Genomic DNA, 67,324 nt, shown 5'->3' with positions numbered 1-67,324 from the left:
GACATGAGTGCGGGGCATTCCTATAATCCTGACACTCAGGAAACTGAGCAGGACTATTAGTTGGAGATCAGAATGAGCTGCATAGCAAATTACAGGCCAGCCTGGACTATATAGAGAGAGAGCTCCATCTTTAAAAAAATTATTGGAGCCAGGCAGTGGTGGCACACGCGTTTAATCCCAGCACTTGGGAGGCAGAGCCAGACAGATCTCTGAGTTCAAGGACAGACTAGTCTACAGAGCAAGTTCCAGGACAGGCACCAAAACTACACAGAGAAACTCTGTCTCGAAAAACAAAAAATAAACAAACAAAAAGTTATCGGTGTCTGTACCTAAATTATCCCTGTGGGCATTTGCCTAGAGAAAGTTTCTTGGGGGGTAGCCTTATCTGCAGAGTTACCAAGCTAGGAGTAACTGGAGACATCAACCTCAGGTAGGCATCTGACCATCTGATACTGCTTGGGGTAGTTTCCAGGAACATTGATCTAGGAGAATTGCTATCTGGAGGCATTATCTACAAGGGTTTCTGTGGAGTGGTGACATTCATTTATAGGTAAAGTGGGAAGTCACCAGAAACTTTATCTTTTTCTGTTTTGTTTTGTTTTTTCTTTCTTTTTTTCTAGACAGGGTTTCTCTGTGTAGCTTTGGAGCCCGTCCTAGAACTCGCTCTGTAGACCTGGCTGGCCTCAAACTCACGGAGATCCACCTGCCTCTGCCTCCCAAGTGCTGGGACTAAAGGTGTGCACCACCACTACTGACCTGCTTGAAACCTTATCTTGAAGTGTTACCCAAGGAAGGGACCTTACCGGCAAAGATTCTCATGGGGCTTTTGATTTGAAACTGAAGGGGTAGGAAGAGACTGGGAGGTGGGGCATATTACCTGGAGACAGTTTTCTAGGGACCATAGCTCATTGCTCTATAAGAATAAAAACATGGCTGGGCAGTGGTGGTGCATGCCTTTAGTCCCAGCACTCAGGAGGCAGAGGCAGGTAGATCTCTGTGAGTTCCAGTCCAGCCTGGTCTAAAGAGTGAGTTCCAGGACAGACTGCAAAGCTACACAGAGAAACCCTGCCTCAAAAAAAAAAAAAAAAAAAAAAAAAAAAAAAAAAAAAAAAAAAAAAAACAACCAAACAAATAAGTAAATGAGAAAGAAATGAGAAAATGTGGAAGTATTCGGAACTTATCATGTGAGACTTTGTTTTGTAGCAGAGTGTCAGTATAGCCCAGGCTAACATTCAACTCTGTGTAGCCAAGAGGTGACTTTGCTTGAGCCCCATAGGTATGGGTCTTTCTGTCTCTGATGTCGGGTCTCACACATGCTAAGCCTGTCCTCTACTCCTGAGTCCTGCCTTCACTCCTTATCTAAATCTTTATCTGACAACTACTTTATGTGGAAAGTCATCTAGGGTTTCGTGCCTGGGAATTCACTTTGGAGCCTTCATCCTAGAGCCTCACCTCAGGAACATTACACAGGTATCTCAGGACCTCACCCACATACTGGATCACCGTCACACCATGCTGCCGACAGTCGGCCCAGAAGCGGGAGGCAGAGAACTTGGGGGCCAGGACACAGGTCGCTCCTGGTAGGGAAAAAAAAAATGAGTGATTATGTTCCATGTTGTTGAGAGAATCTATGTGGTCACCTGGTTGTGGCGTTTCAAAGGCAAAGTAATGCTACACTCACCTAAATGACCCACACACCTAAGATTTACCAGTGAGGGGATGGTGGTGTGGCTCAATGGTAGAGCACGTGCCCCAAATTCACTAGAAACAGACCTCAAATGTTCAAGGACTTGGACTATCCCCAAACCTGCAAAATAAATAGTAATTCTGCAGGTTTGGGGATGGAGTTTCTAGAAGGCATTTTTTTTTTTTGTTCTGTTTTGATTTTTCTATGAAAGATTTTTTGTTTTTCTTTGGAGGGGGGCAATTAGAGACAGGGTTTCTCTTTATAGCCCTGGTTGTCCTGGAACTCACTTTGTAGACCAGGCTGGGCTCAGACTTGGAGATCCACCTGTCTGCCTCCCAAGTGAAGGGATCAAAGGTGTGCACCACCGCCACCTGGCAGATTTGTTTGCTTTTTATGTGTATATGTACATGCCTGAATGTGTATGTGTGCATGCCTATGTGTGTGTGTGTATGTGTGTGCACGTGTGCATGCATATGTATGTATGTATGTATGTATGTATGTATGTATGTATGTATATGCATCACATGCATGTGGATGCCTGGAGAGGCCAGGAGAGGACATCAGATCCCCTGGAGTTGGAATGACAGGTGATGAGAAGCCCTCTGATGTTGGCATGGGAACTAAACCTGGATTCTCTACAAGAGCCGCAGGTAGTCTTAACTACTGAGTCACTAGCCATGGTTGGCTTGGACCTTGTTATGCATGTAACCGGGCTGAGCCTGAAACTGCATTAGTTCTCCAGCTTCTGCCTCCTGAGTGTTGTACCGAGCTTAGAGGTATTGGCCACCACCCTGCTTGCTTTTTTTTTGTTTGTTTGTTTGTTTTTTTTGAGACAGGGTTTCTCTGTGTAGCCCTAGTTGTCCTGGAACTCGCTCTGTAGACCAGGCTGGCCTCAAACTCCACCTGCCTCTGCCTCCCAAGTGCTCAGATTAAAAGCATGCACTGCCACCACCACCAGCCTGAGACCCTGTCTCTCAAAAAAAAAAAAAAAAAAAAAAAGATAAAGTATCTACAACTGGGCATACTAGTTAAAGGGAAAAATCAGAAGCCCTCTTCAGAGACACCCCCCTACTCCAAAGGTATTTGCTGACCAGCAGTTTTACAGCTGACCAGAGATTGAACTCATTGAACTCGTATGGAGATAGGGCTAGAACCATAAATCTAAGTGCATATATCCTGGATTCAGCAAAACAGGATATAGGGAGTAAAAAATGTATATCTCTGTAGATACCCTGCATCCTGTCAGCCACTAGTAATTTCACGCTTATAGTTCAGCCAGTAACTTCAAAGAACTACCTCGCCCCTAGCCCCCTTGTCCAATCCTGAGATATATAATCCTCTGCACATAAACCTTTCCTATATAAACCCCTTGAAGTGAGGATTCTGGCCATCTTCCTCCACCCGCTGTGTGGAGTGCTGGACAGGGACCAAGCCTGGGCTTGCTTTGCTATTAATAAACCCCTGTGTGCTTGCATTGGATATCAGCTCTGTGGTGGTCTTGCTCAGGGGTCTTTCAACACAGGCACTGCAGTGGTACACACCTGTAATTCAGCACTTGGGAGATAGAGTCAGAAGGATCAGAAGTTCAAGGCCACCTTCAGCTATATACCAAGTTTGAGGCCAGCCTGGGCTACATGGCCCAATCTGGGGTGGGGAAAACAAACTCAGGGTGCAGAGTATAGAATCGTGTCCTTTTGATTGCCCCCCACTAACACACCGTCATCCTTGGGAGACTCACCAAGTTCTAAGCAGCCCAGGACTCCGAGGATAAGGCCAGCCGTATGGTACAGAGGTAGGACAACATAGACCACATCATCAGCTGTGGCCCCGCAGAATGACAACACCTTGCTGACTTGTAAGACACGCTCATGTGAGAGGATGGCTGGCTTTGGGAGTCCTGGAGGATGACAGAGCAATAAGGGTTGGGTAGGAAGAGAGACCACCACTGCAGGGTGGGTCTCCACAGACAAGCCTGCCTGCCTTTGAGCCTCTCAGAGGGGACCAAGTATGAAGATTTTTCTGGGTAAGGTGGGGCAAGCCTATAATCCCAGCACCCAAGAGGGTGAGGCAGCTACAGAGGGAGTTCAAAGTCAGTTAAAACTGTTAGAGCAAGACTCTGTCTTAAGAGCTGGAGAGATGGCTCAGCGGTGAAGAGCACTGGCTGCTTGCTCTTCCAGAGGTCCTGAGTTCAATTCCCAGTTAACCACATGGCTCACAGCCATCTATAATGAGATCTGGTGCCTTCTTCTGGCATGCAGGTATACATATAGGCAGAACACTGTACATGTAATAAATAAATAGATTTTTGAAAAAAAAATCTGTCTCAAAAGAGCAAAACAGTAAGTAACAATAAACATAGAAACTTGTTGAGTGTCTTTTTGTTGGTGGTGGTTTTTCTGCATGTTTTGTTTTTTGAGACAAGATCTCTCTATGGCTCAAACTAGCCTGGACTCACTATGTAACCCAGACTTCAACCCTTCCTTCTTCCTTTTCTCTCCCTTTTTTTCCATCCAAAAGAACCTTCATTCCTTATTTATTTATCCCGAGACAAGGTTTCTTTGTGTAGCCCTGGTTATTTTGGAACTTGCTCTGGAGACCAGGCTGGCCTCAAACTCAAGAGATCCTCCTGCTTCTGCCTCCTGAGTGCTGGGGTTAAAGATGTGCATTACCACACCCAGCTTGAATTTGTATTCCTTTTTAAAAACATGGAGTGGGGATGGAGAGATGGCTCAGAGGTTAAGAGCACTGCTTGCTCTTCCAAAGGTCCTGAGTTCAATTCCCAGCAACCACATGGTGGCTCACAACCATCTGTAATGAGATCTGGCACCCTCTTCTGGACTGCAGGCAGAATATTGTATACATAATAAATAAATAAATAAATAAATAAATAAATAAATAAATAAATAAATAAAATAAAAACATGAGTGGAATGCTTTGTGAATTTGCCTGTCATCCTTGCACAGGGGACATGTTAATATGTGTATTGTTTGATTTTAGGATGCAAGCCACTGAAAGGAGCAGACCTTGAACTCCACAACCTCTGGCCTCTTAACCCTCAGAGTGTTGTGATTTACATGTGAACAGTACCACCTCCCACTCTGTGGTTGGTTTTCAAAGCTGGTGATAATAAATCCAAACAAAACAGAACCACACTCAGGGTCAGAGTCAAAGTCAGAGGTTGGGTGTCAGAGGACAAACAGAAGGCTTGGTGGAAAGTTTAAGTGAGGTTAAGTTGAGTGAGGTTAAGGTCAGAGTGCGGAGGGTGCGGGCAGGGACGTCGGCCTCCTCACCGGTGGTTCCTGAAGTATAGATGAATAAGGCAGGGTTTTGCCACTGGATGTTAGCTCGAAGGCTGGCAGGCACTGGGTCAGAAGGTGCAGCATCCATGGCCGCCTCCAGAGCCTCCACACCTGGAGTGGGTGACGTGTGGCCAAGGTAGAAGCAGCAGATATTCTCTGCCAGCAGCTTAGGAAGGACTTCTTCCAGGCTCTCCTGGAGGTCTACATGGACCATCAGAGGAAAAAAAGAGGTAAATCTTACCTTCCTTCAAAGTCAAGAGGGAGTCTCAGAAACTCAGAGACAGGAAAGCAAGTAGCAGAGAAAAGCTTCCTCATTCTTGAATAAAGAACTTTGCTGGGCGGTGGTGGCGCATGCCCCAGCACTGGGGGAGGGGGGGCCACGCAGAGGCAGGAGGATCTCTGAGTTCCAGGCCAGCCTGGTCTACAGAGTGAGTTCCAGGACAGCCAGGGCTACACAGAGAAACTCTTGTCAACAGAAGAACCTTGTAATTCATAAAATACAACTTTAGTCAAATAAAGCTGGGCATCACGGCCTGGCATCTTTAATCCCAGCACTCAGGAGGCAGGGACAGGTGGATCTCTGTGAGTTCAAGGCCAGCCTGATTTACATATCAAGTTCCAGGATAGCCAGAGCTTCACATAATGAGATCCTGTCTTGGAAACAAACAAACCAACAAAAACTTCAATTAAAAAAAAAATTAGCTGGGCAGTGGTGGCACACACCTTTAATCCCAGCACTCGGGAGGCAGAGCCAGGCAGATCTCTGTGAGTTCAAGGCCAGCCTGGTCTACAGAGCAAGATCCAGGACAGGCACCAAAATTACACAGAGAAATCCTATCTCGAAACAAACAAACAAACAAACAAACAAACAAATTAATCAAATAGGCTTGAAAGATTTAGGGAAAAAATAAAGTGGTGAGTCCAGAACCAACATTTTGACCCTAATCGCATGGGACAGGGACAAAGACTCTCTGCTCATCTTCCAGAAACTTCTGACCTCCCTTGCTTCTGTCCCCTCTTTTCATTGCCCCTGGGGCACTCACCTGGGTCCACAATGAGCACACTGGCCCCAGAACTCAGCACAGAGTGTAACAAGGGCATCCCTCGGCCATAGGGGTTGATCCAGGCCACAGGGCAGCCCAGCTTGGCCAACCCCAGGAACACAGTCAAAGCAGGAAGGTTCTTGGAGGGGAGCACTAAGAGCGCAGCAGTCTCTGTGGCCTGCTGGTTTGTGGTATCCTTCAGCCTGGCTTTCAGTGCCCATGCTGCCTGACAGGCCCTGGCATCCAGCTGGCTGTTCGTAATCGAGCAGGCCCCGGGCCCTGTACACACAAAAGCTACCTGGTCAGGCCGGGCCTGCGCTTGCCGCTCCAAAGCATTCACAAAGGTCTCTGGAGGCTGCCTGTTAAGGAGTCGCCTAATTTTCAGGCCACAAGAGAGGATCTTGAACACGTAGGCCACATCTTTGTGTAGCCAGCGTAGCCTTGGGGGTAGCTGTGGAGGCAACAGAGTTAATGTGAGAGCCGCAGCTACCAGACTCAGCCAGTGGGGCATCCAGGAGCTGATCCAGGGTCTGGCCAGCAATGCCAAGCCAAGCAGCACAAAGCATGCGGGGTCTCCCAGGAACCAACGCAGGGCCACGGCCATAGCTGCTGGCCATGGGGGCTGCCTCAGGCCAAGCAGCAAAAGCAGGAGGAAGGTCAGTTTCTGCCAAATACCCATGGCACTGGCCCTTTCCGAAGTGGCTGAGAGAGTGTAGTCTCAACTCTGCCCAGAGCTCCGAAGCCCTAACTTGCTGCGTTTAAGGGAATCTGTCTACCCCACTCCCCAAGTAGGTACTCTCAGCAACTGCTCTTATCCCCTGGACTCTGTCCTTCTGTCCTTCTGTCACATAGCTCTTACTGGCTGGGAGTCCTCCTGCTGTTCCAACCCTCTGCCTGATCACGAGGCCTGCTCCACCTCTTTTGGTCACCACCAACTGGCCTCCTCTGGAGGCTAGCATTTCATGTCTGTTAAGTGTGGGAAACTAGGGCGACAGGGAATAGGACCTGCCGAACTGCAGCCAGGCATGAAAAAGCATGGTAAGAAGCACAACCCATGGCTCTACTTACCTGCTTTGAGGGCCGTTCACAAAACCCAGCCCTTGCCCCGAACTATCCGGTACACGGTGACAGCTCAGTAAGCACTTAGAACACCTTTGTCACCTGGATTTAAACACACTTCTGTTCTCCACCATGAGCCTGCTGCACTGGGACTCTGCCTCACTTCCGGCATCCTTATGGACTGAGTCGTGGGACTCAAAAGGCTGAGAGCTCTGCTTGTGATGCCCAGACAGAGAAGAGCTCCTGGCACCAAACCCTTCCAGTGAGGCATCAGTGTATCGGAGGTGGGAAGGACACAGGGCTGGGTCTCTGAGCTGATAGCAGATACAGTGCTGGTTTTCTTGGTCACCTTCTATAGTCAATAGGCAACCTGGGACCTAGCCATTCTTGCTTCTCACCCACCTGACACAGCCATCTCATTCACTCTGGGTTCTCTAGTACTTGGAGCCCAAGTTCAAATGTCCTCAAAGCAGCCTGGTCCCCAAAAAACCCTTCTGGGCATCTCACAAGATATCCAACATTCACGTCCATCAGAATGGGGGAGGGAGAATCTTGAGTCTATAAGGTTTCTGGTTGAAAGGGGGACTCCAACCATTGTGTATATAGCAGCCAGCACTGGGACTGAGATTCCCCTGCCCACAAGGTTGAACACTTCAAGAAAACTGGGTGACTGTTATATGTGCAGCCCACCCACCTAAATCCCAAAATAAAAGTCCAGGCTATCAAACCAAATTGTGCCTACCTGCCCAGGAAATCTGGGGGACTGCAAAGGTATAACCCAGGAACATGGGGACCAAGCCCCCACCCCATAGCCCAAAAACCTACTAGCGTGCACTGGCCCAATGTCCTTTATTAGAACGGAATTCTAAAGCCCCATGGTAGGTCCATCTGAGCCTCCATGGGTGCCAAATGAGGGAAGGGTGGCTCCAGACTGGGGGTGAGGTCAGAGAATTCTAGCATGTGGGGGCCCACAGAGACCCCCAGCTTGTGGCCTGTTTTCATCTTGACTCAAGATCAGAGAGTCCAAGCTTGTTTTTCCCCTGCAAGACAGCATGATAGGATGTTTTGGCCAAAGGCTGGTTACCAGGTATCTTACACCTCAAGGCCTATTTACAGGATGCTTGCTGTAAGATGTGGCCGCCAGAGATCTTGAGTACTAAGGAAGTGTTTACACTTAACTGTACTTTGAACTGCGATGTCCTCGAAAGGGGGAGGTCTTTTTGCCTCCCTTTGCTTTTGTGTAAATAAAGGCTGTGAGCAATAAAGTCGAGGTCTGCGGTACTGACCCAGAACCTCTGGAAGTTATCCTGTGTCTCTGTCTTTTTCTTCATCTACATCTATATTTCATAGCTATGGTTTTCCCCACGCTCCCCCCCTTCAGAACCCGTTCAGCATGTCAAGCAGGACTCAACACTAGCCCAGCATTAGGGCAGAGGCCAGTCCTAGACATCATACCCTAGTAGGGGGTGGGACGAAAATCCTGCGTCAGATTGCAAGAGTCTGTGTGCCCAGCTCAACCTGGAAATGGTCTAGGTCTCTGAGGTGGCAGAGTCCCTGACCATCCTCTACCCAGGCATGTCCCATCCAGAGATGCTAAGCATGTGTAGGAGGGAAATAGAGTTCTGAGTCCCAAGTCCACAGGGAAAATGGGGTGAGAGTGGGGAAGAGAGAGGGTCCCATACTCCGGAGCAAGAGCCTTCTGGTGGAGTGGACCTAGTCCAAGGGTCTGACTGCACCTCCATACTGTGTACAGCTGGATCCCAATCAAGGTGCAGGGTGAGCTGCCAAGTGGCGCTCCAACAGTGCGCGGTGGGAGAAAACCTTGCCACAGGCAGGGCAGGGCGCGCGCTCCGGCCGGTGTGTGCGCATATGCACGTTGAGTGAGCTCTTCTGCGTGAAGCGCTTGGCACACACAGCACACTGGAAGGCTCGCACGCCAGTGTGTGTGACCATATGCTTGAGCAGGTAGTCGCGTAGCGAGAAGGATCGCCAACACACTGCGCACTGATGTGGCTTCTCCCCTGCAAACGACAAAGCAAGCCACACATACATTAGTCCAGCTTGCTCTCCCTGGAGACTCCTTGGTAGGGACTCCTCTATACTCCCCTCCTGGGTCAGTTCAGGATGCCTTTGCTTGTCAAGGAAACCACTCTGGAATCCTGCTCTACTGGGAACCCTTCTCCTGGACCCACATCATCATTCAATTATGCCACGATCAGTCAGGGTTCCTTAACAAGGAACTCTACCTGTCTGGAACAACATTGGCTACATGCTCAGATAGCACCCGACTTCAAGCATTCTTCTACCCCATAAATGATTTACCCCCTAAGTCACCTCAGGCCTCTTTCTGCAGCTCCCACCCCCAAAGCTGGTCAATTTTCCACCAACACTTCCTTTAACCTGACCATCCCAGGCTGAATCTAGTTTTCTAAGACCTTGGGAGGCTTTGGAAAAGGCAGGCTCCCACTTTACACTGGGAACTAAATTTCCAGGCTTCTAAGGTTAACACAAAACAAAGCTTATCAAGGGCCCAATCCCACCCAGCAACCAAATCTCCAATGCTTAAGGATCTCAGAAATCTGTGCGAGTAGAGCCGATTTCTTTTCCTCTCCCACTCACCAGAGTGGATGAACATGTGCTTGGTATAGTTTTTCCGGGAACTGAAAGTCTTGCGGCAGTGGCTACACTCATAGGCGGGTTGCTCAGCACCTGAGGCACCGGGGGCGCGCCCAGGAGTGCCTGAGATGGCTGTGGCTGGAGCAGCAGGGGCAGCAGACACAGCCGGAGTTTCGAGCTGAGCACTGGGGGCTGCATCTGGCTGGAGTGTGGGGTAGAAGGTGGGCGGGGGTGCAGGGGCTGGCCCTGATGGAGTAGGAGGTGTTGGTGCTGGCGGACCTGGGGCACCCAGGTGAAAGGGGAAGAGAGCCACAGGTGGTCCAGGGGTCTTCACACTGGTAGGTCGAGGCCCAGCTAGTGCGCAGTCGGGTGGAGCAGAACTTTCCACCGGACAACCTTCTGGACCCCCGTTGCCTTCCTCATGCCAAGCAGACACATAACTATCTGGGAACACATCCTCGGTCACAGCAGTCCCGCGAAGGAAATCTCTGCCGGCACCACTATAATCAGTGATGCCGGTGGATGCAGGCGGGTCCTCACGCGCACTGTCAGCTGTGGCTGTAAGGAAGCCCCCTGTGCAGTCGGGGAAGGCAGGGGGCGCTTGGCCCTCGCCTGGGCCGCCACCGCCTTCACCCTCTTCGGCGTCGGTCTCTTCATCCGTCTCCTCATCGTCATCCTCTTCACCTCTGTCTTCAGGGGCGGCAGTCAGCGATGGCTCCGTATCTGGCCCCTCGGCCTTGATGGGTGCTGGGGGTGCAGGCAGCTGCAGGCGTGCAGGCTGGCGCTGCTTGCGGCTATGCGCTGCGCTGGGGTGACCCGGGGGGCGGGCGGCCAGCAAGTGGCGCAGACGGTGGCGCAGCTGCGCAGGAGCAAGTGGAGGGGGCACGGGTGGTGGCAGAGGTGCAGGCGCTGGGGTGCTGGGGACACGGGCACGCGCGATGATTTGCGTGCACTCATCGATGACGGTCTGGATGCGAAGCACGGAGGCTGCTGTGAGCACCTGCAGCGCTTCGCCCTGAGCCACCACCAGCGAGCCACTGTACAGGAACTCGACCAGCTGGCGCACCGTCTGCGCGGGCACCACGGGGGGCACACGAATCTCTGAATGGCCAAGCAGCAGCTTATCCTGGAAGAAGGGTGAGCCCGCGGCCAACACGCAGCGGTGCGCACGCAGGGAAGCTTCACGGATGCGGACAGTCACATCGCAGAAGTGACCGCCTAGCCGCTGCCCATTGAGGGTCTCCAGGAGTGAGCGCGAAAAGTTCTGTAGGTGGATGTGGTGCACCGCCTCGGTCGCTGCCATCTGTGAGATGAGGAGATAATGGGGATTGGGCTGTCAGCTAAGTACTCTCTGCCATCCTATGTCCTGGTCCCCTTAAATCCTCACCACAGAACCCAACAGTGCACTACATCCCCAGCCTTGGCCCACCTCATGCGTCCCTAGCAGGTCATCACAGTCCCTGAACCAACACATAAAACACGCCAGCACTCCTGGCCTAGGTACTCTTCAATGCCCTCCATCCCTGCGACACCAGCATAGATCCCCTGTTTTCTGCTCCAAGGAAGATCCAGGCTTACCCTTCTTCTGGAAACGTACCTAGGCCCCAGATTTAATATCCTTAAATCCTAGGATGGCCCTCCTCCCAAGGGGTAGCCTTGTTTAAAATGAAACAAAGCAAAAGCCAGTAACTCCCATTCAAAACTGGCTACCCTGTAACTAAAATTAGCTACCTTCTAACTCCCATTCAAAACTGGCTACTCTGTCTCATTGAGAATGACCTCCCTGAGGAAATGATAGGCTATTTCATCTCCACCAGGCTAGCCATGGTACACTTTCCACTCTGGTTTTTTTCCTATTCTCCCCTAGCCAAACTTGCTTATCTTAGCACCACTAAGGCCCCAAGCATATCCAAGACTACCTCAGAACCAGGTACCATTAACTAGTGTATGTGGAGGTTTTCAGGAGGGTGGGATGCACCTGCCTCCTGGCAAATCATATGGGAGCATCTCTAGAGGCTGGGCATCAGCATCAGCAGCATCCCTCATACCCAAGAAAAGCAAATAAAGAGTACATATAACAAAACACTGTGGCCAAGTTTCTTCTTTACATCACCTGCGCCCTGAGAGGTGCTAAGAACCTGCACAAGGGCTGTGAAAAGCCAGCAAGCTGAAACCCAGTGTGGTTAAGCAACCCACATACTTCTTATGCACCCGAAACTATCATCCTGAGGACTGAGGCCCTGAAAAAGAGGAGATACTCCTCCATCACACACACACACACACACACACACACACACACACACACACACACACACACAATCTATCTCTTAAGGGCCCTGGCTCCAGATTAGGGCCCCATTAAATCCTACCCCTATACAAGGGCTACTGAGATCTCAGACTCAACGTTTCTATATTCTTAACGCAAACGCGCCTTTCCCTTTGTCGCGGCTGATTCCTCCCTTTCTCTCCGACTATCTTACACATTGTGCCAGTGACTACTGGCCTGGACTGTTGGAAGTCACCTTGTAAGTCCCTTCCACATCCCCACCTCCGGGCCTTTCCCTCACGCGACAGCCAGAGGGAGCCTGCTAACCTAGTTTATCTGGGTCCTCTATGATGATGGATGATTCTCCGAACGGACCAAGGCTTTGCACCTGCCTCTGCCAGCGGCCTCCTTTTTCAGCCTGTGTGCCAATCCATAGGTCCTGAACTCCTCAAACCCACCCTCGACCAACTTCCCGGAGGGCTGGGGCTGCTCAGATGCAGCAGGACCTTTCTGGATGGCCCATAACAAAGGCACACTCTGCCACATCTACTGCTGCATTCTCGCCACCACATCCTCCCCCAGGCCAGGCCCCTTGCTCCATCAACCTGTCTCTCTCCCACCCTGTGCCGGAGCCCGGTTCAGGCCCGCTACGACGGCACCCACTGTTTCCCGCCTCCGCACCCTTGCCCGCGTCCTGCCCCGATCCTGCAGCGCCCTCTCGCGTCCGCAACGCGTGCACCGATCCTCACGTGGGCCTCCCTCCCCCAGCACGCCCCGGCCTTCCCTCTGACTCTGAGGCAGGGGGATGCCCGCTCGACCCCACCTCAGACTCCTCAGGCACCAGGCCCTGCAGTTGCTGCCTCCTGGCTTGTGAACTTGAAGGCCGCACTTCCGGGCCGGGAAACGGAACCGATGGCCGCGGCGCCGGCGGAACGATAATCGGGAACACGTTTCCGGTGTTTCTATTAAGACTAGGGAGTCATTGGGCCCAACTTCCGGTCTGGTCCGCGTCAGAACCAAAATCGCCGAAGCTGGGGATGGTGGAGCTGCCAGGGATCAGTGGGCCTGAGCACGCTTCCGTCGTCGCCTGGCTGATATTAAGAGTGAGCTGTCAATCAATTCTCTGGCCACGCCCTCGGTACTCTCAACCGAACTGGAGAGGGCGCTCGAATCCAGAACTGCACGGGTGGCCTTTCTCCTACCCTGGAGAGAAGATTCTCTCTGGAGAGAAAGATTCTCTTGAGTTTCTCATGCTCCCATTCCAGATGAGGACGCTTTACAGGACTCCCCTGCAGTCGCCTGGAAGAACACAGGCCCGCCTTCCCAAGGAAGCATCCTCATTTGGTTCTCCCACCTCGCCCCGCCCAGACCCCCAGGAATTCACCACTCTATAAATGAATAGTTGTGGAATCAATGCCTCAGCTTGGCCACAGATCAGAAAGTAGGACATGAAATGGGGTAGGAAGTAGTCAGAGACCAAACAGCAGGGACCAGTTGCCTAGGCAGAGAGAACAGCCGTCCTCCAAAAAGGCCCCCGGAGTGGTCCTTTTGTTGTCCAAGGCACCCATGAACCAAACCTATCAAGTGATGGATTGGCCTTCCATTCTTGGGGGCAATAAGCCACCATGTAAGGCCAACCAGGTACCAGGGAGTAGGGCTGGAGAGATGCAGAGAGCCTAGGTCCCCGTGTACCTACCTAGTACTGTTGAGGCTAGCAGACCTCGGGAAAATGTCAGGATTTTTGTTCCCTATCCTGGACAGATGTCGGATAGCTATGTTGTAGATGTGTTTGAAAGTCTGGTAAGGGGGGCTGGAGAGATGGCTCGGTGGTTAAGAGCACTGACTGCTCCCCCAGAGGACGTGGGTTCAATTCACAGCACCCACATGGCAGCTAACAGTTGTCTGTAACTCCAAGATCTGACACCCTCACATAGATATACGTGCATGAATGCACATAAAATAAAGATAAGGAAGTTATTTTTTTAAAAAAGTCTGGTAAAGTGTGTGCCAGGTAAACCTTATTAGAACCCAAATCTAGTGCTGGGAATATAGTTCAGTTGCTTGAATGCTTGCCTAACATTCAGAGGCCCTGGGTCTGATCCTCAACGTCACAGAAGTCACACCTGTAATCCAAGCACTTGGGAGATTGAGGCAGGAGAGTCAGAAGTTCAAGGTCATCTCCATATATCAGAGTTTGAGCCCAGTCTGGGCAACACAAGATGTTGTCTGAAAAATGCTCTAAATTTTTTGTTTGTTTTGTTTTGTTTTTCAAGACAGGGTTTCTCTGTGTAGCTTTGGCTGTCCTGGATCTCCCTCTGTAGACCAGGCTGTCCTCAAACTCACAGAGATCCACCTGCCTCTGCCTCCTAAATGCTAGGATTAAAGGTGGGTGCCACCACCGCCTGGCAAGACAAAATAACCTAAGTTATAACAGCCAGGAATGTCTGTAATCCTATCACTTGAGAGGGAGAAACTTGAAGATTGGGAATTTAAGTCAACCTCAGCTGTAAGAACCTGTTCATCGAAAAACAAAATCAAAATCAAAACCCTCCTAAGTAAGTAAAAGCTGGGGACGTGGCTTCGCGTGCATAAGACCCTGAGTTCAAATAGCAAAATGACCTAGCATAGTGGTCTGGCATCTTCACCTCTGTTCAGATTCTAAGTCCAAGAAGGAGACTTTGCCTCCCCCCCACTGAATTACCTCCTTCATACTGGACAGGCTTCTCCTTGCTCATTCCCTCCAGCTTCAGGGACCCCCTCTCTACACCCTCACTTTCTTACTGGACTGCTATACCACCAGGGAGGGTCTACCCTAACTTCAGACTGTACCACCTTCTGTCATGTGATTTGTCTCCTCCACCCCAGAGCCTTCTACAGTAACACACAGGTATAGCTCTATCCTGGGCTACCATCCTGTAAGCCTACGAGGCATCACCAAACTAATCTGGCAAGAAGTCTGGATTCTAAAAATACCCTTCTAGGACTTGGTACCCAACCTACTGTTGTACATCTGTAAACCCTATTGATACTATCTAGGGGTGTAGGAATGGATTTTTTGAACTAATTAAAGATTCAAGAGGCAGGAAAAGTTTATTCAAAGAAGACTAATTTATTAGAGTTAAAAAAATAATAGTAATAAAACCGACTGGGACAGGCATGGCATAAATGCCCGGAGGAGAGAAAGAAAACAAACCAGCTGTATTGTTTGAGTTAAACCAGAATGGAAATCAGCCACATGGTGGACAGACATGTGGACAGGGACAGGAGCTTTAGAGAAAGATAAGGAAGCCCAAAGTATCAGAAAATGTGGATTTAGGCTCTGGCCAGTGTTGGAGAGAAAAATACCAAAAAGGAACAAAAATTGTGTATCAGCAAGGTGGGCAGTGTTAGGATTTCGTACATGCGCGGCTCGGGGGTCTTGTCTGGCACCTTATGTCATCAGCAGGCGACTGTGTCCCCGCCTTAAAAAGCCGCACACAGACCCCCACCCCTCTTTTCTGTTTCCTCTCTGCTCTGCTCCCACCACCTTTCTGTCTCTCCAGGCCTGGTTTCTTTCTAATAAAGCTCTTTCTAACTCTGGTAGTCGTAGCCATGGCTACAGAAAAGTCGTAACTTTTCCGCCGCGCCCTCGACCCACGGCGCCCGCCAACCCACCAGCGCCATTTCATCCTCTCAGGCAGACCCAATGGAAAGGATGGGGGCTTGTGGGGACTTGGGGAAAAGAAAAGTACAGCGTGTCATTAAAGGTGGAATTATTCCACTCATTTCTCTAGTGTCTCTTAAGGAGAGACCACCTTCCTAGGTGTGGCCCTACTTTTCTGAGGGATTGTCCATTAGCTAGGTGATCGACCAGCCCAACTGGATTAACTCTATGTCTTCAGTAGCTTGCAATATTAGGTCTCCACTACTAATGGGCATCTACCATCCCTGCGTCAGTCACCATCACTCAGAGAGGCTGAAGCAGGAGTATTACTGTGGGCTACAGAGTAAGAACCACTTCAGGCAGAGCTGCATAGTAAGTGTAATGAAAAAAAAAAAAGAGAGAAAGAAAGAAAGGCAGAGTAGGTACCTTTTAGCAGGCCCTGCCAAAGTATGCCACTAAGCAAACATACCACACACACCACCACAACCACGCAACAGAGTCAGTGCAAAAGGTTTACTGAAGGGGAGGGGGGGAGGGGGAGAGTGAAAGGCCATGTGGGAGTGGGGACATGAGAGAGGCAGGCAGACTCAGGGAGGAAAAGGAAGAGACAAGAGGAAGGAGGAGAGAAGGCAAGTGAGGAGCAGGAGGCAAGAGAACAAGAGACGGAGAGGAAAGGGAAGAGGCGGAGAGGAAAGGGAAGAGGCGGAGAGGAGCAAGAGGCAAGAGAGCAAGTGAGCTGTGCCTGGCGGGCACTTTTAAAGGGTACATATGTCACGTAGCTGACAGTGGAGAGGCACCTGGTGACAGGTGATGGCATAACTTTGCTTTGGTGGCAGAGGCAGGCTGCTACCACATGGAAACTAACAGTAAGGACCTTTGTCTTAAAACAAAACAACACACACACACACACACACACAGGCACACAGGCACACAGGTTTGGTGCTCAAATTCCCAAAACCTGTATTCATGTTAATCTGAATAGGTACACTCTGCTGAAAAAGTCTTTGCAGATGTGATCGAAGTTGTTCATCAAGTATTCTTTTTCTTTTTCTTTTTTTTTAAAAGATTTATTTATTTATTATGTATACAGCATGTATGACTACAGGCCAGAAGAGGGCGCTAGATCCCATTACAGATGGTTGTGAGCCACCATGTGGTTGCTGGGAATTGAACTCAGGACCTCTGGAAGAGCAGTCAGTGCTCTTAACCTCTGAGCCATCTCTCCAGCCCTCATCAAGTATTCTTAAAATGGGCTGGGCGGTGGTGACACAGGCACTTGGGAGGCAGAGCCAGGTGAATCTCTGTGAGTTCGAGGCCAACCTGGTCTACAGAGTGAGATCCAGAACAGGCTCCAAAGCTACACAGAAAAACCCTGTCTCGAAAAACCAAAAAAAAAAAAAAAAAAACCAAAACAAAAACCAGGTAGCCAAAATGGTTGGATTATATAGAGAAGGGCAGCTGGGGGAAGGGCAGCCTGGCCCCTGGGCTGGAGAAGTTTAGGGTAGGGGGTGGGGTACACCAGCCAGGAGGACCCTTATAACAGGTAGGGACTGAGGGATGCTGGGAGAACTTGGTCTGCTTTGATATGTTAAATAGGCACCTCAGCCATTTGTCTTGGATTTGAAATTTACCATAAAGGACCCAAGTTCAAGGTCTATTGCTGACTAATGGCTCACAACTATTCACAATTCCAGTTCCAGGGGATCAGATGTCCTTTACTCGCTTCCACAGGCACCAGGCACTTGTGTGGTATACGGACATATGCAGGTAAAACATCCATATACCATAAAATAAATAATTTTTTAAAAAATATTTATTTATTATGTTTACAGTGTTCTGCTTGCATGTATTCCTGTAAGCCAGAAGAGGGCACCAGATCTCATTACAGATGGTTGTGAGCCACTATGTGGTTGCTGGGAATTGAACTCAGGGCCTCTGGAAGAACAGCCAGTGCTCTTAACCTCTGAGCCATCTCTCCAGCCCAATAAAATAAATAATTTTTTAAACAGATGATTCTGGATTATTTGGGTAGTTCTAAAGTAATGAAAAAGGTTCCACCTTTAAGGTGGAAGTACTTGAAGTAGAATATTCTAGAAGCTTAGAAAGGGATAGGCCATGTGACAGAATGACGGGGCAGGAACATGAGAACCACCATATACAACAACCTGCAGGAAAACAGGAACCTCAGGCATACAGCTGCATGGAGCTAGAGCCACCCACAACCTGAATGAACTTTTTTGTTTGTTTTTTTCCAGACACAGTTTGTCTGTGTAGCTTTGGAGTCTGTCCTGAAACTCCTTATGTAGACCAGGCTGGCCTTGAACTCACAGAGATCCACCTTTCTCTGCCTCCTGAGTGCTGGGACTAAAGGTGTGCACCACTACCACCCAGCCTGAATAAATTATTAAATAGACTTTTCTCCGGAGCCTTCACATAAGTTTCCTCCTGGCCAGCACCTCCAGGTGGGGCTTGAGGGCGCAGAGCCTATTTGCCAGTGTGAGCTGCAAGGATGTTACTTTTAGTTACTCAGTTTCTGTTCACTTGTTACAGTAGCGATAAAAAACAGTAACATCTAGGGGCTGGAGATGCGGGTAAGTTGGGATCTCCAGCCATACGTGGAACCAGGAAAGGCAGCCCAATCACTGTGAATTGGAGGTTAGCAAATTCCAGGTCCTGCTTCAAAAATAAATAAATAAGCCCACAGTGGTGGCTCACTCCCTTAATCTCAGCACTCGGGAGGCAGAGGCAGGCGAATCTCTATGAGATTCTGTCTCACAAAACAACAAAAGAATAAATGCATATATTTAAAGACAGTTTTTAAAATTATATTTCTATTCTGTATGTATGCATGCATGTGTGTCTATGTGCAGGTCTGCAGGACAGCTTGCTAAGGGTAGTTCTATCTCTTCAACCATGTCACCATGTGGGTAAGAGTGGGCAGAGATGTTGAGTTTAGGCACGTTGGCTAGTGAGTGCCTTTACAGGCTGAGCTATCTCTCTGGCCCTGAACACAACTTTTTATCTCAGACTGCATAGACTGCAAATATTTTAAAAATCCTAGGCCCTGGAGGGAGGGAAGAGGCAGACAGCATGGATCAGTCACTTAAGGGGAAAAGCTTCGAGGTCACAGTGACCAGATCTTCAAAAATATTAATAAAAACAAAAAGGGATAGAGATAGACAGATATTCCTCCTTTGGGAGGAGGTCACATAGGTCAAAGAAAAAGGCTCTCCCCAGGACATTTTCCCGGGCCCTGCTAGTTAGGGGTGCTGCTATAGTTGGGGGTACAGCTAGTTAGCATCTAAACCTCCACTTTTACTATCAAGCCAGGTTCTCATCTAGCTAACTACTACCCAGGGGCAAAGTCCAAAACTCCGGTCCTACATCCACAAACAAAGCCACACCCTAGTGGCCCTAGACCATCCCCAAGATCCAGACACCCACGGTGTTCTGTTTGCATTCCACCCAGGTACAGACACTAAACATACCCCATGGAAGCTGCTTCCTGGCACAAGACAGGATGGAGGCTGGGGAAACCCAGGCAAGATAAAGAAGTCCAAACAAGTAGGGACAATTTAGAATGGAGAGGAAATGGGAGCTCCTGAAATGGGGAAGGGCAGTTTACAGCCCCTGGAAGAGATTCTAAGACTGCAAGTTAAGTTGGGGACCAAAGAAGACCCAAAGATGACTTTGGAGGTTGTAGAAGCAGGAGATAGGTCAGGTCCCTTGCCTCCAAGGTTTACCAGAAAAGAAAAAAAAAAAAAAAAAAAAAAAAAAAAACCCAGCATCTAGACAGAGATTAAAGACCAACAAAGGGGGGTGGAGATGAGGAATGTGTGCTGGAGGTTCACAGGAGGAGCTTTCATATGTAAAAACATTCCTGTAACTCTGGGCAAGGGCCACAATTTAAGGAAGAGCACTTCCTTAGTTTTCCCTCAAGGCTGCCTTTTCACATCTGGATCTGGGGGTGGGGGGTATGCTACTCTCACCTACAGTAGATACTGATCTAGCCTTTGCACCATGCATCCAAAGGTTGGCTTTCCCTCCTGCAAGCCCTCCTCGCCTTGCATGTTTCCCCCACTTACTCACTCAGTTCTGTTATCCATAAGCTTACCATGGAATGTGACCTTACCTCCTGCTGTCCTTCTTGGCCTCCCGTAAATCCCAGCCTTAGTTCTAGTCTCCACACTGATTTTTCACTAATCTTAAAGTCACTTTGGAGTAGTGATTTGGGGCAGTACTTATCTGTGGAGTCACACAATATAAGGTATCTGTCTTCAAAGTCTCTGTTATCTTCCCTTAGGCTCTTGAAATCCCCAAATGTGAAATCTTCTCCCATCCCCCCTCCACCACCCCCCCTTCCGCCATCATCGTTTCTCTGTGTAACATCCCTGGAGATCTGACTGCCTCTGCTGGGATTAAAGGGATGCATCACCACTGCCTGTCAAAAGTTTCTTTCTTTTTAAGCCAGGCGGTGGTGGCACAAGCCTTTAATTTCAGCACCCGGGAGGCAGAGCCGGGTGAATCTCTGTGATTTTGAGGCCAACCTGGTCTACAAAACGAGATCCAGGACAGGCTCCAAAACACCACAAGAGAAACCTGTCTTGAAAAAACCAAAAAAAAAAAAAAAAAAGTTTCTTTTTAATTAAAATTTTTTCATGAGTATTTGCCTGTGTATGTCTGTGCACCACAAGCATGTTTTGTGCCTGTGGACACTAGAAAAGGGCTTGGAACCACCTAGAACTGGAATTACAGCTATGGCAAGCCACCACAGAGATGCTGAGAATTGAATGCTGGTCCTCTGGAAGAGGAGCCAGTATTCTTCCCACCCCCCAACCCCCCAGGGTTTCTCTGTGTAGTTTTGATGCCTGTCCTGGATCTCGATCTGTAGACCAGGCTGGCCTCAAACTCACAGAGATCTGCCTGGCTCTGTGAGTACTGGGATTAAAGGCAAGCGCCACCACCGCCCCGTGTAGCCAGTATTTTTATCTACTAAGCCATCTCTCTAAAAACTTAATTTATGCAGTGCTGGGTGTTGAACCCAAGGCCTCATGCATGCTAGACAATCATTCTATTACTTACCACGCTACATCCCCAGTCTTGGATTTTTATTTATTTGTTTATTTATTTATTTAGTGATTTGTTTTTTGTTTTTCTTTTCTCTTCCCCCTCCCTTTTCCGTTTTTTTTTTTTTTTTTTTTTTTTTTTTTTTGTGTCAGGGTTTCTCCTGTTCTGGATCTCGCTCTGTAGACCAGGCTGGCATTGAACTCAGAGATCTGCCTGGCTCTGCCTCCCGAGTGCTAGGACTAAAGACATACACCACCACGGCCTGGCATTAACTTTTCTATAGATCATGGTTGTTGGTTCAGCATCGGGGCTCATGGCTGGCCGCTGCCCGCGGCGGCCATGCTAGTGGAGGAGAGTGCTGGATGTATGGGTGACAGAAGAGTCACGAGCCATGGTTACCTTTCTAGAGCTTTATTGGGAGAGAAAGGGAGAGGGAGAGAGAGAGAGAGAGACAGAGAGACAGAGAGACAGAGACAGAGAGACCACGTGGAGGGGGGAAATACGGAAGAGTGCAGAAAGAGAGCACACAGAGGGCACGCCCACATTTTAGGCTGGGAAGCTGTCGCACTGGTGACGTAATTAAGGACCTAATTAAAATTACGTCCGTGGCTTCAAACTCAGAGATCTGGCTGCCTCAGCATCCCAAGAGATGAGATTAAAGGCACCGTCACTGCCCAGCCTAGTCTTGAATATTTTTAAAAAATGCTTTTTACCAGGGATGGAGAAATGACCTCTTCTAGCCTCCTTGGACATTTAGCATCCAAGTAGTACACAGAAATACATGTAGCAAAAATCCATATATATTATATATATGTATTTATAGTTTTTTTTTTTTCGAGACAGGGTTTCTCTGTGTAGTTTTAGTGCCTGTCCTGGATCTCACTCTGTAGACCAGGCTGGCCTCCATATTTTTATGTAAATAAATATGTACACACACATACATGTATATTTTTTCAGGTAAAATATTATACGTTTATTTAAAACTTATTTTTCACCTTGAGTATGCAAAATACAAACTCCACAAAATGTTCATTTTTTTACTTTGTAGTTCATAAATATACAAAATAGAAGTTTGCTTAAATTTATGTTACATATTTATTAAGGCAAGGAACTATATAGAAAACACATCTGTTCTGCTTAAAGGCATACTTGGGAATAAACCATTGTACAAATTATTGCACATCTGAAACCACAGTGCATTAACAGACTGTCTGCATAAAAATGTTGCAGAGCTGGGGTGGTGGTGGAGCACGCCTTTAATCCCAGCACTTGGGAGGCAGAGTCAGGCGGCTCTCTGTGAGTTCAAGGCCAGCCTGGACTACCAAGTGAGTTCCAGGAAAGGCACAAAGCTACACAGGGAAACCCTGTCTCAAGAAACAAAAAACAAACAAACAAACAAAAAAAGTTACCAGATATATTTACTTGACTTAGGTCATAAAACATATATATTTTTAACCACATTTATTTGCTTGTGAGTGGTGGGCCACACATGCCACTGAGTGGAGTTGGTTCTCTCTACTATGTGTGGATTCTGGGATTTAATTCAGGTCATCAAGTTTAGCAGCAGCAGGTGTCTTTAACCACTTAGATGGCTGGATTTTTTTTTTTTTTTTTTTTTTAAAGACAATGACTCAGGTATACAGGCTGGCCTCAAACTTACAGAGATCCTCCTGCCTCTGCCTTCCCAGTGTTAGGATTTTTTTTTTTTTTTTTTTTTTTGAGACAGGGTTTCTCTTTGTAGTTTTGCGCCTTTCCTGGAACTCACTCTGTAGTCCAGGCTGGCCCCAAACTCACAAAGATCTGCCTGCCTCTGCCTCCTGAGTGCTGGGATTAAAGGCATGCGCCACTACTGCCAGGCGTCCAGTGTTAGGATTAAAGATGTGATTCACCACATCAAATTTGTTCTGTTTTTTTGAAACAGGATTTTTATGTAGCCCAGGCTGGCCTCCAGCTGCTCATGTTAGGGAGGCTAGCCTTGAACTCCTGGTCTTCCTTCCTCCTCCTTCTCCCAAATGCTGAGATAACAAAGGCATGGCACCATGCCTGCCTGCATTGCCTTGTTCTTTGTTTGCTTGTTTTAGACTGGCTCTCTCTATGTAGCTTTGGCTGTCTAGTAACTTGCTATTTAGACCAGGCTGGTCTTGAATTCACAGAGAGATCTGCCTGCCTCTGGGATTCAAGGCGCGTGCCACTATTTCTGGCAAACATTCAGTGTTTTTTAGTGAATTCATATTCACTACATTGCAGTCATCACCACAGTCCACCTTTAGAATAGTGCCTTCTAACTGGAAACCTCCTTTGTGCAGTCTGTAGGTGGTGGTGCATGCTTTTAATCCCAGCACTTGGGCGGCAGAGGCGGGCAGATTTCTGAGTTGGAGGCAAACTTGTTCCACAGAGTGAGTTCCAGGACAGCCAGGACTACACAGAGAAACTGCCTGGAAAAAACAAACCACCACCACCAACAATGCCCCCGCCCCCCCCCCCCCCAAAAAAAAAAAAAAAAAAAAACCAAACAGAAGGTGGAAACAGAAGGATCAGAAATTGAAAGTCATCCTCAGCTAGATAGCAAGTTCCAGACCAGCCTAGGATATATGAAACCCTATCTCAAAAATAAATAGAGAAACAGGCTGGTGAGATGGCTCAGTGGATAAAGGCACTTGTTGCCAAGCTGATCTCTCTCTCTCTCTCTCTCTCTCTCTCTCTCTCTCTCTCTCTCTCTCTCTCTCCCTCTCTCCCTCCCTCCCTCCCTCCCTCCCTCCCTCTCTCTCTCTCTCTCTCTCTCTCTCTCTCTCTCTCTCTCTCTTTCCCTCCCTCCCTGCCTTCCTCCCTCCCTCCCTCCCTCCCCCCCTCTCTCTCACACACACACACACACATACACACAGAGTTTGACTGTCCTCTACACTATCAGGTATCCCCAGGCACTGACACTACACATCCCTAGGTGCCTCCTTGAGTAATCATAAGCAGATAATCCTGTGTTGCTCCAGGATTTCATTGGGAGCTAAAAGATGCTGTTTTTCACATTTTAGCATCTAATGATCAGGCAGTGTTCTGTAAGCAAGCTGCAGTGCCATGTGTCCCTGAGATTCTGTTCCCTCAGGGAAGGCAAGATCGGTGCCAAATTCTCTGAGTGTGTTTGACTTCAAGGTAACAAGCATCATGTGGTGACAGAAGGATACATTTTTCTGGCTCACAGTTTTTTATTCTTTATTATTTTAGCACTAGGAACCCAGTTCCACTCCCTTTCCCCCCTTTTCTCCCCCCCCCCCTTGGTCTCACTCTAGCCCAGGCTGGACTGGAACTTACTCTGTAGCTCAGGCTGACTTGACCTTGGGAGTGATCCTCCTACTTCAGCCCCCACTGCCCCAAGTGCTAACATTACAGATGTGTGCTGCTCTGGTTTTTTGTTTGTTTCTAGATAGGGTCCAGGTGGGTCACCAGTTGAGGATGAATTTAAACTGGTGATCCTCCTGCCTCAACCTCCCAAATCTCTTCTTTGGAGATAATACCTCACTATGTAGCTCAGAATTGTCTGGAACTTAATGTGCAGTCCACACTAACTTCGGACTCAAGATTCTTCTGCCTCAGTCTCCTGAGTGCTGGCATTACAGATGTGTGTTCCTGTAATCAGCTTCTCCAACAGTGGGCATAGAATCCTGGGCCCTCGTGCTAGCCAGGCACTCCACTCCAAATCTAACTGTCACTTTAGTGTCCTTATTTAGAGTTTGGCCAGGAATCATGGATTCATTGTGTCAATTGGTGAATTGAGTGGCTGTGCTGGTTAGTTTTCATGCCAACTTTACACAGGCTAGGGTGATTTGGGAAGAAGGAACCTCAACTGAGTAACTGTCCCCACCAGACTGACCTGTAGGGAAGCCTTGTTTTGTTTTTGAGATGAGGTCTTTATAATGTAGCTCTGGCTGTCCTGGAACTTGGTATGTAGAAAGTAGATTCCTATATATCTATTGTGTTTTCATTATTATCTATATTTTGCCAATCTCATGTGTATCTCTCAAACCTACTTTTTTTTTTTTTTATTGAGGGAGTTGGAGCTAGACTGTTTTAAAAGTAAATCCCAGCCAGGCGGTGGTGGCGCACACCTTTAATCCCAGCACTGGGGAGGCAAAGGCAGGCAGATCTCTGTGAGTTCGAGGCCAGCCTGGTCTACAGAGCGAGATCCAGGAAAGGCGCAAAGCTACATAGAGAAACCCTGTCTCAAAAAACAAAATAAAAAATAAGTGTGTTTGGATGCTCCTTCATCATCTTTTTTTGTTTTGTTTTATTTTTCGAGACAGGGTTTCTCTGGCTGTCCTGTGGTTTCCAGGCTGTCCTGGAACTCACTCTGTAGACCAGGCTGACCTCGAACTCACTGAGATCCACCTACTTCTGCCTCCCAAGTGCTGGGATTAAAGGTGTGCACCACAGCTGCCCAGCATCAACTTTGTTTTAAGATTTTTTTTTTTTTATGTCTCGAAAAAACCAAAAAAAAAAAAAAAAAAAAGATTTTTTTTTTTAAATTTCACTTGTATGTTTACCTGAAAATATCTATGCGTCCCAGGTGTATCTGGTGCTTGCAGAGGCCAGAACAGAGCATTGGATCCCCTTTTATAATAGCTTACTCCCCTCCCCTGCACCCTCAAGGTTGTTTTCAAGTCAGTCACTTGGTAAATAAGCCATGTTATTTGTACTCTGTTAACAACAACAACAACAACAACAACAACAACAAAAGTGGATTCCTTTAATCCCATTACTCAGGAGACAGGCAGACCCCTGAGTTGGAAGCCAGCCTGGTCTACAGAGAGAGTTCCAGGATAGCCAGGGCTACACAGAGAAATACCATCTTGAGAAACAAACAAAACAAAACAAAAAAATGAAAATAAATAAGCAAAACGAAGCTGAGCAAGCCATGGGGAGTAAGAACAGTACTCTTTCATGGCCTCTTCATCAGTTCCTGGCACGACTTCCCTGGTTGATGGACTGACTACAAGCTGTAAAATTAAATAAACACTTTCCTTCCGAAGTTAATTTTTTTTTAAATTTTATTTATTTACTTTATGTATGAGTGCTTTGTCTGCACGTATACCTTTATGCCAGAAGAGAATGTCAGATCCCTGTAGAGATGGTTGTGAGCCACCATGTGGTTGCTGGGAATTGAACTCAGGACCTCTAGAAGAGTAGTCAGTGCTCTTAACCACTGAGCCATCTCTCCAGGCCCCACTCCCCAAGTTAACTTTGATCATGGTGTTTTGTCACAGCAATAGGAACCTTAACTAAGCAAGTGGTCAAGTTTCTTTCTGTGAATGCTTTTTTAAGACACGTATTTATTAGCATGGACGCTGTATGTGTTTTGTACCACAGTGGTCGCATGGAGGTCAGAGCACAACTGTATGGAGCCATCTCCCTCCTTTCACTTTTTGAGTGGCTCCAATGATCATCATCAGGTTTGCTGAACAAAGGGCTTTTACCATCTCAGCAATCTTTCCAGCCCAGCTCCTGTGGATTCATTCTCTCTCCCTCTCTTTCTCCCTCTCTTTTCCTCCCTCCTTCCCTCCCTCCCTCTCGATCTCTCTCTGCTTTTTCAAGACAGGGTTTCTCCATGTAGCCCTGGCTGTCCTGAATTCACTCTGTAAACCAGCCTGGCCTTGAACTCACAGAGTTGAACGCACTCTGCCTCCTGAGTGCTGGGATCAAAGGCGTGTGCCACCACTGCCAGGTTCCACCCGTTTCTTATAAGTCTGGAACCCAAGGCTTTGTGCATGCTTGGTTAACATGCTGACAACTTTAGTTCCCCATTTCTTCATCTTTCTTTTTGCTATGCTGGGGATTGAACTTAGGGACTTGAACATGCTAAGCAAGCACGGCTGTACCACTGGGCTATTTCCTCAGTCCTTTGGCTATTTTCTTTTTCCATCAATTTTTTTTGGCTATTGACTATGCTTCCTTGAAGGACTAGCTTTCTCATATGGCAACAGAGTCAAACACTTTCTTTCCTCTTCTTCTTCTTCTTCTTCTTCTTCTTCTTCTTCTTCTTCTTCTTCTTCTTCTTCTTCTTTTTACAATTTATTTATCTTTTTATTTTATGTTCATTGGTGTATGCATGTATGTCTTTGTGAGGGTGTCAGATCTTAGAGTTACAGACAGTTGTTAGCTGCCATATGGGTGCTGGGAATTGAACCCAGGTCCTCTGGTAGAACAGTTTTGCTCTTAACCACTGAGCCATCACTCCAGACCCCCTTTCTTTGTTATAGTATGAGATCTAGTGTCTCCTGTCCTCTCTGATGTTCCTCCTCCACCTGGAAGCCAGCAGAAGGGTGAGGGCATCCATGGAGTCCAGGCCATCTTTGGATTTATGTGATTTTGTTTTCCAGGGATTGCTTTTTCCCATTCGTGACATGGGTACTGCATTAAGCTAAAAGGGGTCTTATAATACACACACACACACACACACACACACACACACACATATATACATACATACATACATACATACATACATACATACATACATCCTAAGTGATGCAAGAGTGTCTGGAGAGCCATGATTAGTATGACAGCCAAGAATAGTGGTGCATGCCCTTAATCCAACTTTAATCCCAGAACCCAGGAAGCAGAGGCAAGCTGATCTCAGTGAGTTAGTTCTAGGACAGTCTGATCTGCATAGGGAGTTTCAGGACGGCCAGGGCTGTGTAGTGAGACGCCGCTGCCTGAGGGGTGGGTGGGGAATGTGTCACTGCTAGACATGATGCTATTCCCCTGTAATCCCAGTTACTCAGGAGGCTAAGGCAAAGGAACTCAGGTCATGGCTTGACAGGCCACACAAGGAGTTTAAGACTGGCTTGGGGATTGGGCAATGAAGTAAAGCATTGTCTCGAATTAAAACAAGCAACCAAACAAACGACTGGGTATGTAAGTCAGTCAGTGGTCCAGCACTTGCCTAGAGTCCCCCAGTAAATTAGCAGAATGGCTCAGTGGTGGAATGCTGGACTCTCTGGGCTTAATTCTCAAATATATATATATACACACACACACACACATGTATCTTATGTATCTTACTTTCTGTAACATCTGAGTGTTTATTGTTTAGGGAAAAAAAAGGATCGTTGCAAATGTAATTTCAGTTTTTGTTTTGTTTTATTTTGTTTCCAAGACAAAGTTTCTCTGTGCAGCCTTGGCTGTCCTGGAATACTCTCTGTAGACCAGGCTGGCTTCCAATCACCTCTGCCTCCCTGGGATTAAAGGCATGTGCCACCATGGCTGGCTAATTTCAGTATTTTTTTAAAATAAGATTTATTTATGCCGGGCGGTGGTGATGCACGCCTTTAATCCCAGCACTCGGGAGGCAGAGGCAGGCGGATCTCTGTGAGTTTGAGGCCAGTCTGGGCTACCAAGTGAGTCCCAGGAAAGGCGCAAAAAAAAAAAAAAAAAAAAAAAAAAGATTTATTTATTATACTGGGCAGTGGTGCTACATGCCTTTAATCTCAGCACTTGAGAGACAGAGGCAGGTGGATCTCTGTGGGTTCCAGGTGTAAGGAGTCTGTCCTTAATTGCGTCATCAGCCTGCGACAGCGTCCCAGCCTAAAAAGTGGGTTTGCCCTCTGTGTGTCTCTCTTTCCTTTCCGCTCTTTCCTTCTGTCTATCCTCCCCCCATCCCCCAATAAAGCTCTAAAAAGGTAACCATGGCCTCTGATTCTCCCGACCAGCACTCTCCTCCGCCGCCGGCATGGCCACTCAGGTGATGGCCAGCCAAGAGCAGCGCGCTGTTTAACCAACACCAGGTCATCCTGGTCTACAAAGTGAATTCCAGGACAGCCAGGGCTATTTCACAGAGAAATCCTGTCTTAAAAAACCAAAAGTATTCAGTATTCTTAATGGGGAGATTACTTTTATCCAAGTTTATCTGGTGGGTCCTATATACATACATTGACATTTTTGTATTTATTTATTTGTTTAATTTATGTATTTGGACTTTTCCATTTTTTTTTTTAAATTATAAAATTTTATGTGTAGGATGCTTTGCCTTCATACATGTATGTGCACCACATTTGTGGCTGGTGCTGGAGGAAGTCAGAAGAGGACCTTACATCCCTTGGAACTGGAGTTACTGATGGTTGTGAGCTACCACGTGGGTGCTGGGAATTGAACCTCTAGTGCTCAGCAAGAGTTGCAAGTGCTCTTAATCCTTTTGTTTTGAGGCAGACCTCATTCTGTAGACCAGGCTGACCAGAACTCACTATGTAGCCCACCTTAGTTCCAGATTTACTGTAATCCTGCCTCAGCCTCTAAAGAGATATGATTACAGGAGTAAATTAACAATGTGTCCTTTTGTTTGTTTGTTTTTGGTTGTTGTAGAGTATGTATCCCAATTTGACTTTACTATGTAGCAGAGAGTATGTATTCCAACTTGACTTCACTATGTAGCACAGGCTGTCCTTGAACTCATCCTGTTCTTCCTCTGCCTCTCCAGTGCTGGTGATCATAGGCACCTGCTAATGAACTGGGCTCTAACCAGTGACTGCCCTGCCTATAGGTCTTAGCACCTGTTTCTAGCTACAGGGCTCCTCACTGTTTGGGGACAGTGTCTGATAGTTATTTCTGTACTTTCTACCAATACCCATTTAAAAAATTTAAATTTGCACCGGGTGTGGTCTTGCACTCTGGAGGCAGAGGCAGGCAGATCTCTGTGAGTTCAAGCCTGCTCTATAGAGAGAATTCCAGGACAGCCAGGGCTGTTACACTGAGAAACCCTGTCTTGAAAAAGTAAAAATATTTGTTGTTGCTGTTGTGTGTGTGGTGAATGCACGCATGCATGTACACACATGCATCTCAGAGTGAGCATGAAGCCAGGACAACCTGAGGGAGTTGGTTCTTTCCTTCCAATTTGTGAGTCTTAGTGATTAAACTTATGGTCAGGCTTGGTGGCAAGTGTCGCTGTTCGCTGAGCCATCTTCTTAGCCTCCATCGCCGCCCTCCCCCATCCCTTGCCCTGGTTCTGGTGTGCTGGGGATGCAACCTAGGGCTTCGCACAGGTTAGGCAAGCAAGCGTTCTGCCACTCGTTCAAACCCCCAGTCCCCATCATCACGTATAGGTCTAGGTAGACTTGGCTTACAGGCCCCCTTCCCTGGTGATTCTGGGTACCAGCTATGGGCGGGGCTGTTAAATACTCCGCAAATATTTCTACGGGACGCCCATACTTCCCCCGGTGTTTGTTTCGCCAGCCTCCAGATTATGCCCACATTTTCAGAGGTAGGAAGAGAGTCCAGCGGCTGGGTCTGGTGGGGGCGTGGCCCGCCGAAGGGTGAACGCTGAGCAGCCGAGGAAGGAACAAAGGCTGGGGCGGGGACAAAGCCCTAGGCCCCCAGCCTGATTGGGAACAAAGGCCACCCCCGGGGCAGTGGCGGGACACTCCTCGCCTCTCCGCCGCCACGTGGGGAACACCTGGATCCGCGCGAAGAGGCAGCCTCTTGCTGTTGCGAACCCTGGAGCTGCCAGCGTGCAATTCACGGTCGTCCAGACCCAGACTGGAGACCGAGGGTCCTCACGACACTGAAAAGCAACAGAGGCTTTTACCCTCAGCACGGGAATGAAATGGGAAGGGGGACAGAATGCCTTGTGTATACTGATCCTGCTTCTGAGACTCCTAGTCACGCTTAATCTTGTTATTCTCTACCTCAGATTATTCATTCTAGAGCCTGCTCTTCTCCTCAGATGGGTCCTGATTCCTCTCCAGGTCCTGTTCTTCCCCTCAGATAAGATTCACCACTCAGATCCAACTTTTATTCTTCTGCGTTAAACGTTCAGTTCGCCCACCTCCAAAAAACCCATCAAAATCAGGATAACAGATGGCTAACACTAAGAAAGGGTTATGGAGGGACCGGGCAGAGTTTTACAGGACGGCTTCTCAATGGCTCTCTGTGATCTACAGTTTGACTTGGGGCAACTTTGTGCTTCCCGAGTTTAACAATTAAAAAAAAAAAAAAGTTTGGGTTAAGACCGCCTCCGCGTTCCGGCGGGAACTTCCTTCCTGCTAAAGACCCCGCGCCCCCTCCACCTGGGCTCAAGTCTCTGTGCTCGGCTGCGGCCCCGCCCACCCCGCATTGTCCCGCCTCTCCTCCTCGACTATAGGCCGGGTCGAGGCTGCAGACGTCGCCACGCCCGCTGAGGAGGCGGAGCCCGAGGTGCAGCTTTGCACGGCCCGCGCGCTAAAGCACGCGGGGGTCAGCCTTGGTGCACCGTCCCCGGCCCTGGGAGACTTCGCGCCCGTACTCTGCCGGTGAATCCCGCACCCGCGGAGTCGCCACGCAAGCCCGGCAAGGGCGGCCGCGAGTGCAAGGGAGGGCACTGGCGCCTGCGTAATCGGCCTGTGCCCCGCCCCCGGGCTGCGGTGCCCAGCGCGCGTGCGCGGCGTCGTCGGCGCCAGATATTTCTGTCCCGCCTCCAGGCCGCGGCTCTTTCTGCGAGCGGCGCGCGGTCGGGCGGTTGTTAGCAAGTCTTGCGGCGCGCGTCTCAGCAGCCAGGGAGGAGGCGGCGCGGGTGGCGCCGTCGTCTGCAGAGAGGCCGGTAGCCAGCGGCTTGGCCGCATCTCGGCTGCGCCCGGGGCGCGGCGGGCGTCGGCCCAGGAGACGCGTGGCGGAGCTCGGCCTCGCGGCAGCCGCGACTACCCGGCCGTTGGCGGCGGAGCGCTCTTGCGCCTGCGCAGCGGGCTCCGCGCCCCTCCTCCCCTGGGCGGCCCCCCCACCCCCCGGCGGCGTGTGAATGGCGGCCTCGGCGGCGGCTGCGGCGGCCTCGGCGGCGGCGGCTTCGGCGGCCTCGGCGGCTTCTGGCAGCCCAGGCTCGGGCGAGGGCCCGGCGGGCGGCGAGAAGCGCCCCGCCGCCTCTTCAGCCTCGGCGGCCTCTGCGTCCGCGTCCTCGCCCGCGGGGGGCGGTGGCGAGGCGCAGGAGCTTTTGGAGCACTGCGGCGTGTGTCGCGAGCGCCTGCGGCCCGAGCGGGAGCCTCGGCTGCTGCCCTGCCTGCACTCGGCCTGCAGTGCCTGCCTAGGCCCCGCCACACCGGCCGCAGCGAATAATTCGGGGGATGGCGGCGCAGCGGCGGACGGCGCTAGTGAGTGCTGGGTGGCCGGGTGCCCCTCCCCCTCTCAGCCTGTGTTCGGGACTGCGCCTGTGCGAGAGTAGGGGGGCCCGGGTAGGGTTAGGCCTGGTGGTTCAGTGGGGGGGACGGGCTCTTGGCCTCTGAGCGATGCCAGTGGCCTGGGCTGGACATTCAGCTGCAGAGTGTGATAGGAGATGGAGGGGAATAACGTCCAGAAAGGAGAGTGTCCGTGGTTCAGCCCTCGAGTGGGAGGCATGGCTTAGGTGAGCGTCCGGGATTTTCACACCTTCTTGTCCCAGCAGTGGTGGATTGTCCAGTGTGCAAGCAGCAGTGCTACTCCAAAGACATCGTGGAGAATTATTTTATGCGTGATAGTGGCAGCAAGACTTCTTCTGATTCCCAGGATGCTAACCAGGTGTGTCCTGGGGGAGCGAATGGCGTGCATGTCCTTTTCCGGAGCCTAGCAGGTTCAGGATGCATTTTCTGGGAAGTAAATGCGGGTCTGCTGGGTGGTTCTGCCTGTTCTAACCCTCCTTTCTTTCACAGTGCTGCACTAGCTGTGAAGATAATGCCCCAGCCACAAGCTATTGTGTGGAGTGCTCTGAGCCACTGTGTGAGACTTGTGTGGAAGCCCACCAACGGGTGAAGTACACCAAGGACCACACTGTGCGCTCCACGGGTATGTGAAAATTGGGAGGCTGTTGGGGCTGCCCTCATGTCTTATTTGCCTAAAATGCCTGCTTGCTGGATGAGTGTTTTTCCAGGGACCTGACACAGAACCCAAAAAATTCCTGGGTTCAGGAGTGCACTCTTGGGGGTCTAGGTGGGAAAGGTACTGTGTGTAGGGTTTTTGTTTTTCTTTTTGAGACAGCGTTTCTCTGTAGCCTTGGCTGTCCTGCCTCTAACACCACCTGGCCCGTGTGTAGAGTTAAAGTATGCTGCAGTCAATACTAAGGGTTAAGCTAAGACCATCTTGGAATAGAGTGGGTCCTGGTGGTGGACAGCTTAGTATAAGCAGCTAATGAAGGCAAGATGGAAGTGACTTTTGATTTGGATGTTTGTTCTCTGGCACCTGGCTTTAAATTGGTGGGAAAGAGCTCTGGAACAGGAAGGGTTGGTAAGGCTCTTGGGCCATCCATCAGTGAGTCGTGAATGATTGAGCAGTGAGCCTCATCTTCTCTTCTTAAAGGCAGGCTCATGGTCAGACATCCAGGATTGTATAGCTATATGGTGGACTGGGTATGGATGGAATAGGTCTTTTTTGGGGGGCAAGGATTTGGTCCAGACTCTTTCTTTATTTCTTTTTTTCTCCGAGTCAGGGTTTCTCTGTGTAGCTTTGCATCTTTCCTGGGACTCACTTGGTAGCCCAGGCTGGCCTTGAACTCACAGAGATCCGCCTGACTCTGCCTCCCCAGTGCTGGGATTAAAGGTGTGCGCCACCACCACCCGGCTGGTCCAGATTCTTAGGATCAACTTTTTGATGTGATAGTTGTAGTTCCTCCCGCCCCAGAGGGAAAGTGTGATCGTGGTAGTGGAAGGTGTGTGGTGAAGGCTGAGAAGCAGGAGGCATGGAATCTGAGGGTCATATCTAATAACACCACAGGACAGATCCAGGGGTACAGCAGTGACATGAAGGAAGCCAAGGCCTGACTGGCCTGTATTCTAGTAGTACATAGTTTGGACTTGGTTAGTACAGCCTGGATTGGATTAATTAGCATTGGGGAGGAAAGGGACTGATACCACAGTCTATCACTTTCTGTTTTGGTGAGATATTGTCTTATTGTAGCCCAGGCTGGCCTTGGATTCTGATGTTCCTTCCATAGCTCCAAAGTACTTGAATTAAAATAGGCTACTGTCAGTATGCTTGGTCACCCCCCCCTTTTTTTTTTCAAGACTTTTTTTTTCTTTCTTTCTGTTAACAGCACTGGCTGTCCTGGAACTTTGTAGAACTGGCTAGCCTCAACTCACAGATGCTTACTTTTGCCTCCTTGGTCCTAGGATTAAAGGAGTATGTTGCCACGCCCAGCTTTAACTCAATGTGTAGACCAGGCTGGTCTTCACACTTAAGGAGATCCTGCTTACCTCTGCTTCCCAAGCACTGGAATTAGTTTTATGCCGCCAGGCAGTGGTGGCGCACACCTTTAATCCCAGCACTCGGGAGGCAGAGGCAGGCGGATCTCTGTGAGTTCGAGTCCAGCCTGGGCTACCAAGTGAGTTCCAGGAAAGCGCAAAGCTACACAGAGAAACCCTGTCTCAAAAAACAAAAAAAAACCCCAAAAAACAAAACAAAAAGAAAAAAAGTTGTGTTATGCCAGGCCTTTTTGGGGAAGATAACTCAGTATGTAAATCAGGTTGGTCTGAAACTCAGGTTTGTCTGCCTTTGCCTCCTGAGACTTGGGATTATGTCCATCCTCTTCTTTCAAGGAGATCGGTCTCACTATAGAGACAAGTCTGACTTGAATTCACTAATGTAATTAGACAGGGTTTTTCTGTGTAGCTTTGCACCTTTCCTGGAACTCACTTGGTAGCCCAGGCTGGCCTTGAACTCACAGATCTGCCTGACTCTGCCTCCCGAGTGCTGGGATTAAAGGCGTGTACCACCAGCGCCCTGCGTAATTAGCTTTTTTAACAGGGAGATAACTTGTTTTGGTGTGTCTGGGTGTCATTACTCTGAGCCATCAGGACCTTGTTTATTTGGGTATGGTTTGTTGGCAGGGAGAAAGTTAACCAGGATATAGTAAAGAGATTCTCCACAAGCTTGTATATATCCATTGTGATGGATAGTGGGGTCATCTGGGAGGAAAAAGCTCCATTGTTGATTTAGGTCTTAGTAGGTGGGTCAAGGTTGTGGGATGAGCTGGAAATGGGGTCACAAGGGTTTTGTATGCCACTTGAGTTGGAGATGACTAAGGGCATGATTCCGATTTCGCAGGGCCTGCTAAGACTCCTGATGGTGAACGCACAGTCTATTGTAATGTGCACAAGCATGAACCCCTTGTACTGTTTTGTGAGAGCTGCGATACTCTGACCTGCCGGGACTGCCAGCTCAACGCTCACAAGGACCATCAGTGAGTCTCAAGTCACAGTAGGTTGATGCCACCACTTCCCAATTGAGCATGTAGGCTCACTTTTTTGTGTGGTTTTAGGTACCAGTTCTTGGAAGATGCAGTGAGGAACCAACGTAAACTCTTGGCTTCTCTGGTGAAACGTCTTGGGGACAAACATGCCACACTGCAGAAAAACACCAAGGAGGTTCGCAGCTCGTAAGTGAGGGTGCCAGGGCTATTGGGGTCCCAGGGTAAGGGTCCCTGGCTTGACTTGTCTTGTCCATTAGGATCCGCCAGGTGTCTGATGTGCAGAAGCGTGTGCAGGTTGATGTCAAGATGGCCATTCTGCAGATCATGAAGGAGCTGAATAAACGGGGCCGGGTTCTGGTCAATGATGCCCAGGTAAATCTTACATTGTAAGCATGATACCATCCAGGGCAGAGAATGATCCTAGTACTCACTGCTTTGCCGTCTTCCTGACCCTGTTCTCCTTGATCTGCAGAAAGTGACGGAGGGGCAGCAGGAGCGTCTGGAGCGACAGCACTGGACCATGACCAAAATCCAGAAGCATCAGGAACACATTTTGCGATTTGCCTCTTGGGCTCTGGAAAGTGATAACAATACAGCCCTCTTGCTTTCTAAGAAGCTGGTGTGTAGTGGTGGGCTTTATTCAGCTAGATGGCCGTTCAACATTTTTGGGACCCTGTAAGCTAGCAAGTGAGCTCATATGCTACCTTTTTGCCCCATTAGATCTATTTCCAGCTGCATCGTGCTCTCAAAATGATTGTGGATCCTGTGGAGCCACATGGTGAGATGAAGTTTCAGTGGGATCTCAATGCCTGGACCAAGAGTGCTGAGGCTTTTGGTAGGTTGCGTATTTAGTCTTTTGCTTGACCTGGGGAGCATCCTAGGCAATACTGCACCTACTGAAGATTCTCTCTTCTTCAGGCAAGATTGTGGCTGAGCGTCCTGGTACGAACTCCACAGGTCCTGGGCCCATGGCTCCTCCAAGAGCGCCAGGGCCCCTAAACAAGCAAGGGTCTGGCAGTAGCCAGGTGAGCTGGGGAGAGGAGCCAAGAAAGGGGTGAGGGCCATAGGATGCCGTGGAGTTCTTGCCCCACTTAATGATCACATTCTCTGTTCTGTCTCTAGCCCATGGAGGTACAGGAGGGCTATGGCTTTGGGTCAGGTAAGTAGTTTTTTGCCTGAGATTTTATTGGAAGGGCTTGGTGTATACCCGTGTTTGTCTTTTCTGCCAACTCTTTGTCTTCTGAACAGATGATCCATACTCAAGTGCAGAGCCGCATGTGTCAGGCATGAAGCGGTAAGTGTGACATTGGAGTAGGTGGTGTAGTACTGGTGTGGTAGGGATGTGTAGGATCTCATAACAAGGTGTATGTACTTACAGGGCGCGCTCTGGTGAGGGAGAGGTAAGTGGCCTCATGCGGAAGGTGCCACGCGTGAGCCTTGAACGCCTGGACCTGGATCTCACTGCTGATAGCCAGCCACCAGTCTTCAAAGTCTTCCCTGGAAGCACCACTGAGGATTACAATCTGATTGTTATTGAGCGTGGTGCTGCTGCAGCAGCTGCTGGTCAGGCTGGGACTGTGCCCCCAGGAGCTCCTGGTGCCCTACCCCTGCCTGGGATGGCCATTGTTAAGGTGAGCCTGTCGTTACAATACAGGGCAGTGATTAGAGAGTGACACCTGTCACCCCAGATTTGGATAACAACACTGTCTTATAGGAAGAAGAGACAGAAGCTGCTATCGGAGCCCCACCTGCTGCCACTGAGGGTCCTGAGACCAAGCCCGTGTTGATGGCTCTGGGTGAAGGCCCTGGTGCTGAGGGACCCCGCCTGGCTTCACCTAGTGGCAGTACTAGCTCAGGCCTGGAAGTAGTGGCTCCTGAGGGTACCTCAGCCCCAGTAGGTGGACCAGGTATCCTGGATGACAGTGCCACTATCTGCCGTGTCTGCCAGAAGCCAGGTGACCTGGTCATGTGCAACCAGTGTGAATTTTGCTTCCACCTGGATTGCCACCTCCCTGCCCTGCAGGATGTGCCAGGGTAAGTGTGAGGCTGGGCAGGGTCAGATACATCATGGAGGGCTGGTTGTTGTCATTTACATCTCCTACTCTTGACCCTAGGGAGGAGTGGAGTTGCTCCCTTTGCCACGTGCTCCCTGACCTGAAGGAGGAAGATGGGAGCCTTAGCCTGGATGGAGCAGATAGCACTGGTGTGGTAGCTAAGCTCTCACCAGCCAACCAGCGGAAATGTGAGCGTGTCCTTCTGGCCCTGTTCTGCCACGAACCCTGCCGCCCTTTGCATCAGCTGGCTACCGATTCTTCATTCTCCATGGTGAGTTCAGAACAGAGGAGAGGTTAGGGATGCTGAGAGGTAGGTGGTGGGTGTCCCCTCTTAAGCCTATATGTTGTCTCTACCTGCAGGAGCAGCCAGGTGGTACCCTAGACCTGACCCTGATACGTGCTCGCCTCCAAGAGAAGCTGTCGCCCCCTTATAGTTCTCCCCAGGAGTTTGCCCAAGATGTGGGCCGCATGTTCAAGCAGTTCAACAAGCTGACTGAGGTGAGCCTGCAGAATGAAGCCGGGAGGGCGCAGGGGGAGGAAAGCCAGGACTACTCACCACTCTGCTCTTAATTGGCCCAGGACAAGGCGGATGTGCAGTCCATCATCGGCCTGCAGCGCTTCTTTGAGACGCGCATGAATGATGCCTTTGGTGACACCAAGTTTTCTGCTGTGCTGGTAGAACCGCCACCGCTGAACCTTCCCAATGCTAGCCTAAGTTCTCAGGAGCTGTCTGGTGGCCCTGGTGATGGTCCCTGAAGCTGGAGCTCTTGTGGTCAGCCCAGTCAAGCTCTGGTCTTTGTCTTTTCACCCCATACCCCCTCCTTTGGTGGCCTGACTCCTGCTCTTGGTGGCCCTGTCCTTCAGTCCCTCCTCACAAAATGGTTTTTACTTCTGTGGATTTAATAAAAATTTCACCGAGTCGATCATGCCTCAGATGTTTCAGGACTGTGTTCCTGAGGACTTCTTATTCCTGTATTATTTACCATATCAAAACTATCTTTCCCAGGGGACCTTATCTTTTTGGCAGAGTGAAGGATTTGAACACTATCCCTGTGAAACGTGGGTTGAGGTCTTAGATGTAACATGTTCCTCCCACTGGCCAAATAGAAAATCTGGACCTGAAGCTACTCAGATAATCAGCTTGCACCAAAAAGTGGGTTGCATGCTGAGATTCCAGACATTTTTCTTTTTGTCCAACCCTCCCCACCTCCCAAGACAGGGTCTGGATTTCCTGGAACTCTGTAAAACCAGGCTGGTCTTTAACTCAGATCTGCCTGCCTTTTGTGTTGGGATTAAAGGTTTGCACTATCACACCTGGCAAAGAATTTGTCCCTTATTGCTTAGGATCCTGACACTAGTTTGTCATTGACTGATGGTTTGGCCAATTGCCAGTTGAGCCCCAGACAGACTACACCCAATTGGGCTGACAGTCACCACCTTTTTTTATCCATTGTCATGTTTTATAGGGCAAACCCTGTTGGGTTGGTAGATGGAGGTCTGCGTTACCAGGATGCTACTAGCCCACTTGGGGTGGTTGGCCTGTATGTAGTCTTAGTGCCAGTTGCTAAGTGTGGGGCTTGTACCTGATTGAGAACCAATCTTGCCTACTGCCCCAAACTCCAACCTAGAGTTGGGTCCCGTAGCCACTAGTCACAAGTTTGGGAAATCTCACAGCCTTGGGGGAAATTTATGTCCAAATTTCTTTATTTCGGAGGGGACAGGGTGAAAACCCTGGGCATAGAGTCCATCCTTTGGAGGAGAGTTGTTCAGTCCCTGCGAAGGTTCTTGAGCCTCTCTTCCAGGTCTGCATCAGCATCAGCCAGGGCTGAGGCTGTGGCCTCCGCTTTCTTCCCACCAGCAGCCACACTGAGTGAGCCACCAGTGGAGGGGAGGTCTGTAGAGAGAAGTGAGGGTCAAGGGCTGTGGCTGAACTTGGGGTGGGGAAGAAGATGGGTTTGGAACACTCACTTGATAGCTCATCTGTGAGGCTCAGTCCCAGCTCATCCAGGACTTGGGACACAACAGCATCACTAGGAAAGAAGGACAACTCATGAGGGCTATGAATGGGTAAGGGGCCTGGAAAACATCCCTGCCGGACTGTTACTTTCCACACCTCTCCTCTTCGTCTTCCTCATCACCCATGGCATCATCGATGGCGTCATTCATCATTTCTTCCTTCATATCCATGATCTCTGCCTGCCGTTCAAACTCCATCATGATCTTCTGAATCTGGGGTAATTTGAGCTGGAAGAAGGGGGTGGATGAGTGAGCAGCCTGAAGGTCAATGGGGATGGGAAGGTAGATTGAGAGGGACAAACCTGTCTGTTCATGGTGCCCATGGCCTTAGTAACACCCTTCATGGCTTGTGCCATTGAGTTGTTGGATTTTAGAGTCTGTATCTTGAGGGACACAGCCTGGATGTTAGCCCGCATCAGCACAAACTTGCGTACATATCTCCGGGTACGAACCAGGTCTTTTGCCATGATTCGAACAGCATCCTGCAGTGGATAAAACAATAAACAATGATGCTGTAAAGTTACACTTTATTCCTGTTGAGATCTAGAAGACTAATGGAAACTAACCCAAGTGATTACTTCAAAAATCTCACCTTCCACTCAGGGGTATCACTCCAGCCATCTATGTAGCCCAGAGTAGCCTACTGGCAATCTGTCCCTGTTTTCCTAATGCCAAGACTACAGACACGGCGGGCCCCTGTATTCAGGCTTGTCTGTAATCTGGTCCTTATATGCAGGAAGGTAGCAGGCCTAGGCTCAGTTCTTATCCCTATTCCCTTTTATGTCCAGAGTTACTTCTTAGACTTTCTCAGTTTTAACCCCTAGACTGGACCAGAATGTGCCTTGCGCCAGGGCTTGGATGCTGGTAGAGCCTTGCCTAACATGCACAAAATTCTGTAGTCTAATCCCTGGCACTGAAGAAAACAAAACACCCAACTCTTCCATATGACAGAGCCTATGTATGCCTCATTGTATCTGGAATCACATAAAAAATGCATCCAAAATCCAGCTTCCATTCCCTACTTACATGTTACTGGCACACTGACCAACTGTACACCCGCCCACCTCTCATCCTTAATGGCCTTTGTTTGTTTTCAAGACAGGGTTTCTCCGTGTAGCTTTGGCGCCTTTCCTGGAACTATGTAGCCCAGGCTGGCCTCATACTCATAGAGATCCACCTGCCTCTGCTTTTCGAGTGCTGGGGTTAAAGGAGTGTGCCACCCACTGCCCAGCTTCTCACTGGCTTTTTTGACAAGGCCAGTTAACACAGGTTCCTTCATCCTGGCTCACACTGCAGCCTCCAATTCTGTTTGGCTCACGGCCACTCAGTTCTCTTGTTCTCCCGGTTTGTTATGGCTAACACTTGCTGTTGTCTGCTTGATGCACTCCTTGGCTAGCTTCTCTGCAGGCTCACTCATCGTACTAATGTTAAGGAGTTCCCCAGATACCCCAAACTAGGAAATTCCTGCTTAGCTTTCACTCAACTTTCTTCAAAGCACACGTCTTTCACTGTCCTTAAAACAGCGGCTGAGATGGCGCCTTGCCTTGTTTGTGTCCCGGCCCCTGACCACTTGGCACTCACCATCTGGCCTTGCTTTGCCATCTTTTTGATGTCTGCAATGATTTTCTTTTCTTGGGTTTCTAGCTTCTGCCGCTCCCTGTCCAGCTCCCGCATGGCTCGGTTCAGGGCTCTCTGGTTTTGCCGAAGTAGTTCTTCTGGCGTCTTCCGGCGCCCAAACAACAGGTCCATAGTGGTAGGACTCCACCAGCAGATCTGAGGCAGACGTCAGACCTAGCTGTAGGGTGCAGGGCCCAGGACAGCAAAAGGCAGAAATAGGGTCCTGTCAGTGGTTAGGACCTGGGGACAGGAGGTAAGCATGAGCAGTCAAAAAGGATTAGTCAGGGAAGGTCCGAAGTGAGAGCAGCCAGAACTAAAGTTACCCACTTCTCTGGCTCAGGCGCACCCCCTCCGCCCGCCACTGCCCTGCTCTCGCAAACAGTAGGGCAGACTTAAGGGCGTGGTTCTGGAGTATTCCAGGGACCCAGACGTGAGTAGGCACGCCAAGGTGTTTGAGTACTGAGGAGAGGGTGGGTGGTTGTGGGGCCCCTCGTCAAGGGAGGATAGGATGGAGCATGTTCTGAAACCTAGTTAGGTGGAAGTTGGGCCCTAAGGTGAGGTAATGGACCTGAATGATGAGGGAACCTGGCTCGCCGGGGTACAAGTGGCATCTACACCCAGGACGTGACAGAACGGAGGGCAGGTCGTGGGGATGCAGAGGAGCCTGCGTACCGAGGGCAGGCAGAGGTGGGGACCTCGATGACGAGGGCAGGGTCGGGCAGACTGCGCGACATCCGACCCCCTAGCCGAGAAGCCCTCCTACGCTGCCGCCCAACCGGGACCTGCGGCCCAGCAGGGGCCACTCACCGGAGCCGAGAGAGCGATGGGCTTCCGCTTCCGGGTCACGCCCCTTTCTTTCCGAAGCCTTGGGCCCCCACCACCAACAGCCCCTCGGTTCGGTAGCCTCTGCTGCCGCCGCCGCCGCCGTTTCCGGATTAAACGACATGACGTCACACGGCCCACCCTCCCCCGGAATGCTGGGAAGCGGCAGGACGCACGCGCACAGCCAGCAAACAACGCGCATGCGCAAAAGACCCCGCACCTCTGCGGAAGACACAAGTCCCACCCTAGTAACCCTCGCAGGCTCCCAGCAGGATTGCAGCAGGACCGGCACCGGCCTATTCGTTCTGGAAGGCCCATACTCGACCCTCCTTTGGGCGGTTCATTCATGGAATCTTAGCAAGTGCCTGGCAGGGGCCAAATCGGCGGGCCCAGTCATGGCATAAAGGGGCAAGCCTGGAGATGACTTGTAGGTTCGCTTATGTTGGTGTAAAGGCCAGGGACTGAAATTAGCCGATTCTTTCCATTGCTTGCTCCTCATCTCAGTGAGTGATCTCCCACTCAACCCAAGGCCACAGTGGCTACACACTCACTCATCTTCATCACGGACGATGGTGGACCTCACCTGTCCCTCCCTCCCCAACAGAAGGAAGAGGCAGAGGCCATGCAGTAACATTCCCCTTTAATAGCCTGGTGGGACCTCCAGTGGTGGTGGGGTGGGTTGCCTGGGCCCAGCGACCCAGGACCATTGCCCACTTACCCCACAGTCAAGAGTGGGGTGTTGGACAGCACCCAGCGGGAGGGGGGGGGCACTAAACAAGCCAATTCATTTCCCATCGCTGAGCAGGTCGGGAGGAGGCAGCACCGACCATAATCACGTGGTGGTTAAAAAAAAATAACTAGGGGCAGGTGACAGGGAGGGGAGGCAAGGCCAAGGCAGGGGCCAAGGCTACCCCACACACCCTACCCGGGCCCCCAATAAATATTTGCAGGGGATGCCTGGGCTGGTAACCCCGGCAGGGATGGGTATTTGCTAACCCTATTTCAGGCAGCGCTCGAAGTAGGTGGAGCCGATGTAACCACCTCTCATGGAGCGCTGCACGTTTTGTTCAAACAGCCGCCGGTTGTTCTGCAGGACTTCGGCAGCCTCCTTGTTCAGTGGGTCCTCGGGGTTGGGCTCCTGGGGCCAGTACAAGCGGAAGTTAAACAGGCAAGAGAGGCAGACGGCCAACAAACCCTCAGCCTCCAATGCCTATCCCTACTCACCAAGAAGAGATACTGCAGGCCATAAATTATGGAGTTTATCGTCAGGACTGGCTTCCAGTCCTCTCTGTGGGCAGAGAGCATCAAGGTTATCAGGGGTTGGTGAGTGGGAGCCGCCACTGGCCCTGCTAGTACCAAACAGGTCAGGCCCACAGGAGACCCACAACACTGAAGAGTGAGATGTGAGAAAGGGGTAAGACATGGAACAGGGCAGGCCAGGGAGAAAGCCAAGGCCAGGCAAGCTATTAAGAAGACAACCTGGAAATGAAAAGATGGAGGACCACAGACCATAAAGGGGAGGGAGGGACAGAGATGGGTGCAGCATCCACAAAAGAGCCGAGAGGACGCATGGAAGGCAGGCCTTGGGAGGGGAAGAAGGGAAGGCAGTGCCATCACCTGAGGATGTTGAGGCAGACGTTGCCCTCGAGGTCAATGTTGGGATGATAAACCATTGTCTCACACTTCACCTTGGGGGGGTCATGGGGGTAACCTTGTCCCACCTGGTCCCAGAAAAAGAGAAATGTAGGTTTGTTTGGCTATGCATCATCATCAGCTGCTGCTGCTTCTCCACAGAGCCAGCTCTGTCCACTCGGGACTCACCTTAAAACTGAACACAAACTTCCCACTCTTGTAGAAGCCCTGGGGAAGGAAGGGGAGAATGAATTAGGGTTCCCTGTTCCCTATGGGGCTGCCCCTGGGGTCTGCTCTTGGGAACCCTTGCCATGCTTATTTGACTCGTACCTCATCAGGACAGATAACCAGCTTGAAGTTGAGGAGGTCGTCTGGGTCTGAGAAGCTGATGTCACAAGTCTTGGGCAGGTTCAGCTCGTTAATGTCTAGATGTGGGCAGCAGACAGAGGGAGAGAAAACAGGTGAAAGGAAGGAGGTAGGTCTGGGCAGGTGTCAGCAAAACCTCAAGCCCTCCTTCTGGACCCGTGAGCTCTGTTGTGTGGTGTGCTCCACATCTCTCGGTCCGTACTATATATTCTTCTCCACTTTTCAGTCTCTGCACGGACTCTTCCGGATACACAGTATCCCACATACAAGCATCTTCAGTTGGAACTGGATGCCCATCTCTTGGGAAAGGGCAAACCCTTATTATCTCCCTAGACCCCCCACCACCACCAAAAGTTCCCACCACACAGTCCCCAAGAACCCCTGCTCCCATAACCCTGGTTTTCAAGAGCCCCTGAGCACCCTAAACCGGAGGCTCTCTCTAGTCATGATCTCTATCCACTCTGTTTATGTCCATCCTAATTCAAGGACCATGACCCTTCTTCAAACACTAAACCATCCCTTTTCATCAACTATCTAGCCTCCACTGGCCTTCCTCTTCTCCGGGTTATTCCACGACCCGGTTCCCATCTGACTCCTGAGACTTCCAGCATGGAGCTTACTTAAATGGACCCCTCACTCCCATTTCTTAGCCCTTGTCACCTTTCTTCCTCTCTCCCCCTCACCGCAAACTCAAAACTGCTCTGCCCGACTCCTGAGTCCTGGGCTACAAGACCCCAAAAGAATACACGAAACCGTTTCCTACTTATCTCCAACTCACAACCTTCACCTTATCTTCAAGGCCCGTCACCCCAAAGCAAAGTTCCCGTCTGACTCTCAAACTATCCCCCTCCCCTAACAGATTCCAGGTCCCTAACAATCCAGGCCTTGGTATCCCAACGCCCCACACCCGGCCCCAATCTCTGACCCTCCCCAGTGACCGCACCCCCGTCCCGCATCACAACCCTCGGACCCTGACTTCCGATACCCCTCCTCAGCGGCTGCATTTTCACACCCCGGCCCCAGACCTCGAACGCGGGGTCCCGACCCCTACCCTTCTGGATCCGGAGCTGCGCCGCCGACGCCTTCTTGCTGCTGCCCTTGGTGCCGCCGGCCGACTCCTCCTCCTTCTTCTGCTGCTTCAGCGAGAACAGCTTGATCATCCTGCCGCCGCCGCCGCCGCAGCCGCCGCGGGGCCCGGGACCCCGGCCACCCGGCCCCCCGCCGCCTCCTGCGCCGCTTCCGCTCCTCGGACCCGCTGCCGCGGCCTCCTCCGCTGCCGCCGCCGCCCGCCCGGCCTGCCGCGCTGCTCCGCGCCCACCACACGGCCCGCCTCGGCTCCCGTAGTCCGGCTCCTGGCCTGGCTGAGAGCCTCGGGTGCGTTCGGAGGCGCTCGGGAGGACTCGGCGCTCCTCGGCCCCGCCCCTGCTTCGGCCCCCGCGCCCTCCTCCCCCTCTTCCGCTCAGGTCTTGTGAGGCCCCGCTGCGGCGGCGGACGATGGCCTTCCCGGGTCCGCCACTCTCCGGCCTGCTTGCTCCCTCTGCGAGGAGGCTGCGGTGAGGTGGAAGGAGGAGGTGGCAGCCGCGCTGGCGGCGGCAGGGTACCGACAGAGGCTCAGCTTCCGCGGCAGGCGCGGCTTCGCTGCGGAGGTCGGCAACGGCCTCGGGCGCCCCGCCGCTTCGGCACTTTCCGCCGCCTGCCCACTTCGGTTCTTCCTGTTCCCGGCTGCGTTCTGCGCCTGCGCAACCCTTTGCAGCCCCCAGGTTGCTCCTCGTTGGAGTTTTGGGTTCGGTCTTCTTCGGTTAAGCTCGGGCATTTCCGTGTGTGGAGGTGACTATTCGGCGGTCCAGCGGGTACTTCCTGGGATGCGCACCCAGCAGAGCAGGAAGCGGTACTTGCAACCATTTTTGATCGAGGCGGGTAGTGGCTGTTTGGTTGTCGGTGGTTCCATTTAATGTTGAGCTTATGCGGAGCGTAGCGGGAATGGGCTAGAATGGATCTTGCTCTCTGTGGGCTCAGCAAAGGCAGAGCCCGGGCGTTATAAGGGACATTGTCTGAGCTCTCTCAATCTCATCGCAAACCCAGATTGCGATTGATGTAAACTAGTTTAAAACTCGTATTGTTCCTGGAGGCTGAGACATCAGGTTCACTTGAGCCCAGGCGTTCAGGGACATCCTAGGCAACAAACACATGAGACCCTTGTTCCTTAAAATAGATTTCTATTGTGCAGCAGAGGGTGCTTGCGCACTGTGTAGTTTTACGGTCCAAGGTGGACATGGGTATAGGGCTCATAGCTGCGGCCTAGAGACCAGCAGATATAGCATCGTGCCCCTTGACGGTCCTAGGTTGAGTCAGCCCGCATCCAGTCACAGCTTAGGGTGCTTGGGAGGCGGGAGGAAATAGCTCAGGATGGGCCAGCGACTTCCGACTGTCATCTAGGAAACCAGCAAGCGGCCAACAATCGCTGGTAGGAGCTTCTGCAGCTTGTCTGGTCACCACTTGAAAAACATGCCTGGAACAGGTTGGGACTCCGTCCATTCCGCTCCTTTATAAAGGCCCTTCTTTGCCATCTGACAGATCTCCGGTGCTACCCATCATGAACCATGGTCCTACATTTGGGACTTGGTACACCCTTGCCCACATTTTCCTGTTTTTTTTTTTTTGTTTGTTTGTTTGTTTTTTCGAGACCGGGTTTCTGTGTAGCCCTGGCTGTCCTGGAACTCACTATGTAGCTCTGCCTGCCTCTGCCTCCTGAGTGCTGGGATTAAAGGCGTGTGCCACCACTGCCCCGCTCTTCCTTACCATTCGAGGCTAGTCCCCTTTGTGCCCTCTGTCATCTCAGTTGCCCACCCCCCAGCATCTCTTCTTGGCTTTATCCTTAAAAGCTGACAGAAGTTCGGGCCAAGGACGGGACCTCAGCTTGGGTCTGGTGCCAACCTGGCTTCCACCATCTGTCCTCACACCTCAGCCTCCACTCACAGCCCATTCTGAGACCCAGGGGGAAAACAAAACAAACAAAGAAACCAAAACTACTCCAGAACTAATCTTCACTGTTTTCTCAGCTACCCGACTCCATGTTGATTATTGTATAGCTGCCGCTTTTGTGGCTTTATCTGTCTTCTTCCAGACAGGATCTATCTCTGTAGCTCAAACGCAGTATGTAGTCCAGGCTGACCATGAACTCACATCATGCTCTTGCCTCAGTTTTCAGAGTGCTGTGATTACAGGTATATTCCTCCATGCCTGGCCCATCCAGAGGCCCATGGTTGGGGCTAGATGGGGCGTGGGCTGTTCTCTGTAGTCCTGCAGTTCTACTGGAAGATTGGGAGCACTTGCCTGCCAGTGTCCGTTCAGCACTCCTGAGAGTCTAAAGTCTGCTTCTCTTGGTTCAGGATCTTTGGTGGTCTGTGAGGCAGGAGAGAAGAACACTGAAAATTATGGGGACCCGAAGGAATAGCGCCTCTGACCCTGGAGCCTGGAGAAGCAAGAATGCCAGTACAATTAACAGCTGCTTAAAGGTTTTTCTCCCTTCTCAGCTGTAAACCTACAGTGTTCTAGGAATCTCACCAGAAATTCCATTTACAGGGAAAGGATGTGTACTGAACCTGAACAATTCTAGTAGCTTCTGGTTTTACCGTATGAGATTACAGTTCCATCCGAGGCATCTCTGGAGCCAGTCTCCAATCTTTTATTTTATTTTTTGGTTTTTTGAGACAGGGTTTCTCTGTGTAGCTTTGCGCCTTTCCTGGAACTCACTCTGTAGCCCAGGCTGGCCTCGAACTCACAGAGATCCACCTGCCTCTGCCTCCCAAGTGCTGGGATTAAAGGCATGCGCCACCACTGCCTGGCTTCCAATCTTTTCAAAAGAGGGAAGGAAACAGGTTTCTTTCTTTCTTTCTTTTTTCTTTTGGTTTTTCAAGACAGGGTTTCTCTTTATAGCTTTGCTCCTTTCCTGGAACTCACTCTGTAGCCCAGGTTGGCCTGGAATTCACAGAGATCTGCCTGTCTCTGCCTCCCAAGTGCTGGGATTAAAGGTGTGTACCACCACTGCCTGGCAGGAAACAGGCTTCTTAGTAACTCTTTGAAGTGTAACTTGAGAACCATCTAAAAGGTATTATATGTGGCTAATGCTAAGACAATTGAGACTCTTCCTTGAGGATCCCATATCCACTGCTTCCCCCATTCTTCCATGGGAAACATATACCCACACTTGGTTAAGTCTTTTTTGAGCACTTCTCTCATGCCTAAAGATTATTTTTATTAAAGTATCTTTAATAAAATCTCCAACTGTGCTTCATACTGGCTAGTGCTGAAATTCTTTTCTGCACTGGAACCATGAATTGTAGTGGGTAGCCATTCCAGCTCGGGTCTCTCGGCGCCTCCCTTGGCCCCACCTTGAAGGCGTGACAGTTACCGAAGCCTCAATGGGGATTGGAACTTCCAGATCAAAGCTGGAATGGCTACCCACTACAATGAATCTCAGTTTAATCTGAGTCCAGGTCTCTCTAAGATTAGTGGTGTTGTGGTGGCCTCATGGAGCTGTGTCTTTGTCCCTTTACAGCTGACAGTTGGAGGGGACAAGGAGGTGTCATAGGGACCGGGGACCCCCATCTTACTCTGTCACACAGGATCAGCCTCAGACTTGGTTTGACTTGTCTGCTTTCCTTGATGCCAGGTCCCAGTTTGGGGTATCAACATGAAATGGCAGGAACAGGTGAAGCTATTCCCACAGGAGTGGTTTAGACATGCAGGCCTTAAAATGGTATTCCTGGGATCTCCCAGAGCCAGTCTGACACCCAGCGAAGACCTCAGCTGGGGTTTAGGGCTTAAGCTGAATCATGCTAAATAGATCTCCTTTGACTACCTGCACCCCAGTAATCCATGGGAGTGGGCAACTGTGTCAAAGTTACAGTCAGTGAGATGGAAGGGAATATGGCTGTTGAAAAGGAAGCAGTGGCATGGGGCACCTGGCCTGAACTGTCCGGGATCATGTAAACTGTTGGCAGCTGTATTTCCTGTGACTTCCTGCTGAATGCAGCCCTGAAGACTCCTAGTATGAAGGAGACCCTTGTAGAGCTATGAACAGAGCCATGGTGGAAGGGGCCTGTACTTAGAGTGAGAGGAACAAATCGCAGAGGTTAGAGCAACTGGTCCTGGGCCTGAAGCCTGTGCTCCCCATTTTGGGGTCCTCTTCTTAGTACCTGTTAGTTGCAAACGCATGGGGACCAGAAAATCTTGAAGTGTCTGAGTTTCCGGGTTAAGCCTCCCAATCTGGCGTGTATCCCATGGCCATCTTCCATGGTCGCTCCTCAGTGCTCATCTCTCTGGTGGGAAGAGAGCTTGTCTGCTTGTGACTGTTTCAGGGGTTCGGGGGTGCTGTTAGGATGAGAGTGACTGGATAGTGGGTTGGGGCACAGGGAAACTATGTCATGGGCATTGCTGGTATTAGCTCAGCAAGATGGAGAGCTTGAGAGGTGGGCAATCCCTTTGGCGGCTTGAGTGTTCTTCCATGCCCTGCCAGGCTCCGGAATGTGGTGAGAACGGCAGGGAAGACGTCATGAGATCATTCTCCTCTGGGCTCCAGACTTACCTATCACTGCAGGGCCGAGACTTCACAGAGGCCTCCTAGCCTGCTGCTCTGGGAAACAAGGTGCCACAGGGGCTGGCCACAGGCAGAACTCCACCTGGCAGCGAAGGCCCTTCTAGTAGTAGTCTACACGCTACCCAGAGCCAGGCCTTCTAGCTCCCCGGAGAGAACACCCCGAAGGGCCTTCCTCAGGATTCTCAGTCACCCTGGCACAGGATAATCAATGAATGGCTACTCCCAAGTCCTGCCTCCTTGACAGTTCATCACTTAAGAATGTAAAGCTTGAAGATCTTCACTGCTAAGCCTGCCCACCTTCCTGAGTTGTAGCTCAAAAAGCATAACTTTTCTTATCCTCTCTCTTTGGATACCTGCAATAGTCCTAAGTGTGCTTGTCTTGATACTTGGGACATTCTCATTCTCCCTGATAACCCCAGCCCTCTGCTCCCATCCAGCTGGTTGCTGACAACCATAGCTGAACCTGCCTGCTTTCTGGGACCCTGACTCAAATGGCATGGTTCTCTCTTCCTCTTACCCTCTCTTTCCTGCCCATCTCTCTGCTCTCAGCAGCAACCAAGATTTACAACTTTCCTGATTTGTTTTCCCTCCAGCTCATAAAAACGGTCCTCAAAGTACAAGTCATTGATCCCAGAGCCTGGTGAATGCTAGGCAAACAGCCTCTCAATAAACTGCATTCCCAGCCATGGCCCCCTTTTAATAGCTTTCCCCATTTATTTATTTACTTGTGTGTGTATATGCGCGCACATAACACAGAAAACACACACACACAGCTTGTGCAGGTCAGAGGACAACTTTGAGTTGGTTGTCTCCTTCCAACATGTGGGTTCTAGGGATCAAACTCAGGGCATCAGGCTTGATGATGGCTTTACCGCTAAGCTATCCTCCTACTCACCCCATAAGCCCTGTTTTTCTTTTTCTTCCTTTTTTTCAAGACAGGGTTTCTCTGTGTAGCTTTGTGCCTTTCCTGGAACTCACTCTGTAGCCCAGGCTGGCCTCGAACTCACAGAGATCCACCTGCCTCTGCCTCCCAAGTGCTGAGATTAAAGGCATGTGCCACGACCGCCCGGTTTTTTTTTTTTTTTTTTAAACAAATAAACAAAAAGTGGTTTCTTTGTAGGCCAAGCAGGCGGTGAACTAGTTAGCAGTTTGCCTGCCTCAACTTCCTCAATAGCTAGAATGATTACAAGTCTGTGCCATCATGCACATTTGTATTTTGTCTTTTTTGGGGGTGGAGGGGTGTGGGGGACACAGGTTCTCACTATGTCATTCGGGTCATCCTCAAACTTGTTATGTGGACCTGCCTGTTGAACTTTGGCTCTTGCCTCTGCCTCCCAGCTGCTGGCCTTATAGGTGTGTACCGCCACACTCAATGTGTGCTGTTGAGATAGCAGCTCATGGTGTAGCCCAGACTAAACTAAAACTACCTGCAGTCTCCTTTTTCAGCCTCCCAAGTGCTGGGGTTACAGCTGTGTGCCACCACACGCAGCTAGACTACCCTTTTTAGTCACCCAGCAGTCATGTAGTTGGTAGGACCCTCCTCTCCGCGCCCCCCCCCCCCCACGCCCTCCCCTTTACTTTCCTTTGTTTTTTTGAGACAGGGTTTCTATGTGTAACAGCTCTGGCTGTCCTGGAACTTTTTTAGATCAGACCAGCCTTGAACTCACAGATATCCAACTGCTTTTTGCCTCCCAGAGTGCTGGGATTAAAGGTGGGCCACCACAGCCGTGGTTGACCTCTCTCTTGACTAGACCCTGAATAATTACCAGGGCAGATGCAGAGAACCCTGTCTTTTTGTGTGTGTGTGTGAGTGTAACTACTTTGCCCATCTGAGCTGGGCATACCTACTGTATAAGCCAGAGGTATGGTACAGAGTCTGTCCCACAAAAGAGCAGGTGTGGTAGGTAGTGGTAACTCTCGAATGGGGTGGGTGCATGGCCTCTCCAGGAGGATGTGTGTGTAGGGGATATGCCCACATTGAAACAGCCGCAAGGTGGGTAGAGGAGCCGTGCAGGCGGGGAGGCATCATCTACTATTTATTGAGCACCTACTGAAGACCAGGCCCCGGGCGGGCCTGTTGGGCGATGCCCAGCCTCACAACCTTGTGAGGTGTTTTGACCTACTCAGTGCTGTGCACGCGCTGGTGCTGAATGAGCTTGGTGCTCTGGTGGAAGCGGCGGCCGCAGTCCTGGCAGGCGAAGGGCTTTTCGCGCCGGTGGGTGCGCAGGTGCTGCGTGAGCGTGGGCCGCTGGCGGAAGGCTTTGCCACACTCAGGGCACGCGTAGGGCCGCTCGCCGGTGTGGATGCGCCGGTGCTGGGTGAGGTTGGCATGCTGCCGGAAGCTCTGGCCGCACTCGGGGCAAGCAAAGGGCCGCTCGCCGGTGTGGATGCGCTGGTGCTCAGTGAGCCGAGACACCTGCGTGAAGCCGAGGCCGCACTCACCGCAGTGGTAGGGCTTCTCGCCCGTGTGGGTCCTCTGGTGGCGCGTGAGCTTGAGTCGCTGGCTGAAGCGCTGGCCGCACTCGGGGCAGGCGAAGGGCTTCTCGCCCGTGTGCACACGCAGGTGCTGCGTGAGCGTGGGCCGCTGGCGGAAGGCTTTGCCGCACTCGGCGCAGGCGAAGGGCCGCTCGCCGGTGTGGATGCGCCGGTGCTGGGTGAGGTTGGAACGCTGCCGGAAGCTCTGGCCGCACTCAGCGCAGGCGAAGGGCCGTTCGCCGCTGTGCACGCGCCGGTGCTGCAGCAGCACCGAGCGGCGGCCGAAGCGCTCGCCGCACTCCACGCACCCAAAGGACTTGTCCCCAGTGTGCACCGCTTGGTGTTCCAGCAGCACGGCGCGTCGTGGGAAGCTCTCACAGCACTCGCTGCACGGGAAGGGGCCCGGGGGCTCGGGGACTCCGGGGAGGGGCAGGGTTGGGGGCGCAGGGCCGGGCGGGTCGCCGTGGATGCGCTGGTGCTGCAGCAGGTTGGAGCGCTGCCGAAAGCTCTGGCCGCACTCGGCACATCGGAACGGCTGCTCACCCGTGTGCACCCGCCGGTGCTCCTCCAGGCGCGCGCTGCGCACGAAGCCCTGGCCACAGTCGCGGCACACGAAAGGCCGTTCCTCAGTATGCGTGAGCTGGTGGCGCAGCAGGTGAGAGCTGCGACTGAAGCTGCGGCCGCACTCGCCACACACGAACGGTCGCTCGCCCGTGTGGATCTTCTGGTGCCGCAGCAGATTGCTTCGCTGGCTGAACACCTTGCCACACACGTCGCAGCGGCCGCCTCGGACCGCTCCGGTCCCGGTGCTAGGGCGGCCCCGGCTCCGGCCCTTTGGGGCGTGCCAGCGAGTCGCCACCAGTGTTGGGCCCACACCGGGGCAGGGATCCTCGCAGGCAAGGTCCTGTTCACCTTCCGGGTCGCTGGGGAGTGCGAGGGCATGGGCGAAGCCTCCTTCTCGGGAGGGGGACTGCATCTGTCCAGAAAGGCTAGCCATGTCGAGATCCCAGGGAACATGGAGGTGGGGGCTCACCGTATCTGACTCTGCCGCGATGCTGTCCATCTGCAGCGCAAACCCTGCACAAGGGGACCCATTCCTTCATTAGACTCTGGCTTTCTGCCCTAAACCAACGAACTCTGGGAGACTGAACTACAGACCTGAAACTGACCGGTGAGGCAGACAGGAGATGTGAATGGCAGTTGTATCTGAACAGGTTTTTCTGAGGTGGGTGGAATCCTGAGTGAGAACACTGAGGTGTGTGCAAAGGCTTTCCTGATTAGACTTAAGTCGTTGGGGAAAAATAACACCTCTTTGTGAAAGGATTCTGGGGTGATAGTGGGACCCAGTTAGGGTGGGCAGTGAGGGTTGGGAAGAAGCAGAGAATGTAGATTCAATAAAGACCAGAGGTGACATCAACAGGAAGCAGTGGGGGCGGGAATGCAGTTCTTTAGTCTTGGGTTTGGATTTGCCACACTTGAGATGACCCAGGCATATCAGAGCAAGGGGATTCCATGTAGGCTTGGGGGTTGCGGATGAGATGAACATGGGAACTGTCTATATAGAAACATGTCCCTGCTACAGAGTGAACCTTCCAAGGTGCGAGCCTGAGGCACAGTGAACTACAGAGTGAGCTTCCAGGGTATGAAGCTAAGCAAGGGATGAGGTGTCCACCAAGGCAACTGAGGCTGGAGACAAAGTGGGTGACGGAAAACCCATGAGGCACAAAAGGGAAGTAAGGTAAATTAGAACGCACCAAAGGAAACCAGAATCAAAAGCCACACTAACAACTCTCCAGAGACTAAGAGCTAATTAATTTAACTACAGCAGCTTCGGTGAATCCACAGTGACCTGACAGTCACACCGTGGAAGGATGTGAACAAGAAATAATGTAACTAATTGTTTAAGCTCCACAGAACAGGCTGTTCCCTGCTTAGAAAAATGCACTGTAGGGTTGAATTGACACATTGTTTCCTATTCTCAGCATCCCCCCCCCCCCCAGTGATGGAACCTGAACCCAGGAGGTCTCATGTGCTAGGCCCATGTTCTACCATGGAGCTACACACCCCAGCCTGTTTCCACATTCCTTTTCTTCTTCTTCTTCTTCTTTTTTTTTTACCATTTATTTTTCCATGTATAGGTGTTTTTGGCTGTGTGTGTGTGTGTTTGTACACCACGCCAGACCACGTGGCTGCAGTTCCTGTGGAGGCCAAAGGAGGGGTTGGATTTCCTGGGGCTGGAGTTACAGATGGTTGTAAGCTGGTACGTGGGGGCTGGGGATGTCAAGAGAAGCCAGTACACTGCTAAGCCATCTCTCTAGCTGTGTTTCCATAGCAAGTGTGTGTGCATTGCTGGTACAACACAGGCTGGGTTGAGTGCTTTCAATCACAGAATTTGGGGGATGGAGGTAGGAGTTTCAAGGTTGTCATCTACTGCAATCAAGTTCAAGGCCAGCTGGGTTACATGAGATACTGTCTTGAAACAAAAACCAAAACAACTCACAAAACCCAAAGCAGCAGTGTTTCACACTGTCCCAGGAATTACGCTTTTAGGTATTTCTGTTTAGTAGTTGTGTTCCTCCTGGTGTTAATGTTTCCCAGTATTTAATGAGAGTCAATCCAAAGTGCTGTGGACAAAGGAGTGACCGCAGTGAGCCAGGAGCCTACAGAGCTGTCTGAAGACCTGTGGCCACCCCTGCTGTTTGCCAAGCACATGGGGTAATTACGTGCATGTACACATGACTGCATGAGCCTATGTGCACCATGTGTATGCAGGTGCCCTACGAGGTCAGAGGTCATCAGATCCCCTGGAACTGGAGTTCCAGGACATTGTGAACATCCTGATACGGGTTTGAAAAGCAGTAAACACTCTTAACCACTGAGCTCACTTTCTAGCCTCAAGTTTTTTTTTTTTTTTTGTTTTTTAAATGTATTTTAAAGCCTATTTATTGGGGCTGGAGAGATGGCTCAGAGGTTAAGAGCACTGACTGTTCTTCCGGAGGTCCTGAGTCCCAGCAACCACATGGTGGCTCACAACCATCTGTAATGAGATCTGGCGCCCTCTTCTGGCCTGCAGGCATACACGCAGACAGAACATTGTATACATAATAAATAAATCTTTAAAAAAAACTATTTATTGGTGTGTGCGTGCGTGCGTGCGTGCGTGCGTGCGTGCGTGCGTGCGCGCGCATGCTTATACTGTAGTGCACATGTGGAGGTCAGAGGACAACCTGCAGGATTTGGTCTTTTCCTTTCACCATTGGGGGCCTGGTAAACCATCTCACCAAGCAAGGTTGGTTCATTTTCTGTTTATTTAGTCTTTCGAGACAGTCTCACTATGTGTTCCTGGCTGTCTTGGAACTCACTCTGTAGACCAGGATGGCCTCGAACTCACAGAGATCTGCTTGCCTCTGCCTCCCAAGTGCTGGTCTAAAGGTGTGCATCACTATACCTGGCTTGTTCATTGAAAAAATTTTAAAACATATTTTATGTGTATGGGTGTTTTGCCTGGATGTATGTGTGTGTACCATGTGCAATGCCTGGGACCAGAGGAGGCCAGAGAGGGTGTCAGGTCCCTAGAACTAGAGTTACGGATGGTTGTGAGGTGCCCATTCTTTCCAGCCCCAGGGTTGTTCATTTGAAAACACTATTTTTATTTGAGACAGGGTCCGTATAGCCCTAGTTGTCCTGGAACTCACAGAGATCCACCTGTCTCTGCCTCCTGAGTGCTGGGATTAAAGGCATGTGCCACAACCAGCTGGCTATGTCCCAGTATCTTTATTTTAAATTGTGTGTGTGTGTGTGTGTGTGTGTGTGTGTGTGTGTGTGTGTGTGTGTCTATGTGCATGTGAATGCTGTGACATCAGAAGTCAGTGGAGCTGGAGTTATAGGAGATTTTAAGTTTGCCTGACCTGAGTGCTGGGAACCCCACCTGGGTCCTCTGCAAAAGGAGGACACCTTCTTAGCTGCTGAGCAATCTCTCCAGCCCCTTAAACATTTTCTTTTTAAACTTTTCTTGCAGTGAATGGGTGTGCATGCCTATAATTCCATCACTCTTGGTGTCTGAGGCAGGAAGTCTGACATAAGTTTGATATCAGTCTTGCATACATAGTGAGATTAAGACTCCCTGGTTACACAGAGAAAACCAACCAAAAACAAGAGACCAAACCAAAAACCCCCACAAACAAACAAACAAACAAACAAACTCCAAACTACTACCACCACAACAAAAAGCCCTTTCATCTTTAATGTTTTTATTTTATATATGTATGGGTGTTTGGCCTGCAGGTATGTCTGTGTACCATGTGTGTGCAGTGCCTGCAGAGGCCAACAGGATTCTCTGGGACAATTTTGAGCCACCATGTGGGTGTTAGGAATCAAACTCAGGTCCTCTGGAAGCGCAACCTGTGTTTTTATCCACTGAGCCATCTCTCTAGTCCCATAAAAATCCTTCCCACCATTCTGCTTTTTTTGTTTTAAAACAAAACAGGTTTCACTATGTAGCTCTGGCTGGTCTGGAACTAGACCAAGTTGGCTTTAAGTTCACAGAAATCTGCTTGCCTTTGCCTCCCTGTGCTGGGATTAAAGGCTGGTGCTACCATGCCTGGCTTTCTTTGTGCTTTTGAAACAGTGTTTCACTCTGTATCCTAGACTGGTTCTACTTGTATTTATAAAAGGCTACCGAGCACCTGGCTGTTTGGGTATGTGTTGCTTAACTAAAGGGAAAACTCTCGAGAACAGGGTCATCAAGTGGTTTTTGGTTATTACATTAAAATATTTTTGGTGTGTGTGTCTATATGGCCATGTGTATGCCATGGTGCATATGCGGAGGTCAGAAGACAATCTGTGGGAATGAGTCTCTTTTTCCACCATGTGGGTCCCAGAAATTGAATTCAGGTTATCAGGCTTAGCAAGTACTCTTCTTGAACTATCTTACAGCCCCAGCTTTTTGAGACAGGATCTCACATTGTAGTCCAAGCTGGCCTTGAAGACATGGCAATCCTCCAGTTTCTGCCTACCTCCTGCCTCCACCTCCCAAGTGCTAGGTGTGTAAGACCATATCTAGCTTTGGCAATATCGTAAGATAATTGTTATTTGTGATCTTGGTTGACCAACAACACACTGTTATGCAGTACATGGTTATATTGTGTCTGCTTTGCGTACAGATTCTTTCTGGAAGGCAGAGAACTTGTCATGTTGCTGCTGGGCACAGATGGGGCATTGCACTATGTACTCCTCATACACCTTTTCGAGTTTTCACCATGTGGATGTATAACTATGGATGTTGTTCTGAACTGGTCTAACCTTGTGAAACAAGATTGCTTTTGCTTCATGGTAGGCTGGGTTCAGGGCAAGGAAGCTGCCACATCTGAGCAGGACTATTAACTGCTAACTATGTAGAGCAAGCCCTGGCTGCAAAATGTAGATGCCTGTTTAGAGTGGGTGGTCCTGTTGAGCCATTTCTGACTCAAGATAAGACAAACCATTACTGTCTCAAGGCTAGGCTGTTGCTAACCAGGTCACACCTCAAATGCAGTTGTTGTAGGGCTCCAGGACACTGGGATGCGATTAACATGGAGACTCACTGCTACCCAAAGCAGCCTGTACAGTGGCTCTTTGAAGACAGGCTCTTTTTACTGTCTTGTCTGCTGAGGTACCACCATGTATCAAATTACTTCTGACTTGTGTCTTTTATGAATTCATTTGTATCTGCATGTTACCTGCCTGTTAATACTGTCCCTTGCATGATGTTAATATTTAAAATAGTGGGCTGGAGAGATGGCTCAGAGGTTAAGAACATTGGCTGTTCTTCCAGAGGTCCCGAGTTCAATTCCCAGCAACTGCATGGTGGCTTACAGCCATCTGTAATGAAATCTGGTGCCCTCTTCTGGCATAAAGGCATACATGCGGGTAGAACATTGTATACGTAATAAATATTAAAAAAAAATTAAAATAGTATAATGAAGCACTAAAAAGATCTCTGGGAGTATAGCTCTAATAGTAGACTGCATGTTTAGCATGTGCAAAAAGCCCAGGGTTCAACCCCTGGTTCACAAGTCTGTGTGCAGAAATACAAACATGCATGTACAGGCACGAGCATGAACACGCACGAGCATACACACACCACCACCACCACCACCACCACCACCACCACCACCACCTCCTCTTCCTCCTCCTCCACCACCACCACTACCACCACCACCAAATCACCAACAGAGCTGGGATGTTTCTCAGCTGGTAAAGTTCTTGTGGCATGTATGAAACCCTTGGTTTTATCCACACCACTGCCTAAACCAGGAGAGGTATCCTGCACCTATAATCCCAGCACTTGGTAGGTAGAGGCAGGAGGATCAGTTTCAAGGTCCATCTCAGCTATATGTCGAGTTCCAGGCCAGCCTAGGATATAGCAGATCCATTGCAAAACAAAACAGGACCCTCTCCCAAAAACCAAAACTCTGGCCTCCACAAAAGGCACAGCTGGAGGATGAGGCAAGCCACCAAGGGGCATGACAGGAGTCATGGAGGCGAAGATAAACTGATGCTTGAAAGCAAGAAGTAGGGTTGTCTACAGCAAGAGCAGCCCAAGGAGGGAGCAGCCAAGGGGCTGGAAGCAATGTGCCTGCAAGAGAGCTGAGAGACTGCAGTTGTGGATGAAGAGAGGAGCAGGGCCAAGCAAGACCAAGTGGTCCCTGGGCAACACAGGCAGGGCTGGTCAGGCCAGGGGAATGCCGAGGCACCGGGGGCTTGTGTTGGATGTTCTCTTCTGCCTCAGTGTGCTGCCAAACCTGATGATCTGAGTTTGAGCCCCAGGATCCTCATGACACAGAGAGAAAACTGACTCTTGCCAGTTGTTGTCTGAACTCTACATGTGCTCTGACACACATACACATGTTCAAATACACACAAAACAAAGAGGAGTGATGGTGGTGGTGGTGGAAAACTGGAGTGGTAACATTAAAGGACCATCACATCATGCTCCAAAGAAACATTTCAAGGCAATTGCCTACTAGTGAGATACGTGAATTTCAAACAGAGAGGACTCTTCAACAGCAGGAATTAAAACAAAAAAACAAGCAAAAAAGAAGCCTGAGAATGAGTCCAACGGAATAGTTCTGGGGATGGGGGTACAGCTCAGTGGCAAAACTCCTATGTAGGAGGGGCTAAGGCATGGCTCAGTGGTGGAACAAATACCTAGGTTCCACCAGTGAGAGGCTGAAGGCATGACTCAGCGGTAGAGATCTTGTCCATAATCCATCAGTGGGAAGCTGGAGGTGTAGCTCTGTGACTGTGCTTGCCTGGCATGCCCGATCCCTGAGCTCCGTACCCAATATGGAAAAATAAACCATCTCACCAGGGCTAGACAACTATCTGAGGCTATCTGTAACCTCTCCAAATTTTACCTCCTATACCAGGATTCAGAGGATGATGCACTCACACAGGGAAGTAAATCCAGGAGGAGGAAGACTGGGCAGGGTCCTGCCTGGTCCATCCTCAGCAGCTGGCTGTTCTGTATCAGAACTGCTCTTGCCTTGTCTACTAATAAGCTTTCCTCGCCAGGTCCCAAACTTCCCTGCTCTGGTCTCCAACATGCAAGATGGAGACTGGAGTCTGGAGGCCACGTGCAGAATCCCACGACTGGGAACAGGATGTGGGTATGGGGAACACGAGGTCTGTTTTCAGGAAGGCATTATGATACAGGGCAAAGTCAGGAGGAGCCAAGGGGTCTGTGGCAGAGAATGCTAACGCAGGCACTACAGTGATAGGGCTGTCTTGAGTAGGGACAGAAGGATTTATGGGTGTAGGGGATGACGAGGAGGGCTCAGTCCCTCTGTGTCTATCTCACTAACCTGGTGAGAAGATGCCCTCTACTTCCTCATGCCACAGGGCCACAGGGTCCTCACTCCATGGGGGCACATCAGGCTCAGTGTCGCTGTGAGGAGAGGTCTGGTCCAGTGCTGTCCCATGACCCTGAAACCACAGTTGGTCGCTGTTGGACTGTGCTTGGCTAGGCTCAAAGGATCTATCTGACACCCACCCATTACAGGCTCTTAGGGCAAAGGGTGGCTCACGTTCTGTGTTGGGCTCACCTGGGCCTCCTTAGGTAGGAGAGCAGCTGTCGCCTCTTGGGCAGCAGGAGGAGGCCCAGACTCCAGGAGCTCTGAGGAGAAAGAGCGGGGTCAGGCAGCTCAAGAAAGTTCCCACCCTTCCTAGTGGTGCTAGGTGCTGGGTTCCAGACGCGAGGGAGACAGGGACAGGAGCTCAAGGCTGGGAAGGACGAGGCGGGGTAGCTGAGGGCTCAGTTGGGAATGGGGTCAAGCAGGGTTTTCTGGAAGGCAAGCAGAGGAGACAAGTGCTGGTGTGTGCCTCTGCATCGCCGTGGGTCCCGAGGCAGCCTGTCCCACGATGCTTGGGGAAATGGGGATGCGGGGGTGTGGGGGGGTGGGGAGTCAGAGATAGTGTCTGTGCTGGCTAGACTGCAGGCAAGAAGAGGGCCAGAGGTGCACTGGAACTATTTCATCAAGCTAGGCCTGGCTCAGTGGAGTGCAGACAGCTCTGCCCAGCCATGCCCACTTTGCCTGCTCTCACCTGGATTCTCCATCACCTCTGTCTCCTCTTTCATTTGAAGGTCCACCGGCAATTCCTGCATGACGCCAGGGGGAGTTTCAGCCCCAGGCTCTGGAGTTTGGAGCTTGATGTGAGGTATAGGCTGGAAGCTGGAGGGTTCCATCTTTTCTGATAGGACCTCCTTTCCCTGGACCTGGACGGTGACCTAGGGAGATGCACCGAACAAGGAGAGAGCGGGGCTGGTCCATGGGCACGCACTCCATTGCAGGATTCCCTGGTCAGTATACACTGACTAGGTCCTCAAAAGTCCCAAACCTCCCTCTTCCCTTCCCTTGACCCTGAGCTCAAAGCAAAAGGACTGTTTGCTGGCACAGGGCTGCCTGGTATCCTTTGTGTCTCATCCAACTCGGGGGATGAAGGTAATGCAGGCATGGGCTCCTATCATGAGCAGCCACACAAAGGATCCCCGTTGCCCGTTGGACACTTCCATATGGCCAAGGAGCAAGTCTGGCTGGGCATAGGACTCCCAGAGTGAAGCAGAGCTTGACCAATGCTCTAGCCCTGACCTTCCACTCAGCTATTGACTCACCCATTTCCGAGGCCCATCCAGCTCCCATTGAAGGCTGTCAACCAAGGCAGCAGCCTCTTCAGGGCTGCCCGGCCACTGCCCTTGCACACGGGTCTGGATCTCAGGAGGCAGTGCACCTAGAAACTGTTCCAACACCAAGAGGTCCAGCATCTGCTCCTTGGAGTGTACCTCTGGGCGAAGCCACTGGTGACACAGCTCTCGGAGCTGGGCCAGGGCTTCCTGAGGACCAATTGCCTCTTCGTATCGGAAGCACCGGAAGCGTAGACGTGCAGCCTCAGGGCCCGGGTCCCACAGAGTGCCTTCTCCCTCCTCCTCAGAGTCCTCCAGCTTCACTACAACCGGCTCATTTTCTGGGGGTGCACGGCCTGGGGAGCCCAGCACAGTGGGTCTCATCAGGAGTACCAGATCAGGTCTCAGGCCAGTGTCTGTCCCTAGGGAAGGAATAGTACGAGGCATCTGGAATAATGACAGACAGTGGCAGTGAATGCTGACTGAGTGCCTACTGTACGCTGTATGGTTTGACCCTGAGACCTTCTCCATGCAGAGGACACGCGAGGGAACAGGTACTGTGACAGGCCAGCCACACCCCAGAGACCCGTGTAACTCTAGCTGAGCAGCTTGCTTTGCTGATCTCCACAGCTGGGCCTAAGCAATGTCTGGTAGGTTCCCCTGTTCTATGTACAGGCTGCTGCGTGGGCTCTTCCCTAAATCCTATTCTTTTAATCTCTCTTTCCTAAATTCTATTCTTTTCTATAGCAGCAGCTTCATCCCAGCAGCTGCCGCTTTACTTATATCCGGGCATTCATGCCACTGCTGCCTCCTCTTCGACTCCCAATACCGTCCTGTTAATGTTTTCTATCCAGTCTCGGACTTGCTCTTCTCTCATTGCCCTCAAAGAGATAGCTAGCTGCCTTTCCACGATTCCTCTCCAACACCTGAAGCTAACTCATCACATTTAGCAACGATCCATTTCTTCACCTCTCTAATTTAGCTGGGGTTCCGAGGTGACAGGGGCACTTCTGAGGACCCTCAACGGCCCCCAAATCACTGGAGCAACAGTCTGCAAGGAAGGTTCGAGATGCTGACTCCTCTGTGCCTATGTGAACTGAAGTTTCCTCACTGGTAAAAGGGCCGACTTTCCCTCCCTACATACTTTCTGCAATTGGAACTTCGTGAAAAATCTGAATTTATTATAGGGATAGCATCAACTTAGAAGCAGTTTGATCTCTGCGGGTCACACCTCTGCGCCTCAGGGTGCCGAGTCAACTCTGCCAGAAATAGCAGCTAAGCAAGTAGAGGAGGTTCCGGAAATACATTTCCCAGAAGTCTCCGCGAGCACCACCGCTCTAAGGGTGCCTAAGTGACCAGTCGCCGCCGTGGCGATTGACGAGCTCGCGTTGATCAGCACAGGGCCCGCCTGCAGGGAGTGTTCGCACCCCCGCCGGGGCTCTAGGTATTTAGCTGGGCAGCCGGAATCCCAGAATCCACTACCCCTCCTCATCGCAGTCCCCATCCCTCCTCAATCCCCTCCTGAGGCTTTGCGGTGGAGGGACTCCCAGTTTCCCTTCAGTGCACCGAGAGCGGCTGCGCGCTTCTGAACATGCGCACTCCCGTTCTCTTCCTCCAGGATAGACTACATCTCCCAGACTACTCCGCGCGCAGCGCCAAGCCCTCCTGCCCTTCCCCCACCCCCGCCTCCGTTTCTACCCTTCTTCCAGTCCCCAGGGGATTGCGCTGGTCGCAACGATCAGGTCGCACTCCTGGCCGTCTCTTCCCACACTCCCCGTCTCGAATCCAGGCGTCAGGGCCCCGTCGATGTGCGCAATCCTCTCGGGGGGCAATGGATGGCAGCACCACCTTCCAGACAGCGCATGCCCCCCACCACATTTTTGTCAATTCTCTGCAGGCCTTCCCAGGATTTGCAGGGTTCTGCACCAATCACCGCTCTCACTAGGACGCCGTCAGCCTCCTCGTCTCCATGGCAACCCTGGTTCGGGAGGGGCGCTCCCTCAGCTACCTCCTGAACTGCTGAGTGAAATGTTCAGCTAGATGCTTTCTGGGAGTCGTAGTCGGCAGGGCACTCCGTGTGTGCAAGCGCAGCACCACCGACTTCTTTAGAATTTCTGCGCGGTGGGTGGGACTGAGCAGGGCTCCATGGTAACCGGGGGACCAAACTTGGTGATTTCCCGGGTAACGCCCGGACTACCTGGTTTAGGAAAGGCTGTCCGGTTCTGTGGTGAGGGAATGGGGAGGGGACAGGGACACCAAATACCCAGCGAGATAGTTATGAAAGTAAGAATTAGGGAGGCAGAGATACCCGCATACAGAGTCGAGAGCAAGAGGAGGAGAAGGGCCCAAAGATTGCGGGGGCGGAGACTGGATGAGAGGAGAGACAGTGAATATAAGTGAGCACAACACACCGGGAATACAAATCTGAATGAAAGGGGGTGGAGATTCATTCATTAGAGTCAGAGAATTAGGACCTGAGGCATGTCAGAAAATTTAGGGTAAGGAAGAGAGAAACAGGAAAGGATTGGGAGTAGGAAGTTGAGACATGGAGATTCTAGCTATCGACTCGAATACAAAGGTGAGCAGGGATAAAAGACGGAAAACAGTAAGAGGGACTGATAGGTTTCCAAGACTGAGAAAAAGATGGCAACAGAAAGAGACAGAGGGTTAGGTGTGTGTGCGGGGGAGACGTTTTAAGAGAAAATTTATAGAATATTTGACAATACACCAGAAAGATGACTGGGAGCCCTCTAGTTTCCTCGCATCATTTACCAAACTAATTTTGGGACACCTGACTATTTAAACGTAGCATTTTCCCCCCTTCTTGTCTTTGAAGTCCACACAGTGTTCTAGTAGAGACTGACTCGTAAGAAGCTGATGGGTTGCGAATGAGTTCTGCCAATACATCACCTGGAAGGTAGCTAAATTGCTAGCTCTGTATGTCTACAGCCAACCTTTTGTTTTATTTCAGATCTATTGTTTGAGTCTTCCTGGAACTACCCTTGGTACCTTTCTGGTTCCCTTGAGGCACGTAAATTTTTGATATATGTCCTTGAGAGTCATGGTTTTATTTATATGTATTTATTTTAGTTAGGGTCTCACTGTGCTGTCCTGGAACTCTCAATGTAAACAGAGTGGCCTCATACTTAAAAGATCCCCCTGCCCTTGCCTCTCGAGTGATGGGATTAAAGGCTTGTGCCATGGCCACTGTGTCCAGTCTTTTGGTTTTGGTAGTGTCTCAAGAGGCCCAGGTAGGCCTCCAGCTCTCAGTATAGCTGATGACCTTGAACACCTGATGTTTTTGCTTTTACCTTGGAGTTCCTGGGTGGTGAATATTAACATCCCAAAAGGGAGGAATAGGAGACAGCAACGGAGCAGTGAACCAGAGTGAGGCTGGAACCTAACAAGAAAAACAAGAAGTCTTGTAGCACACTGTGTTGGTCTGATCTGAGCTTCACAGTCCTGGGCAGCCCCTACCCATAGGGCCTTACTGTGTGCAGCCCAGGTGGCCTCTTTCTTTTGCTGGCTCCACTCATTTTCTATGTCTTTTCTCAGCAGACATACATACCATATGCTGTGTTCTGTCTCCTACATTTTGGCATCTTTCCCCTTAGAGCATCACACATTGCCCTCTTGTGGTAGGAGGAGGAGTTGTTGTTGTTGTTGTTGTCGTCGTCGTCGTCGTCGTCGTCGTCGTCGTCGTCATCGTCTCCCAAGGGCTAAGATGAAGAAAACTACAAAAAGGCAGTTTCCTGGTTAGTGTTCATGCATGTACACATGGGCTGATCAGCGCCCTCCTATGGCCAGGCACACTGACCACATCTCTCCTGTAGCCCCTCTCTCTGCCCTCTTTTCTCATTCTAGCCATTACTACCTAGTAGTTGAAAACATCCGATCAAAATGCATATAGGCATATATGGAAGACAAAAATGTATAAAAGCCTCAACCCTATAGCATTTGGGGCTCTAGCCTTTGGATACAAAGCCTGATGACTGATACAACAAACTACTTCCTGATAAAAGAAGACTTAAGTTCTGGCTTCTTTTCTTTCTTTTTAACAGTATTTAGAGTTCCTTTTTTTTTTTTTTTTTCCCAAATGCATTCATTTTCTTTAATGTGTATGCGAGTTTACCTTGAGTGCTTGGTGCCTTAGGTCATAAAAGACTGTCAGAAGTGAGGTGTTTGATCCCCTGGAACTCTCTTAAAGGCTGCGTGTAGGGACTCTGACCCTACTATACATTGCCTGGACTCCTAAGCTATCCTTTGAAATCTGGTTGTGAGCCTTCATGACTTGCAGTCTGCATATTTGAAAAACCAGTATTATGTCCCTGGTACCATCTGGAGAGGTGCCATGACCCTCTTGGACTGTGGTTGTAGCAACCTTTGAGCACTGGAGCAGCTGAGTATTTTCCTAGTTGATGGCTCTGTTCAGCCAGGGAGTTTCCTTCCCAAAAGGAGAGGTTCAGCTATCCGTACCTTTGAGCCGGTGATGGATGGGTGGTGTCTGGCCATTTTCTGAGACACTCTCAAGACATCGTTCCTATTGTCCCAGTGAAAATCACCCCCCTCTTAAGCCCCCCACTGCTTAGACTGTATCTCACTATGTAGCCCTGGCTATGAAGGGGTTAAACTCTCCCACTTTCACAACTGAATTGAGGTTCCAGTTCTCTGAGAAGGGCAAACAGGTGTCTTTTCCAACAAAGGGCCATTTATCTACAAGGCCCTTACATTTAGGGTCCAGGGAGAGACTAACACAGAGGTCCTCACAGTATCTCAAGGACTAATCCAGCAGCCCCCTTCTGAGTCTCGTCCAAGTTTGTGCAGATGTGTCCAAAGATGATAAAACTAAACCTCAGCCAATTAAAAATATACGAATGTAACCGCTGCTTGCTTAACCAATTATGTAAATGACCCCTGAAACTCCCCTTAGCTGTGCTTAAAGAGCCTGTGTGTTTATCTCAGGGTTGTTGCCATTTTGCACAGGTGACCCCACATGCATGCTGGTATAACAAACACTCTTTGTGGGGGCTGGAGAGATGGCTCAGCGGTTAAGAGCACTGGCTGCTCTTCCAGAGGTCCTGAGCTCAATTCCGAGCAACCACATGGTGGCTCATAACTGTCTGTAATGAGATCTGGTGCCCTCTTCTGGCCTGCAGGCAGACATGCAAACAGAACACTGTATACAAAATAAATACATCTTAAAAAAAAAAAAAAAAGAAAAAGAAATTGTATTAAAAAAATAAACGTTCTTTGTTCTTGCATACTATTTGAGCCTGGGGTCTTCCTTCAGCATTTCCTCAGACCCTACAGCTGTCCTGGAACTCACTTTGTAGAGCAGGCTGCCTTCAAATTCACAGAGACCTGCCTGCCTTTGCCTCCCAAGTGCTAGGATTAGTCATGCACTACCACACTCAGCTTGCTTGGCCTCTCTTTAATGGGGTAAATGTGTTTACAACCATTGATTTACCCACAATTTTCAATTCAACACTTTTCTGGTAAGGGCTTTTTTCCTCTCTCTCTGAGACAGAATTTCAATATGTAGCTCTGCCTAGCCTGGCCTGGAACTCTGTGTGGATCAGCCTAGTCTGAAACTCACACTGATCCACCTGCTTCTGCCTCCCCAGCATTCAGATTAAAGTCATTTGCCTCCATTCCTGACCAAGACTGCATTTAAAAAGATAAGGCTTATTTGTGGTTGATGTGTGTGTGTCCCACACACATCATATGTAGGTTTCCACACAGTCAGAAGGCTGGAATCTCTTGGAACTGAAGTTAGAGGTTGCTGTGAGCAGCCTGACAAAGGTGCTGGGAACTTTATCCAGGCCCTCTGGAAGAGCAGCAAGTACTCTTTAACCACTAAACCATATCTTCAGCCCCAAGACCATACACGTTTTTAAAAATCATTCTGTTCTGTGTTTTTTGTTTGCTTGTTTCTAGTTTTTAGCTGGTTAAAAGCAGCCAGTAATAAACATAGCATAACTAGAATCCAGTATGTTGTAATCTTAGTTAGCATGATTATTACTGTGATAAACACCACGATTAAAAGTAAGTTGGGGAGAAAAGAGTTAATTTGGGTTACACTTCCACATCACTGTTCATCATTGTAGGAAGTCTGGTCATGAACTCAATGGGAGTATGGGAGTCTGAATCTGGTGTTGTGTAACAGTTTCCTCTGAGATGGAAACATTCTATCCTTCAGGGAAACTACTGAAGCAGGAAGGTAAACAAATCAAAATAGCTTCAGGAAGTCCCTGAATCTGGCCAGACTCACTAGCAGCACTCCCCGCCCCCCAGTAAACAATAAAAGCCAAGAGGATAAGGACAAAGGAATCTGGGCTTCAAAGAAGAAAAAAAAAACAACAACAACAAAACTCTTAGACAAACTGAGCTGAAAAGACTGAGACCAGACCAGCTGCCGGGAAGAGGTTTAGACCAACTGAGGCACTTGGAAAGGACACTCTTGAACCTGTTGAACTATTTTCAGGCTGTGTGGTGTGGTCCAGGTTCCCAGCTTTGTGAACTGTCACCCGTGCTGGGATGGGCTTTGGTGATACAGCTGTCTTTGAGTGATTTCTGCTCCTGTAAGTGACTCCTCAGCCATATTCCTGTAAGTAACCCCGATAAAACTGATGGTTCACCAAGATGGACTTCATACTTTGATCTGTAGTGGACTTCCCATCTGTGCATGTAGTGTATGCTGTATGCATATGACAAAACTCCCCAGGAAGTTTTGTTACAT

At 50.3% G+C, this 67,324-nt stretch overlaps 6 protein-coding genes across 12 annotated transcripts in view; 1 reads left to right on the top strand and 5 right to left on the bottom strand.

Moving 5' to 3' along the window:
- The window catches only part of Slc27a5 (solute carrier family 27 member 5), a 10,098-nt gene extending 3,028 nt beyond the window's left edge, over positions 1-7,070 (bottom strand). Inside the window, exons 1-4 of the mRNA XM_028884873.2 lie at positions 6,030-7,070; positions 4,978-5,187; positions 3,426-3,584; positions 1,453-1,577 (exon numbers count right to left, since the gene is read on the bottom strand). Coding sequence (XP_028740706.1) covers positions 1,453-1,577; positions 3,426-3,584; positions 4,978-5,187; positions 6,030-6,708 — 1,173 coding nt within the window. The 5' untranslated portion in view covers positions 6,709-7,070. The remainder of the gene's footprint in view (positions 1-1,452; positions 1,578-3,425; positions 3,585-4,977; positions 5,188-6,029) is intronic.
- Positions 7,071-7,920: 850 nt separating this feature from the next.
- Positions 7,921-13,084, bottom strand: Zbtb45 (zinc finger and BTB domain containing 45). 2 transcript variants are annotated; one of them, XM_028884885.2, is made up of 3 exons: positions 12,794-13,084; positions 9,708-11,007; positions 7,921-9,109 (listed from the first exon to the last, which is right to left on the bottom strand). In XM_028884885.2, the coding sequence occupies exons 2-3, from the start codon at positions 11,005-11,007 to the stop codon at positions 8,853-8,855; spliced, it is 1,557 nt and encodes a 518-aa protein (XP_028740718.1). In that variant the 5' UTR covers positions 12,794-13,084; the 3' UTR covers positions 7,921-8,852. The 2 variants fall into 2 exon arrangements, with proteins under 2 accessions (XP_028740718.1, XP_028740719.1); XM_028884886.2 differs by lacking the exon at positions 12,794-13,084 and adding an exon at positions 12,298-12,771.
- Positions 13,085-30,877: 17,793 nt separating this feature from the next.
- On the top strand, positions 30,878-37,821 carry Trim28 (tripartite motif containing 28). Its single transcript, XM_028884863.1, has 16 exons — positions 30,878-31,779; positions 32,070-32,182; positions 32,314-32,446; positions 34,700-34,835; positions 34,914-35,030; positions 35,102-35,216; positions 35,317-35,463; positions 35,565-35,679; positions 35,763-35,869; positions 35,967-36,003; positions 36,093-36,138; positions 36,223-36,475; positions 36,559-36,878; positions 36,959-37,169; positions 37,259-37,396; positions 37,478-37,821. The coding sequence occupies exons 1-16, from the start codon at positions 31,434-31,436 to the stop codon at positions 37,652-37,654; spliced, it is 2,511 nt and encodes an 836-aa protein (XP_028740696.1). The 5' UTR covers positions 30,878-31,433; the 3' UTR covers positions 37,655-37,821.
- A 763-nt stretch (positions 37,822-38,584) lies between these two features.
- On the bottom strand, positions 38,585-41,487 carry Chmp2a (charged multivesicular body protein 2A). Of its 4 annotated transcripts, none has more exons than XM_028884901.2 (6): positions 41,204-41,487; positions 40,496-40,709; positions 39,217-39,396; positions 39,012-39,142; positions 38,867-38,928; positions 38,585-38,792 (listed from the first exon to the last, which is right to left on the bottom strand). In XM_028884901.2, exons 2-6 carry the CDS (start codon positions 40,661-40,663, stop codon positions 38,665-38,667), a joined length of 669 nt encoding a protein of 222 aa, XP_028740734.1. In that variant the 5' UTR covers positions 40,664-40,709; positions 41,204-41,487; the 3' UTR covers positions 38,585-38,664. The 4 variants fall into 4 exon arrangements, with proteins under 4 accessions (XP_028740734.1, XP_028740733.1, XP_028740731.1 ...); XM_028884900.2 differs by having other exon boundaries at positions 41,339-41,487; XM_028884898.2 differs by having other exon boundaries at positions 40,496-40,771; positions 41,339-41,485.
- Positions 41,488-41,974: 487 nt separating this feature from the next.
- Positions 41,975-44,760, bottom strand: Ube2m (ubiquitin conjugating enzyme E2 M). Its single transcript, XM_028884903.2, has 6 exons — positions 44,403-44,760; positions 43,316-43,410; positions 43,175-43,213; positions 42,971-43,074; positions 42,578-42,641; positions 41,975-42,491 (listed from the first exon to the last, which is right to left on the bottom strand). The coding sequence occupies exons 1-6, from the start codon at positions 44,509-44,511 to the stop codon at positions 42,351-42,353; spliced, it is 552 nt and encodes a 183-aa protein (XP_028740736.1). The 5' UTR covers positions 44,512-44,760; the 3' UTR covers positions 41,975-42,350.
- Positions 44,761-50,639: 5,879 nt separating this feature from the next.
- Positions 50,640-62,686, bottom strand: Mzf1 (myeloid zinc finger 1). 3 transcript variants are annotated; one of them, XM_028884871.2, is made up of 6 exons: positions 62,284-62,686; positions 60,577-61,007; positions 60,009-60,192; positions 59,510-59,580; positions 59,270-59,390; positions 50,640-52,502 (listed from the first exon to the last, which is right to left on the bottom strand). In XM_028884871.2, the coding sequence occupies exons 2-6, from the start codon at positions 60,967-60,969 to the stop codon at positions 51,070-51,072; spliced, it is 2,202 nt and encodes a 733-aa protein (XP_028740704.1). In that variant the 5' UTR covers positions 60,970-61,007; positions 62,284-62,686; the 3' UTR covers positions 50,640-51,069. The 3 variants fall into 3 exon arrangements, with proteins under 3 accessions (XP_028740704.1, XP_037057986.1, XP_028740703.1); XM_037202091.1 differs by lacking the exon at positions 62,284-62,686 and having other exon boundaries at positions 50,640-52,348; positions 60,577-62,275; XM_028884870.2 differs by lacking the exon at positions 62,284-62,686 and having other exon boundaries at positions 60,577-62,274.
- Between the last annotated feature and the right edge of the window lie 4,638 nt (positions 62,687-67,324).

Source organism: Peromyscus leucopus, chromosome 1 (genome assembly GCF_004664715.2).
Source record: "Peromyscus leucopus breed LL Stock chromosome 1, UCI_PerLeu_2.1, whole genome shotgun sequence".
NCBI lineage: Eukaryota > Metazoa > Chordata > Mammalia > Rodentia > Cricetidae > Peromyscus > Peromyscus leucopus.
Note: the sequence above shows the minus strand (reverse complement) of the source record. Positions and strands in the feature narration are given on the sequence as shown.

Coding starts and splice junctions, on each gene's coding strand:
- Zbtb45 (XM_028884885.2), bottom strand. CDS start 11,007: ATGGCAGCGACCGAGGCGGTGCACCACATCCACCTACAGAACTTTTCG. Junction 9,110..9,707: donor GCACATGTTCATCCACTCTG/GTGAGTGGGAGA, acceptor TGTCGTTTGCAG/GGGAGAAGCCACATCAGTGC.
- Trim28 (XM_028884863.1), top strand. CDS start 31,434: ATGGCGGCCTCGGCGGCGGCTGCGGCGGCCTCGGCGGCGGCGGCTTCG. Junction 34,836..34,913: donor AACGCTCACAAGGACCATCA/GTGAGTCTCAAG, acceptor GTGTGGTTTTAG/GTACCAGTTCTTGGAAGATG. Junction 35,031..35,101: donor ACCAAGGAGGTTCGCAGCTC/GTAAGTGAGGGT, acceptor CTTGTCCATTAG/GATCCGCCAGGTGTCTGATG.
- Ube2m (XM_028884903.2), bottom strand. CDS start 44,511: ATGATCAAGCTGTTCTCGCTGAAGCAGCAGAAGAAGGAGGAGGAGTCG. Junction 43,214..43,315: donor TGGTTATCTGTCCTGATGAG/GTACGAGTCAAA, acceptor TTCCTTCCCCAG/GGCTTCTACAAGAGTGGGAA. Junction 42,642..42,970: donor GTCTGCCTCAACATCCTCAG/GTGATGGCACTG, acceptor CTCTGCCCACAG/AGAGGACTGGAAGCCAGTCC.
- Mzf1 (XM_028884870.2), bottom strand. CDS start 61,116: ATGGAGAAGGTCTCAGGGTCAAACCATACAGCGTACAGTAGGCACTCA. Junction 60,193..60,576: donor TGGATGGGCCTCGGAAATGG/GTGAGTCAATAG, acceptor GCATCTCCCTAG/GTCACCGTCCAGGTCCAGGG. Junction 52,503..59,269: donor AGAGGGCATCTTCTCACCAG/GTTAGTGAGATA, acceptor CCCCTTGTGCAG/GGTTTGCGCTGCAGATGGAC.
- Chmp2a (XM_028884901.2), bottom strand. CDS start 40,663: ATGGACCTGTTGTTTGGGCGCCGGAAGACGCCAGAAGAACTACTTCGG. Junction 39,397..40,495: donor TGGCAAAGCAAGGCCAGATG/GTGAGTGCCAAG, acceptor TATCCACTGCAG/GATGCTGTTCGAATCATGGC. Junction 38,793..38,866: donor CCTCACAGATGAGCTATCAA/GTGAGTGTTCCA, acceptor TTCTCTCTACAG/ACCTCCCCTCCACTGGTGGC.